The 72,089-nt window shown below is 36.6% G+C and overlaps 2 protein-coding genes across 29 annotated transcripts; both read right to left on the minus strand.

The window, feature by feature from the left end:
- Positions 1-14,341: 14,341 nt before the first annotated feature.
- LOC145795780 (protein FAR1-RELATED SEQUENCE 1-like) lies at positions 14,342-15,991 on the minus strand. Its single transcript, XM_082880683.1, has 3 exons — positions 15,565-15,991; positions 14,629-14,964; positions 14,342-14,556 (listed from the first exon to the last, which is right to left on the minus strand). The coding sequence occupies exons 1-3, from the start codon at positions 15,989-15,991 to the stop codon at positions 14,342-14,344; spliced, it is 978 nt and encodes a 325-aa protein (XP_082736809.1).
- A 37,504-nt stretch (positions 15,992-53,495) lies between these two features.
- On the minus strand, positions 53,496-60,060 carry LOC114303600 (granule-bound starch synthase 1, chloroplastic/amyloplastic-like). Of its 28 annotated transcripts, none has more exons than XM_082877850.1 (11): positions 59,690-60,000; positions 58,341-58,547; positions 56,717-56,854; positions 56,008-56,088; positions 55,731-55,898; positions 55,400-55,461; positions 55,022-55,094; positions 54,493-54,815; positions 54,269-54,332; positions 54,026-54,116; positions 53,496-53,926 (listed from the first exon to the last, which is right to left on the minus strand). In XM_082877850.1, exons 2-5 carry the CDS (start codon positions 58,515-58,517, stop codon positions 55,827-55,829), a joined length of 468 nt encoding a protein of 155 aa, XP_082733976.1. In that variant the 5' UTR covers positions 58,518-58,547; positions 59,690-60,000; the 3' UTR covers positions 53,496-53,926; positions 54,026-54,116; positions 54,269-54,332; positions 54,493-54,815; positions 55,022-55,094; positions 55,400-55,461; positions 55,731-55,826. The 28 variants fall into 28 exon arrangements, 23 of the variants coding, with proteins under 23 accessions (XP_082733976.1, XP_082733975.1, XP_082733990.1 ...); XM_082877849.1 differs by having other exon boundaries at positions 54,493-54,953; XM_082877864.1 differs by adding exons at positions 56,957-57,041; positions 57,677-57,778 and having other exon boundaries at positions 54,493-55,461; positions 59,690-59,982.
- Positions 60,061-72,089: the final 12,029 nt, after the last annotated feature.

The raw sequence follows: 72,089 nt of genomic DNA on the forward strand, positions 1-72,089 counted from the left end.
TATAAATGTATGAAAAGCCTTTTTGCATACTGACTGTCACAACTCAATGGACACTATTTATTTACTGTATTGGCTTCCGCCAGGCCCTGTACTCTGTTTTACTGTATTACTGTTCTGCAGGCCTTCGGTAATCTCGGATTACTGGCCGGTTACGGTGCTAAACCCATAGGGCCGGGTTTGGGTCGTGACAATAATGAAGATGCAGAGAAAAGAACTGAAGTTTAAAAAGAAGCAAGTAAAACATGTAGAAGAAGTTGCTAAGTTTGAAATACGTCGTAATAATATACTACAACAAGAACTATGTTGCTTAAGGCAGGATTTTGTTCAATTTTCGTATCGCCTGGATGTACTAAATAACTGTTTCTCACATCGGGGTGAAGGTAGTGATGACCTAGAAAAGGTTGGTCTCTCTCTCTCTCTCATTGTTTAAACTATTTGAACACACTTAACTTGAATTACATGTTTGTTGGTTATTTGATAGGTACGATGGCATTTACTTATTAATAATAGTCTATAGCATACAGGTTTCTAGTGTTTGTTATTGGACTATATTTTGGTTGAGTTTACCCAGAAGCAATTTAACTGAAGTACATAGGTATTTGACTGATGGCTGTTTAGGTTATTAATTTGATGGGTGAGTAATCCAATTAGAGTTTATGTGTCTATAATTCATCACGGACTTGCTTGTATATATGTATTTTATTAAATGTATTAGGAGATAGTTGTTTGGTTGAAGATTATAAATAATGCTATTCACAAGTAGCTGTTGTCAATCAATTTGGACTTGCTTGTATATATGTATTTTATTAAATGTATTAGGAGATAGTTGTTTGGTTGAAGATTATAAATAATGCTATTCATGAGTAGCTGTTGTCAATCAATTTGTGCAGCCTAAGACTATATAGTTTCAAATTTAAATACTTGAGTTACGTGTTGAGTACTTGTTCACTGTATTTTCTGTTTTCTTTGCAAGTGATTTGTTTTCGATATCTGATGCTTTTTTCCCCCCTTCTTGAACCAGAGCATACACAAGTTTTTCCCTCTTGCTTTGTTGTTGCGTTGCTACGAGAGCTTGCAGGAGTAACTATACCACCTGAAAGAATCTATGGTCTGGGAACTAGGTGAGAACATTTTTAAGTATATATATTGTGTGTTATTACAAATGAAAATTACTTTGGCTGGTCTTTTAAGCACCCCTCTCAAATTTTGGATAATCAACTTATTTAAACTATTCTTATTTATATTACCAAACAATCTAACACTATCTCTTTTTTCTTTTTGATTTTTTATGCGTATTTGTTTTTCTATATGTTTTTGATGAGAGCAAACGATGAGTCGGAGTTTTCTTTGATCATCGCCACACTCTGGACAACCAGTCAATCGCTCCAATTGTCTTTTTGAAAATTCGAGCATTTCGAGGTACCCATTCCATTCCAATTTCTCTTCACTATTTCTTTGATTTTGATACTCATATATACATAGTATATTCATATATATAAGTAAAATTGATTCAATCATTCTTCTCTTTTTAATAATGAATTAGAAATGCTTGCTAATCAGGTCCATAAAACTCTGATGATATGTTTAATTATTCACTAATCATACTTAATCTCCATTTCAATAGCCAAGTTATCATTGCAAGAGGGGAAAAAAAGTTAAGTTGGTATCAATGCCAGATAGAAACATTGAAAATATGTTATTTTTTTGTTCCACAAAGTCTTGTAAGAATAAACCCTCAACAAAATAGAGGTAAATTTAATTCGTTGAAATCTGTTCCAATGCCTTCCTCCTCATTACTCGAAATGATATTAGTGAATTCTACCAATGTAGTTTAAATTTAATTCGTTGAAATAGAGGTAAATTTAATAGCTAATTAAACAAATGTATTTTATTCAACTTGAATAACATGTGTCAACAACCTATAATTAAATAAGTTGGTTTGGTTGTTGTCTTTGGGTGCTAATATAACAGGTTTGATGTTGTTGGTTTAGGTCTTAAATATTGTTTGGTGCTTTTATCTTGACTCTAAAACAGAGGCAGCAGGGTTTAAGGCCTTACGCATTGTAAAACACAACACCTTAAGCTTGAAAATAGGCGTTTTAAGGGCATAATTGTGAAATAGCCATCTTTTTTAACACTTAATCTTGAAAATTAGCATCCGGAGGGCAAAATTGTGAATTAGCCATAAGAATTGGTTCAAACACCTTAATAAGGAGAAAAGTAACTCATAGAAACTCACAGAACAACCATGAGAGTCCTAGTTTCAGAATTAAGCTCAAACTTGTATTTTTTGAACACTTAGACTTCAAAATAGGCATTCGAAAGGAAAATTTGTCTAATAGCTATGAAAATGCCCAGGAATTGGTTTGAGCACCTTATTAAAGGATATAAATGACTTGTTGAAACTCATGGAATAAGCACAAGACTCTTAGTTTCAAAATTAATCTCAAACTTACGTGTATGAACACTTGACACTTAGAAATGAAATAAGTTTAGCTAATTCAATTAATTTTAACTGTATTTGTATATTATTTGTGAAGTTAATGTATTGATAAAATATTCATATTTTTATCTTTCAATCCATTGTGAACAACTAGCCTAAGAATTATTATTGAGAAATTTAGTTATCAGAGTTGCTAGATTATATTTTTGGAAAATGTTTAGTTAAAAGTCTCTCGCTAGCTTCAAGGTAAAATGTTTTATATATGTTGATTGTCAAAAAATTAGTTTCTTCTTAATAATGTTATCTTTTCTTGTTTTTATTGATGCTTCAATTGCGTAGGAATAATCACTAGCTAATGTGAATAATATGATGCAAATGAAGACAAAACATCGATGTGGATCAAAATCAATCTCGGTCAGGGTATACAGCTCAGTGCGTTCTACTAATCGATTTTATTGGTTTAGTAGGCTTTGTTAGTATATTATGTTTCTATGTTAATTTAGTAGAAATTTCTTAATCAACTAGGGTAGAATAAATAAAAAAAAAATTGACATTTAGGGGCGAAAGGTCACGGGAAAAAAGTGAAATATGCATGTAAAGATCCGAGAAACATCACAAACACCTTGAGACGGAGCAACATAAGTTGTGCAAACTTATTTTAGTAGCGCGTGGCTCCCAATTTGCACTATTTTGAAATTTGCACTATTTCAACATGTGGGCATGAAACCAAGTAAAAAAAATGAACTTTTCCAACGCTTAAGCTTGAAAATAGGCCATCGGAGGGCTAAATCGTGTAACAGCCACGAGACGACCCGGGTAACACCACAAACACCTCGGGAGGGACCAATGTGAGTTGTGGAAACTTACGGAACTAGCATGAGACTCCCGGTTTGAATACTAAGTCGAAAAATGCACTTTTTCACACTTAAGCTTGAAAATAGGTCATCGGAGGCCAAAATCGTGCAACACCCATGAGATGGCCTGGAGAACACCTCAAACACCTCGGGAGGGACCAATGTGAGTTGTGAAAACTTACGAAACTAGCACGGGACTCCCGGTTTGAAAACTAAGTCCAAAAATGCACTTTTTCACACATAAGCTTCAAAATAGGCCACCGGAGGCTAAAATCGTGCAACAGCCATGAGACGGCCTGGAGAACACCTCAAACACCTCGGAAGGGACCAATGTGAGTTGTGAAAACTTACGGAAGTAGCACGGGACTCCCGGGTTGAAAACTAAGTCCAAAAATTGCACTTTTTCACACTTAAGCTTCAAAATAGGCCACCAGAGGCTAAAATCGTGCAACAGCCACGAGACGGCCTGGGGAACACCTCAAACATGTCTTGAGGGACCAATGTGAGTTGTGGAAACTTACAGAACTAACACGGGACTTCCGGTTTGAAAACTAAGTCCAAAATTGCACTTTTTCACACTTAAGCTTCAAAATAGGCCACCGGAGGCCAAAATCATGCAACAGCCACGAGACGGCTCGGGGAACATGTCAAACACGTCGGGAGGGACCAATGTGAGTTGTGGAAACTTACAGAACTAGCACGGGACCCCCGATTTGAAAACTAAGTCCAAAAATGCACTTTTTCACACTTAAGCTTCAAAATAGGCCACCGAAGGCTAAAATCGTGCAACAACCACGAGACGGCCCGGAGAACCCCTCAAACACCTCGGGAGGGACCAATGTGAGTTGTGAAACTTACGGAACTAGCACGGGACTCTCGGTTTGAAAACTAAGTCGAAAATTGCACTTTTTCACACTTAGGCCTCGTTTGGCAAGAGGCTATTTTAGCCAATTAGTCAAAAAGTTACTAAATTAGTCAAAAAGCTAACAACCCATACCAAAAAGTCAAAGATTCTCTTTTCTCTCTACTTTTTGTACATCTTTTCGTAATTAGCCAAAAAGTCATCCCAAACATACAAGTTTTTTTTACCTACCTTTTTAGCCAAATAGCCAAAAAGTTACTAAATTAGCCTGTTCCCAAACGAGGCCTTAAGCTTGAAAATAGGCCATCGAAGGCCAAAATCGTGCAACAGCCACGAGACGGCTTAGGGAAAACGTCAAACACGTCGGGAGGGACCAATGTGAGTTGTGGAAACTTACAGAACTAGCACGGGACTCTCGGTTTGAAAACTAAGTCCAAAATGCACTTTTTCACACTTAAGCTTCAAAATAGGCTACCGGAGGCTAAAATCGTGCAACAGCCACGAGACGGCCCAGAGAACACCTCAAACACCTCGGGAGGGACCAATGTGAGTTGTGGAAACTTACATAACTAGCACGGGACTCTCGGTTTGAAAACTAAGTCAAAAATTGTACTTTTTCACACTTAAGCTTAAAAATAGGTCATCGGAGGCAAAAATCGTGCAACAACCATGAGACGGCTCGGGGAACACGTCAAACACCTCGGGAGGGACCAATGTGAGTTTTGAAAACTTACAGAACTAGCACGGGACTCCCGGTTTGAAAACTAAGTAAAAAATTGCACTTTTTCACACTTAAGCTTAAAGGCAGGCCATCAGAGGCAAAAATCGTGCAACAACCACGAGACGGCGTGGGGAACACGTCAAACACCTCGGGAGGGACCAATGTGAGTTGTGAAAACTTACGGAACTAGCACAGGACTCCCGATTTGAAAACGAAGTCCAAAATTGCACTTTTTCACACTTAAGCTTGAAAATAGACCTTCGAGGGCCAAAATCGTGTAACAGCCACGGGATGGCCCGGGGAACACCTCAAACACGTCGGGAGGAACCAATGTAAGTTGTGGAAACTAATGGAACTTGCACCGGACTCTCGATTTGAAAACTAATTCAAAAAATGCATGTTAAATTGTATATTTTATGGATAAAATAATAATTGTCTAACTTACATTTTTTTTTTTTTTTGTGTTTCATTTTTTTTGCATATTCGAGATTTGATATGGATATGTTTGGTAATTTGGAGGGCAGATGGTAGTTCATTTTGTGTTTTTGTTCATATTACCTTATATGTATTTTGGTTGCGTTGTAAATTTTATGTTTTTGTTGGTATTACAGGGTATGTTTGGTAATCCGCCCTTGATATTTTATTTTTGTTGATATTAATAGACACGTTTTTTGTTGGATATTAGGAGATGTGTTTGGTAATCCACATGCGGTTGATATTATATTTTTGTGGATATTAGTAGACATTTTTTTTTGTGGATATTAAGAGACATGTTTATAATCCACATGTAGTTCATATTGTATTTTTGTGGATAGTGCTGACATTCGATTGTGATGTTTATGAAAATGAACAGATTTTTGTATTGATTTGTAATAAATATTTTATTGAACAAGTTATTGAAATGCGCAGGGAATTGTTACTGAAAAGAAAAAAATTCGGAAGAAAATAGTACCCTCATTTTCAAATTTTTTAATTTTTATTAGTGACGAAATAAAAAATGTCGTTATTAGTTTTCAAAAAACATGACGAATAATTTTGTCACTAATGATATAATACGAAACAAATAATTTCATCACATTTGCTGAATATTTCGTCGCTAAATTGAAATATTTGGTGACAAAATGTTTTGTCATTGAATAATTTTCTTTTTTGCTCATTTTAGTGACGAATTTTTTTGTCAACTTAATCCATATCATTGGTGAGGAAAACTTTCGTCACTAAAATATATTTGGTGACGAAATATTTCATCGCCAAAAACAATTAAAATAAAATATTATTTAGTTTTGGTGATGAAATTGATGTTTTGGAGGATGAAAAATTCAACATTTGGTGACGAAATATTTCGTCGCCAAAAATGAAAAATAGGCGACGAAACTGTTTTTCGTCACCAGGTACTTTTAGTGACGACGTATAGGCCACGAACGTGGTGACAAATTTTTTTCGTCGCAGATCACTTTAGTGACGAAAATTTGATGTTTGGAGACAAAATCAGTCTGTCACCAAAGGCCTTTTTTGTTGTAGTGGACCAGTCTCGACGGCGACCCAGACGGTGAACACACTCGTAACCCTGCGACGACCATAGCTCCACCGCTCCAGTCCTAATATTCTACGCTTCGTGAACCATAGCTCCATCGCGACGACCACCATCGGTTGAGCAAAGAAATTTCTTGACGAACCAGGTTGGTCTTCGAATGTCTGAAATTAGGAAGTTAGGATTGTGTGATTGAGATTGAGATTTGGATTTGGAATTGAGATTGAGAAGTTAGGGTTCTGTGAAGGTCTGAAAAAATTTAGGGCTTTTAGATTTGGAACTTCAAAATTAGGGTTTTGATTTGGGATTCCAACGGCTAAAATTTAGGGCTTTGAAACGTCTGAAAAAATTTAGGACTTTTAGATTTGGAATTTCAAAATTAAGGCTTTGATTTGGGATGCTAACAGCTAAAAAATTAGGGCTTTCATTTGGGTTTCTTTTTATTCTTCTTCTTCTTCTTCGTCTTCTTCATCTTTTTTCCATCTCTCTCCATATGTAATTACCTTTGTAATTTTCTGTCTTAAATTCCAGAGACAACTAATTCATGGAAATATGATACGAAATATGAACAATCTGAATACCAATTCTTTAAAACAGTAGGCAATTTTTGATAAATCAGTAGCCAATTCATGAAATATGCTCCATGTTTTTGATGAATCAGTAGCCAATGAATGAGATATGCTCCCTGTTTTTGATGAATTAGTAACCAATTTTTGATAAATCAGTAGCCAATTCATGAAATATGCTCCCTGTTTTGGATGAATCAGTAGCCAATTTTTCTTTTTATTATTTTTTTAGCTCATTACTTAATTGCCTCAAATTTGAACAATCTGAACACCACTTGAACAGTGTTGATGTTTACTACTCAAGTGACAATGTAGACTAATGGACTTGAGGTTAGATCATCATATCATCAAAAAAAAAAAAATATTAATAACCAACATTGTTTTATGAGTAGTGCTATACAATTAAGGTTGTCAAAAAAAATTTTCTGTTGGTTGACCTTTGCAACAAGCCAAAAAAAAATAAATAATAATGTAGATAGAATAATGTGGACAGAAACCTTGTAACTCATTCTCAAATGTACCTACATTGCCAAAATAATGTAGACAGAAAAATTACAGAGAATTTAAAATATAAAATGCATATCATATGAATGGTAATCACTTGTTTCTATGGGATAGAGCACTGATATCATATGAATGCATAATAGCTTGTTCATATCATATGAATGATCATATACAAACTGTGTTAGTATTGGTCATGGAAATATGAATGATCATATACAAACTGTGTTAGTATTGAACTGCATTGTTAACCACAGTGTTGCTGATTCTGTTTTCAAGCTGAACTACACTTCAATGCTGAACTACATTCTGTTTTCAAGCTGAAATTCAATTGATGTACACACAGTGTTGCTGATTCTATACTTATCCTGAAATCCTTAACTACTCTTAATAGAGCTAAACATAATTTACACTACTTGTTCCACATTGTTCGATTTTCAGTGAAGATGTTTTCAGTTTGCCTCAAATTCAAATAACCTTCACACTCTGTCCGTCTCCTCTATAAAACTGCCATTTAAAAAATTTCTTATGTATGTAGATTTAAAAAATGACTTCTTCTTCTAACATTAGCAACATAAGATTACAACCGAGACTGTGCAATTGTGGAAGAACCACTGCCATACATATTATAAGAACCAATGAAAATGGAAATCAAGGGCGTTTGTTATTTGTTTGCCCATCAAAATATGTAAGTTTGTATTGAAAAATTTCTTCCTTTAGTAGTCACATTAATATTTGTCTTATTCAACTAACTGATTCTCATGCATTGTAGAGTAACACTCCCACTCCCCATTGCAATTACTTCAAGTTCGTGGATGAAGATGATGGAGACGTTACGTCCAGAATCCGTTCCAACAGTATAGCTTGTAATTGTATAACAGTAGAAAACTTTAATGATTTAAGGACAAGGCTTGATTACATGGAAAATCACTATGGTCGAAGGCTTCAAAGGATGGAAAATAATATCAAAGCGATGGTGTATTTCATTGTATTTTCTATCACTTTGTACTTTATGATGTAACTTTTGTACTTTATTGTATATTGGGAAACTGAATGGAAGTTTGTACCATTTTGGGTTTTATGTACTTCATGATGTAACTTATGTTTATGGAATTAACTTAGTTATGGATTGATTTTAATTTTATCTGTTATGGAATGAACTATGGAATGAATTTACATTGGTTGATTTCCCTCAACTTGTGGCCTTAACTTGTTATCTGTTATAGAATGAATGATGGAATGAATTTTGGGAAACATGTGGCCTCAACTGGTTCTGAGTATGCCAACAACATGTCTTACTTAAGTTTATCATCATTACTTACTTAAGTTTATCATCATTAGTAGCATGATAAACTGTTAGCAAGTTTATCTGTTATGGTTCTATTTGTTAGCAAGTTTATCTATTATCTGTTAGAATGTTATGCTTCTGAGTATGGCAGCAACATGAAGCTATATTAGAACCAGATGACAGCAGAATCACGTACTTCTGCACACCAGTTCTCAAGGTGTCTTCTTCCAGGGTACTTCATTTCTTATGTTTTCTCCTCATTCTAATTTTTTTTTTTTTTTAATTTTGTACTTCTTCAAATGAGAAACAAGCCTTCTCTTTGGGGTAGACAAGTGAATACCCCCATGGCCAGGTGACCCTTTAGATAAGCTGTCAATAGGATCGTCCCACTGCAAAGACAGAATACAATTCATGATGCATGTATAAAGTTACATTTAAACACAATATTGAAGGGGAATTTGTTACATTTCAGAATGTTATTAAACTGGAAAATTAATCATCACGTGCTTTCCAGAATATATACAATCATGAAGTCAAATGTAATCGAAAGTCTCTGTAATATGCTTAAGAAATCAAACATATAGGCTTCAAAAGTTCCATGCTGACAATTCAATATTCAAACAAGTGTTTGACAATGGTATTTAAAAGGACACGAATGGGAGGCAAGCAAACCATTTTAAATAGAAACAGGTGACCACCATACAATATTGAAGGGGAATTTGTTACACAATATAGAATGTTATGGTTCTATAGACTTACTATCTCCTTTTATGGGATTAGGTTGAGAGCTTCTCTCTCTAGATTCTAGAGAGAGAAAGCTCCCTCCGTTGTTACCCATGGAGCTTGAGGGTCCATTATCAGATTCTTTGTCTGGTTTGGATGGTGCTATGTGTTGTTGCTAAATCTGTTCTTTTTTGTCCAGATTTAGGAGGTTTTGTAATGCTTTTGGTGGTTCGTTGCTGGTGGGGCCTATGGTGCTGTTCTTTTGTATCATTTGTTACGGCCATATGTTGTCAAACATTGGTTGGTGTGTTATTATATTCATGTCTGTTCTTTCCAGCTTGGATTCTTCAAGATGGGAAGTTCTGATCATGTTGTGAAGGTGCTTGAAACTGGTCTTCTACATTGCCGGTGTGTGTTCTTGTTTGGAGTCCGTCCGTGGTTATGGGGGTGCACAGGAGTGCGTGAGATCAGGTTTTGGTGGCGTGCACTGTGTTGATGGTCTAAACCGCCGGTGGTGAACTCTGTTCAGGTGGCTTTGCTTCGAGGTGACTTAGCAACGCATTTTCGGTGTGTGTTTTGGATGGGTGCTGCTCCGTTGTCTCAGCATGCTTCACCGGAGTTGATTTGTTTTTAGCCTCAGTTTCACCGGAGTTGATCTGTTCGAAGCTTGCCGCCATGCCTTGTGTTTGTTGAAGCAGAAGCGTGGACAACACGCATGGAGCGTGGATCCTTTTAGCGAGGCGCGTCATGCTAGTTTGATTTGTTTTTAGCCTCAGTTTCCCGCCTCGTTTTGGTAGGTAAGTAGCTGAGCTATTTTGATTTCGTGCATAGTGTAGAGATACACGTGATTGGTATTCTGGCCCATGGTTTTGTGCAAAACCAGCACATGATTTTTGCCGTGTATTGTGAGTTAGTGCTTAAGCAGCTGTAAAGCTTATTGATAAGCGTGTATAGTGCAGAGGTGGGACGTGTTTTGTGATGAGGTATGTCACTAGCTAGTTGATATTATATATACTAGCGGGTGGCACACACGATGTGTGTAATTTAAATAAGTAGGAATAAAAAAAATAATAATAAAATTAATAATATAATGTGTACTTAGTTTAAGTGGTATGAGTCCTCGTACTTAAACCCATAGTCATGGGTTCAAGTCTTGTCCATCTCTTTGTTTAGCTTTTTTTTAAAAAATAAAAAATACTGCCACATGACATGAAGAAAGTAAAACTTCAAGATACCATAAGAGTTTGTGTTCACTTTATAATAGTATAGATATTTATATATACTCGACTGCCAAATGCTTTTTTGAGTATGTGTTATATGCGAATGTGGGCTGGAATTTTGGCGGGCCCACTGGTTTGTTTTTGCTGGAGAAGCCGCTAATTACATTGGGTGATGGGGCCACGGTGGTTACACGTGGGTGAATTTTGGCCCACGGTTTTGGGTTTCAAAACAAGCACATGATTTAGTTTGGTGATCTTGACTTATGGTGGGACCAGTCAAGTTTGATATTTTTTATTACCAACAATGAGGTTGTATAGTGACTTGTTTGGAGATGGGGCCCGCCACTACACATCGTTGGTAAAGTCACATTTCAGGCGAAGCTTTGTTTATCCACGTGATTGCTTTGTTTGTTGGTTTTAAATAATATATATATACATATATTTATATATATTCTGTATGTTGCAACAAAAGTGAGATGGAGGAGTAGTATGGATTGTCACGTGGGTCCGTCATTTAAGGAGGGATGTGATTATAAAATGGCTTTTGCAAGTGGTAGGGCCCACGGTGGTTATTTTTAAGTTGGTTTTGATGGTGTGGCCGTGGTTTTGAGTTGGAATGGGTGGGCCTACGGTGGTTATTTTTTTTTAATTGGTTTTGATGGTGTGGGTGGGACCACAGTGGACTTCTTAGTGGGTCTTTGGATTTCAAATCAGTGGGTTCTTTGGGCTTGTGCTGTAATTGGTTAGTAAAGGTTTTCTGATGCATAGCTCCGTGGTTTCTTCAATCTCGCGCGATTTTGATTAGTGCAAGTGTGTGCTGTCCATGGCCTCCATTGTTTTTCTGGGTCCACGGCCAATTAAGGTAAAATAGAAATTTGTTTAGTCCATGAAGTTTGCTGTCTACTACATTTGGTTTTTTGTTATTTGGTTATTGATCCGTATATATTCATGTGATTCGATTTAGAGCAGTTCTCTGACCTCTTCTGGTATGGAGTGAGGGGGACACTGCCATGGGGAATTGAGGTGTGGAATTTTGCCATTGCTGGAACTAGGAGATGTATGGTGAGTTAATTGGATTTTGATTGGCTCTTGTGTGGACAACATTTTGCATGGGCTATGCTTCTGTGTTGTTGATAAATCCAAGTGGGTGAGTGGTTTTGTTTGGAAATTGGTGGGCCTTTAATTTTTTATTAGCCACAATGCAGCGGACCTTTTGTAGTCGGTTATTTCATGATGATTGATTGTGTGATCCTCATGTGACTCGATATTAGGGTGGTTTTGAGCCATCTCCACCAAGAGTGATTGGGGAGTCACTGCTTTGGGGAATAGTGGTTCGATAACTAGCCGAGTTAGAGACTGGGAGATGAGCGGGAGGATAGCTACTGGTTTGCTGGTCGCTTCTTGTCTTCATGTGACCCATCCTAATTGATTGTATTGCCACGCCTGACATGGAGTGAAGGGGACACTGCCGTGGGGCTTGAGGCTTGTGATCTACCACGGAAGGGACTGGGGGATGTGATGATTGCTCTCATGTTTTGTTGGCTATGTATTGGTTTGTTGCAGCGGGGCTATTGCTTTTTCACTAAACTTCTCAAGACCGTTGATTATGGTGATTGACTATGCAGGCTTCATGTGACTTAGCCAGGATCTTTCATGGGATAGATTTTTTCCTTCATCATAGCTTTGGTTGAGTGGCTAGGATGTCACGGCTCTGAGAAGCGAGATGCTTATTGGATTCCATGCTTTCATCCGAGGTAGAGACTGGGAGCAAGCGGGGACAGTTATCATTCTCGATTGGTCTTGTTGGGTGTTTAGTTTGTTACATCTGTATTGTGTGTTTGTCTGTTATGTTTTTGAGTCTATGGTGTGTTTTTTGTTTATTTGCCCATATATCCACCCCAAGTTCCCATCTATTATCTCGGATAGTAGGGGTACTTGGGGAAAATAAGGATATATGGGCAAAGTGGGGTTCTGTTTTTTCTGCTGTTCTTTCGCTTTTTGCAAGTGTGGTTATATGTTGTAGGATGTCCAGTGGTAATTTGTGGTGTTTTTTGTTCGTCATTATTTGTTGTTGGGCGTACCTGGGGTATGCCCCTTGTAAACTTGTACATTTTACTGTCTTTATTTTATGACTTACTTACCTAAAAAAATGTTATGGTTCTATGAGTATAGCAGCAGCTCCAGCAGATCCACCTTTGGCACCAACATGTTATGGTTCTAGCAGCAGATCCAGCATACCAGAACCACATGACAGCAGAACCAGCAGAACAGATAACAACATCATACCACCAGCAGAACTAGATAACAGCACCATACAACAGACGGGATAATGTTTCTAACAAATGAAAAAGCTGAGTAAATGAACGTCAACAGTAAATTAACATCAAGTGTAAATTAACATCAAGTGAAGTTTGCTCACATTGGTCCATGTAAATTAAAACATTGGTCCATCAAAATTGACACATTGGTCCGTCTAAAATAACACAGTGGTCCATTATTCACACATTGCTTCACAGTTTGCTTTGAACACACATACAAGCCATTAACATTTGAACACACATTCCTCCACATCATTTTCCAGCAGTAGTTTGCTTTCAGAGGCTATGACTTCACTTTCCAGCCCAATTTCAGCATCAGTTTGCTTCTATTTCTGCTTGTCCATAGCCTAAAAGGGAAAAAGACAGAATTTTGAGCAAGTAAATACATACTATCACAGAATTTTCATTAACTAAAAACCCATAATTTTCAGCAACTATAAATTAAAAAGACAGCAAGGACGAACCTAACTACATATTGGACTAGTTGATTCTTGAGAATATCGAAACCTAATGTCATATCCACTTGAACCTTGAAGTAATGATTGGAATGTTGGTCGAACAAAATACCGTTGAAGCATTGAATTTGGCAAAGAATTTGGCACTACATATATCTCCCGCATATTGTTCGCCCACAACAATGTCATATATTAGGCTTCGCAATCATGGTTTGAGTCACATATTATATCCACACAAAAAATACAATGTTAAACTAACACTTACATGATATGTGGGATACAGCAATGGCGAAGGAATAGAATTACCACCCATGGGCAAAGATGGAGGAAGAGGATGAAGGGGATGAAGAGGTTGAAGAGGAGGAACATGTTGACGAACATAGATATCTCCTCTAACAGATAATGGAGAAGGTGCAACTGTTGGACTTGCAATAGATTGTAACGAAGCCAAGCTGTTAGCACGGGATTTTTTTTTGGAGTTCGCTACCAACGCCGCTTTGAATCCATCTTTTACCCTCCTTTTGCCCTTACTAGTTGCCACATTTTTCTTCAATCCTTTTGATTGCACAACATGATTCACATCTTCACAATCCACTTCAAAGCTTTGGGTGCCATCATCATTACCTACTTCATTTCCAACACCAAAATGAGCACTTAACTTGCCTTCAACATTTGCACCTAATGTAGCAAGGTGTGTAATACAAAAATCACAAGTTTTTTCAGTTTCAGCAGCTCTACTTGCTAGTGCTCTAAATGCGGTCATCAATGTCTTATACCGCGAGGCTTGTTGGAATTTCACATCTACTTGAATGTCATTCCCTTTAATGTCCTTCACAGTTTCGGCTCTTGCTTGTTTGGTCTACCTCTTTCGAATGTATTGTGGAGGAACCTCTTTCATCTTCAATATGTCTCTAATAACCTTCAATGAGTGACAACACAAGATTCCTTCCCTTTCAAACTTTGTACAATTACAACCCAAAGAGCCATCCCTCTCCATCTTCACTTTCCTTGCATGTTTGTTACCAACATCAACAACTGTGTAAATGGTACTAGTCTTGCCATATTCAATTGCTTCTATATCCAATTCAATGGATCAAAAGTATTCATTTTGAAATTCCTCAAAGATCTTTTTTGTGTAGACATTACCCATTTGAATTAACATTCTTATTGTTGTTTTCACATTTGGCAACCTTTGGCATAAAGTATATCCTGCTTCTAACTCCTTGTATCGCTTCTCGTAAAGTACCCTTTCGAAATGCATGAAGAATTCATTTAAGTTAAAATCAGAACGAATGTAATCCTTCAAAAAAGCATTAAAAGATTCACTAAGTTGTGTGGTACTCATTCCCGCAACCCATGTTGATCTAACATATGGCCAGCCCCATTTTTCTTTCACCGCAAAAGTCAATTTCAACCAATGGTTTTCATGTGCATCATATTTATCAAGCATTTCCACCCACTCTAACTTCCATTCATTTGCATCTTCAATGTCAAAGAAGAATTTATTTAGTACACCTTTTACCCCCTTATCTTGGAACAAATAATTAACATGTTTTAATGCATTTTGCATCAAATGCCAAGTACACAATCAGTGACTTGTGTTAGGCATAACGATGGGTATGGCTTTAGCCATTGCAGCATCTTGATCGGTGAACAAAGTTTTTGGTGTCTCTCTTGACATAGCCTCTAGAAAATTTTCAAACAATCATACAAACGATTCGGCGGTCTTATCATACAATAATGCTGCACCAAATATAACTGTTTCCCTATGATGGTTGAATCCCACAAAAGATGCAAAGGGTCTATGTTCTTTGTTTGACTTGTAAGTCGTATCAAATGTGACAACATCACCAAATTGGGCATAATCCATGATCATTTGTGTATCGGCTCAAAACATATTGGTTATTTGCTCCTCATTATCTAATTGAAAAGCGTAAAAGAAGGAAGGATTTTGCAAAGATTTTTCTTTAAAGTATTGCAACACATTGCCTACTTCCCTATATGCTAAACTTTGTTGTCTTTTGGTTCTTAAATAATTTTTTTGATCTAATTTCGTAAACCCAAGACATTGCCTTCCACCACCTTCCCTACCCATGAGTTCAAAAGACTGGCCTAAACGAAGATCAGATTGTGCCGCCAAATCTAACTCAATTGCTTGGGTAGTCGATATCTTTTTTTGTGACGGCAACATGTGGTCACACTCGGGTGATACAAGATCATGGTTGTGTTTTTCTTTAAAATCAGTCACAACAAATTTTCCAGTACCCTCATCTAATTTAATATAAAGTCGAGCCTCACAACTAGTCCTAGTTTCAGCTCTAGGGTTTTTTGCCAATGGGTCTCGCTTGTCAACCTTTCGAAATCCCTCCTTGCTGCAAACCAAAAGTCTACAAATAAGTTGGTTAGTGAACTTGTTCTTCCTACAATAATCCCTTCTTATGCTAAACCCCATTATTCCTCCATATGTATTATAAAAATCATACGCACATTGTTCAGAATCAAATGTCATTCCCTATTTTGGCTTCCAAGCACAATCATTCTCAGGTTTCATATCCATATCAAAATGCAACTGAAAACCCATATAAATAAAATCTTAGCCACATAAATTAAATCTTTATTTTAGACACAAAAAAACATAATTTCAGTTTGAAAAAATATTCCAGCCATAAAAACTTAGAGACTAAGTTCAGTTTTAAAAAATTCCAAACACACATTTTTGGGAAGATGATATGTTTCAAGCTCAATCAAACATAATCAATAATCCATTACACAGATAGAGACAGACAAATAATCTTGTCAATTATTAGAGACATTATTTTGTCAAATAATCTTGTCAGTTTGAGCTTCAAACTGAAATTGCTTTATTAAAGACATTATTTGAGCTTAACAATGGGTTCAGCTTAACAGAAAATTAGCTTAACCCATTTAGCAAATTACCAATTGTTTAACCCATTTCTCCTCATTATTAACAACCTCATTATTTGCTAATTTGTGATTAACAAAAAATGAGGGCAAACTAAATAATGAGGTTGTTAATTTTTTGTTAGATAGAGACAAATGGGTTCAGTTTGAAGCTCAAATAATGGGTTCAGTTGGACGGTATTGTATGTATGTTTGAGCTCAAATAATCTTGTCAATTAACAAATAATCTTGAGGACAGAGACAAACTGAAAAGCCTTCAAATAATCTTGTCAATTAACAAATAATCTTGCCTTAAATTCAAATAGCCTTCAAATAATCTTGTCAATTAACAAATAATGTTTCGATTTTCAGACTAAGTGCAGTTGAAACTCAAATAATAAATTACACGGTGTGAGGCAATGAAGAAGACTAACCTCTGGTTTGCGAAGTGAGGGTAGATAGAATGAGGGCAAACCAATGGGTTCGGTTTGGGGAGTGCTGTAGAGAGGGTCTGCCAGTGCTACGGGTTCGGTGAGGTGGAGGAGAAGAACATGACGGCTTTGGTTTGCCAATGACCCACCAAGACAGAATCTGTATCGATTTGAGACTGGGTTACTGTCGTCGGATCTACAACAATGTCGAGAGTGGATCGCCGCCGGTATTGGGTCGCTGGTGAGGGTGGGTTCGACGGAGGAGAAGGGGTGAGTGTAGGCTGCGTGAGAGGAGTGCACATAACCTCTGTATCTGTATCTCTTCACAGAGCTGTGTTTTGTTTGGGCGAGAATTCACCAAAATTTCAATTTTTTTTTTTAATTTTTTATCTCAGCCGTTGGATGTGCAACGGCTAATCTTAGCTGTTGCAAGTAGGATATGGAGGAGGCTTATCAAGGAGGGGATCCGAACTCAAGAGAAGAATTGGATTTGAAATGATGGAGAAGTAGACAAAAGGAAAACAAATCTCTGTTGATTGAAAAAAAGGGAACTAGCCCATGTGATTGAACAAAAGCAAAGTGACGGCAAAATCCATGAAAAAGATGTTAGGATATAAAAGAAGGGCCAGGAATTTGAAAGGGAAGAGGATTAAAATAATTAATACTAAAATAAAATAAAAATTAGAATTTTTTTTATTTATTGTAAAGTTGAAGATAACTTGTAAGAGAGCATAATTGGATTTGAAAAGATGGAGAAATAGACAAAAGAAGGTCACTGAAAATATATGCAAAGTGGCCGAAGTTGTAGGCGGTTACAATGCAGTAGGCCACCGGAGTAGGTGGCGGAGGCTGAAGAAATAGATAAATCCTATATTGAATTCCTGTGAAGTGTGCATGCTGTTTGTATATTTGAATTGGTTGTAACAAGCCAAAAAATCAAAATAAAGGGGGCATTTATTAATTTTAATATCGAAAAATTTTACAAAAATATTTTAAGTAAGTTTTTATAGTTGATTTCGAGAAATATTAAAAAAATAATGTTATTTATAACTAGTATATTTTGGATAATATAAAAAAATATAGATATAAATCTTAAAATAAATTGTATAATGATAAATTATTTTTTTATACGAAATTTGATTAAAAATTCAATATAATGGTAATACCACGTCATCATTAATACGTGATATTATCAACTAATAGTAAATAAACACATAGAGAGTGAACCTCACATGTCAAATGTAACTAATAATCTAATAAATTTCATATCTTTAATGACATCACCGTTACGTTCAAAATTTTTCATAAAATTTTTATAAATAATATGGTTTATAATAACCTCTTCATTTTCAATCAAAATAATCATTATTATTTTCATAATTTTTAAAATATCATTGATATTTTACTTTAATAATATTTTTATAATATTTTTTATTTAAAATATTTTTTTTTTATTTACAAAAAAAAAAATCCAAAATGCAGGGGCACGTGACCCGTTTGCTCCTCACTTTCCACCGCCACTGCATCTTGGTGTATTACTATTTTTACAATTCTGTGACTTATTATACATGACAGCCGTACACATGAGGTGAGCTTTCTCGGATGCCTTAATGATTGGAGCCTAAATATATGTATTTGTTCTGTTAAAATATATTTTATTAATCTATTCATTTATATTATTTTATAATTTTATATAATATTTTATATTTATATATATTTTAATATGTATACGTAAAGTAATATAAATAATATATTTTAGATATTTTATATATTAAATTATATTTATTAAAAAATAAAGAAAGAAAGAGAGGAACAACGAAAGTCAGTAAAAGAAAGAGAAAAAAAAAAAAAAGAAAGAAAGAAAGAAAGGAAAAAGAAAGAAAAATGAAAAGTGAAAGAAAGAGCGGCAGCCATGTCTCCCACGCCCTTCTCTCTCAATTATATATATATAATAAAATATTTTATTATATATAATAAAATATTTTATTATTATATTACTTGTTTACTGCGTTTGTTTTATTTGCAAGTTATTTCTATAAAAGAAGAAAGAGAAAAAAGAAGAGGGGAGGAGAGAGGGAGCTCAGCGGAGTAGTTGATTTCGGTCCATGGGATGAGGAGAGTAAGAAAAAAATAGAAAGAAAGAGAGAGTGGGATGGTAGTTTGTAAATATTAGTGTGTAATAATTTTTGTATCTTAGAATACAGATGAAACATTTATTAAATAATTGGGATAAGTTGTATTTAGTATTTTTAATTTTAATTTGATTTGAATATAGTTATATAACTTTAGATCTTTTTGTGCAATAAATATTTTATTCAAATTATGTTATACAATGGTTTTCACTACAGTATATTAGAATTGTTAGACTAGTCATACCTAATAAGACAGGTCGTGCATTAAACCATAGTTTAGTGGTAACGATCCGTACTAAGTGAAGATGATTCATGACTTTCTGATTTTGATATACAAATTCTCTTAACAATGTCTTTCTGATCAACTTATATCACATTATCTAAATCAATAATTTTCTAAAGATTGAGTACAATTACTCCCAATTATGAGGTTAGTGGTGGATTTAAAATTCTAAGATATATATATATATATATATATTTAATTAATTAGTTTAATTTTCACTCCAAATATTCATAATTAAATTATTCATCATTAGTCTCGGTGGATCGAAATTTGGTCTTAACTGCTATTCTACGGAGTATTTGTTTTTACTTGGTTTTAAATTAAATACTTTCGTGTGCAAACGACCATATCAATTTTTGGCGCTATTGTCGGGACTAAAAATAGAATTATTTAATTTAGAGATTTATTTATAAAACAAAAAAATAAAAAAAATTGAGTTTAGTTTCTTTCTGCAAGAGGAGTATAAAATTGAAAAAAAAAACTAAAAAAAAAACAAAAAAACAATTGATATCGTGACATGGAACGGAGATACTGATACTTGACATATAATTTGTGGACTATTTACCTTTACTGGACACTTGTGGATTAATTACCTTTGCTGGACATATAACTTGAAGGATAAATAAAGACTACTGACTACTAACTATTAGCTACTAACTTCTGATTACTAACATTTAGGCCAAGTTTGGGAAGACTAAAAAAGTGCACTTTTTGTCTTTTTGGACTAAAAAATTGAGGTTGAAAATATGGATGTTTGGGTTAACTTTTTGACTTTTTATTGAAAAATTTGTAATAAAAAATTGTAAAAATTGATTTGTAGGGAAAAATTTGAATTAGGAGTTGTGCAGCCGTAATTGTTGACTTTTGGTGAATAGTGTTAACTTTTTAACTTTTTGAGTAACTTTTTGGCTTTTTGACTTTTTTTAAAGTCCCCAAACTTGGCCTTATTTTATTGCAATTTCTTTTATTTTGTTCATTTATTTTCTTTCTGGGAGATTTTATACGCCCTTTTCTTTTATTACAATTTTTGTATTTTTATGCTAATTTGCAGATGTTTGTGTGAAGTGCACTCAGGTAGGGTAGACTAGTTTATTTGGTTTTATTTTATTTTGTGTGTTTTTAGCGTGGTGTGTCAGGGCAAAATTAGATGAGTACACTTTTGAAGGGAACAGTTGAGTAGGACCAAAGAAATTTGTTTTGAAACCGGTTACTAAAAGGAAGATAAATTTTTTAGCTTGATAGGTCTTGGAATCTGATGATAAAAGGCTAATTTTTATTTTATTAGGTTTTTCTTTCCTTTTACTGTTTTTGTCAGGGAAAATGTTTGGTAGCTCAAATTTTTGTGGCTCAAATGGTTCAAATCTGTCAAAACGACGTCGTTTTACACTCAAAATCTGTCAAAACGACGTCGTTTTGACAGATTTGAGCCATTTGAGCCACAAAAATTTGAGCTACCTAGCATTGTCGTTTTGTCAGTGCTTGGTGGTATATGTCATTAAGGACAATGTCAATTAAGTTTAGGGGAACGGGTTTATTGTGTGTTTTATTTTGTGTATTTTATTTTTAGTTTTTATTTCAGTTGTGTTTTGAAATAAAAAATGTGTGTTTTATTTTGTGTATTTTCATTTTCATTTTATTTTTATTTTTAGTTTTTATTTTCATTTGTCTTTTTTTTTTTTAAAAAAAATATTCAAAATATATGTATATATATATTTTGTGTGCTGTTGTTCGTGTTTTAAAAAAAAAAAAAAAAATTCCTTGTGTGTGCTGTCGGCTGTGTTTTAAAAATTAAAAAAAAAAACATTTTTTTTTTTTGGTGGTTTTGTTTTTGTTTTCAAATTTTTTTTTAAAAAAAATTTGTGTTGTGTGTTGTGTTAAAAAATCATGCAATTAAATGTAAATTTTGTTGCCTTAGCAATTTAATTATATCTTAGTTTATTATACTATTTTTTGTTTAAAAATAAATTTCTGTCTCATATTCGGATGTTGTGCACATGCACATAGCCAATTAAATATTCTTTGATTAATTTTTGAACTTAGACTTGAACATCTTGATGATTAATGTGGAGATTATAATCTATTTGAGATTTTGATCCTATCATTCTTTTTCGAAAGTTATTAAATTTACTTTTATCTAATCATTTGGAAGTGCCCTAGTTCGTTGTTCAGTCTCGTATTTTTCATTTTGGTTGAATGTTGAAATATCATTTTGCATTTATACTCTCCAAAAATCATGAAATTTGAAAAATAGTATCAAATTTTGGGAAATGATTTAGGCCATTTTTGTATTATTTGAGCTTTAACATTTCTTTCTCTACACTCAAAAATCCTTAGAAACCAATTTGAGCCTACATGCCAAACCTGTCATTCAATAAACTTCTGGTGATAATTGGCCACTATTTTTAGGAGTAAAAGAATGGAGGAATTGATAAAGAAGAGGATACACAAGAAACCAAAAAAAAAAAAAAAAAAAAAAAAAGAATTCAAATAATGAAAAAACAAAAGAAGAAGAAAAAGAAAAGTAAGATTATGGAAGAGAGTCTACACTGGTACATATTGATGAAGCAAGAGAATGTTGAAAACATGAAATAATAATTTTGACTATTCTCATACACTCAGAAAGGAGTTATTGATTCTTACCCATTTTCTTACCTATCCCTAACCTTGTTTGACTAGCCCAATGAAAGTCCTATTTGATCACAGAGCTGGTAAAATTTAGATACAGGCATGACAGATAGAGGTGTTAGTGTAATTTTTCATCATTTAGCATTCTTTTGAAGAGACTGTATTCTTTCATGCTAGCGTCTTTCATCATTTATATGTGAGATATTTTGATTTGTTTATTTCAATACCACTTGCATATATTGAGAGTACACAAATTTGCATCGTATCTAGTGATTCATTTGTTGAGTGCAATATTTGTGAGATTTGAGTCGAAGCATGCTTATGATAGAATTAGGGTCTTCTTCCATTAAGAGATTAAATAATATTTTTGTTGGCTATAATTTACACACACACACACCGAATATAGAGATATTATTTTTACTAATTGCAAGTATTCTAAATTTTGATAATTCTCTTGCCAATATATTAAAATTAACAATTATCTCTATGAATATTTTCTTCAAAAAAAAAAAAAATCTAAATTTTGTGGGTAAATTCACTGTAAACCCTCACGAGACTACAACTCCTCTACTAGGGGTAACTTAGGGGTTCAAAGGCTAGTTGCATACGTTAAATGCAATTGTGTTCCTCACGAAAATGTCATAGATAGATTTTATTTTGTTTTCTTTTTAATTTGTTTTACTCGAGGACTAGCAAGACATAAGTTGAGAGAGTGTAATCGGAGTCTAAATGTTACACATTTGGTCCGCTAAAATATATTTTATTAGTCTATTAATTTATATTATTTTCTAATCTTATATAATATTTTGTATTTGTATATATTTTAATATGTATACATAAATTAGTGTAAATAATATATTTTAGATATTATATATATTAAATTATATTTATTATAAAATAAAGAAAGAAAGAGAAAGAAAGAGAGGAGCAATGAAAGTCAATAAAAGAAAGAAAAGAAGAAAGAAAGGAACGAAAAAGAAAGAAAAAAAGAAAAGTAAAAGCAAGAGAGGCAGCCATGCCTTCTACACCCCTATCTCTCAATTATATATATATATATATATATATAAAATAAAATATTTTATTATTATATTATTTATTTATTATGTTTGTTTTATTTGCAGGTTATTTCTATAAAAAAAGAAGAAATAGGAAAAAGAAGAGGGGAGGAGAGAGGGAACTCAGTGGAGCAGAGGGTTTCGGTCCATGGGATGAAGAGAGGAGGGAAAAAATAGAAAGAAAGGAAGAGTGGGAGAGTAGTTTGTAAATATTAGTGTGTAATGATTTTTCTGTCTTAGAATGGAGATGAACCCTGACTAAATAATTAGGGTAAGTTGTATTTAGTATTTCTAGTTTTAATTTGATTTGGATACAATTCTATAATTTTAGATTTTTTTGTGCAATAAATATTTTATTCAAATCAGGTTATACAATGGTTTTCACTGCTGTATATTAGAATTGTTAGACGAGTCATACCTAATAGACGAGTTGTGCATCAAACCATAGTTTAGTGGTGATGATCCGTGCTAAAGGAAGATGATTCGTGACCTTCTTGTTTTGATATACAAATCCTTTCAACGATGTATTTCTAATCAACTTACATCACAGTATCCAAATCAATAATTTTCTAAAGATTGAGTACAATGACTCCCAATTATGAGGTTAGTGGTGGATTCAAAATTTTAAGATATTTATTTTATTTGGTTTAATTAATTAGTTTAATTTTCACTCCAAATATTCATAACCAAATCTAAATTTCTAAATTAAATTATTCATCATTAGTCCCTGTAGATCGACACCTAGTCTTAACTACTATTCTACGGAGTAGTTATTTTTACTTGATTTTAAATTAAATATTTTGGTGTGCAAACGAACATAGCACTTGACTTGCTTTGTTTGAATAGGTTGCAGTTGCATCAGAGTAGGTTGCTATTATTGGTACTGCTGCATAGGTTGCTGCTACATCTACTACTGCTATTACATCTACTACTGCTGAGATTGCTTTCGTTCAAGCTGCTTTGAAGCCTTTGATGCCTTAGGCTCAAACTCAGCTACATTAGGAACTTATATCTTACCATCCACTCTCAAGCTTATGAGAGCTGGAAGTAGCATAAGCTTGTCCTTGAGGTAATGAAACCGAGAAGTAGGTAAAGGTTTGGTAAGCAAATCGATTATTTGATCAGATGTAGGAATGTACTATAGAGCAATGCGTTTAGCAACAATTCTCTTTCTGACAAAATACCAATCTATCTCAATATGTTTGGATCTAGAATGAAACACAGGTTTGGAGGCAAGAGACATGGTAGAAAGATTGTCACACCATAACACTGGAATAGAGGAACTAGACACAGGAAAATCAACCAATAATTACTGAAGCCAGGCAAGCTCGACAGCAGTGTTGGCAAGAGATCTATATTCAACTTCTGTAGAGGACCTGGAAATTGTTGGTTATTTCTTGGTAGACCAAGAAATCAAATTAGGACCAAGAAAAATACAGCATCCAGAAGTTGATCTTCTATCCAAAGTATCACTGGCCTAGTTAGAATCTAAAAATGCATGGAGAGTAAATGGGCCAGAAGTGAAACACAAGCCATGAGTAAGAGTTCCTTTCACATATCTTTGTCATCGTCCTCCATTGCTTTATAAGTATCAATGAATGGTGAAAACGATCACAAATGTAGAAACTCAAAGTATGTAATAGGATTGTTTGCAACATTTACTAATTTGGAACACCGAACACATTTGAAACCACCCAATAAAATGTTAACTGATTAGGTAGTTTCAAATGTTTTTCATTGAAGATGAATACATGGGTTTAGGATGGTGATGAAGAAGAATATGGTTGGTTAAGGTTTAGATTGGTAAGGAATATGTATAGATGGGGATGGAGGTGGGTGTACAATATTATAAAATGTCATTCTAATTGTTTTCATTTGGTGGATGGTTGTTCCATTAAAAATTGTCCTTTAATGTAATTTTACTTCAGAATATAATTATAATAAAAAAAATAAAAAAATTTGAGAATTGGGGGTCCAAAGAAATTAGGTAAGTGTTAATAGTAGCACTCATTACAAATCATAACTCTTTTAACCGGAGCATGAAAAAGACAATTATACCCTCATTTAAATATTTAACTTTTAGTAGCCATTTTTCTCCTAATTATTTTCTCCACTTGGTGTTCTGCATAGCGAAATTTGGGAAAAATATAAGGGTTCCAAAAGTGAATGGATTTCAAGTAATAGAGCCAAGATCAGTACATAGGTTTGGTAATGTTGGGGTGCAAAGTATATTTGACAAGAGTTGAGTCAAGTTAGGAAAGGAATTTAGAAAGAAAAGTAAGGTAATTTTGAAAATATGATAAAACTTGTTTAGTGCAAATGATTACAAGTCTTGATCGCTTACATAATCCGAGCACATCAAGCTCTATTTATAGGGCTTCTCCACCGACCTGTCCTCTTCTAGAGATGTCTGATTTTATTCATCACCCAACATCATCATTATACATCTACAAAAAAAACTAGGTACATGTATATATATTTTTAATTATTATTTTATTTTTAATCTACTAGATATTTCTAGATAACTATCTTCATAATTATTTATTTATTGTTTTAGATTTCTTTATATTACAAACAACAATGATTCATCCCACTAAAAACATCACCACTAATAGCACTAATGCATTAAAAAAGTAAAAAAAAAAAAAAAAAAATACAATTCCAAGATCAAAACATCACATCATTAATGGCGGGACCCACTGCCACCTAATTAGTGGGAGCACTAATTAGTGCTCCCAAGCATTTTTCATAATTATATTTTAACACCCCAACTTAATTTGTAATCTTCATGCATTCTTGAAATTGTAAGAATTTTTCTGTTGGCATTGCTTTTGTCATGATGTCTGCTAATTGCTCCTTTGTGTTGACAAACTGCAATTAGATTTTACCTTTATGTACACTATCTTGAATAAAATGATGTCGTAGTTCAATATGCTTTGTCCTGCCATGGAATACTGGATTTTTGCTCATTGCAATGGCTGACATGCTATCACAATAAATTGTTGTAGAACCTTCCTCTTTGTGCTCCATATCTGAGAGAATTCTTCTAAGCCAAACTGCTTCACAAGTTGCATCTGTAGTTGCAATATATTTTGCTTTTACTGATGATAGAGCTACAGTCTTTTGCTTCTTAGAACTCCAAGAGATAATTTTTGAGCCAATACAAAATACATAATCTGATGTACTCTTTCAATCATCCAATGATCTTACCGAATCACTATCAGTGTGATACCCCTGTTCCGTATTATGCTAATTTATCCTCCTTATGCATATGATTATGTGTTTGTTATGATTTTGAGTGCCATTTATATGAATATATGTGGTTTTGAATTTCTATCTGTTCACCGTGGGAATATCTGTTGGATTATTTGCTTCGGAATTTAAATTGAAGGCCTTATCGGCCACGAAACCCGAAATTGATTATGCCATTATGATTAGCGTAATTTTTAGAGCCTAGGTGAAATTTAATTGGAAATTGATTTGGATCAAATTAATTAGATTAAATTAATGTATTAAGTGCCCAATTGTTTTATATTTAAATAATGTGTTGAGTGGGGGCCTTAATACACTCTCCTTTCATTCTTTTGAACTCAAAAATCTGAGGGATACAATTGTGAGAGAGAGAGAGGGGCAGGCCATAGAGTGAGAGGGGGGGAGAAATTGTGCAATTTTGGCTCAAAGCTTGGAAACCTTGAAGATTTCCCAAGAATTTGTTATGGATTGTGAGAATCAAAGCTCCTAGGTGAGTATTTCATGGATTCTAGTTTCTAATTTTGTGTATTCAAGCTAGTTGGGTAATCAAGAGTAAGTTTGGCATGAAATTAAGTTGATTTTGTTGAAATTAAAGCCAATAGATGCATGCATGTATATAATTGTCTTGAATTTGCATAATTGAGCTTGAATTACATGACTCATGTTAAATTTTGGTTGAAATCCATGTATTTGACCATCTTTTCATCATATGGGGTGAGAATGAGGGTTATATGTCACATGCATGTACAATCCATGGGAGTAGAAGCTTTGAATGCATGAAGTTGTTATATTAGTGATGAATTTGGTGAAAAATGAGCCATGCATGGATTTGATTTATGAAATTGAGCTTCAAAATGTTGTAATTTAGTGTTTGTATCATGTTAGCACACATATATATGAAGTTTGAGCCAAAATCATGCATTTGGAGCATTTGAATTCGAAGTTGGAGCTCAAGAACACATTCTGGATTTTCCAGAAATTTGATGTCCGCTCGAGCGGGGAAACCGCCGCTCAAGCATGAATTTCGTGCTCCCAGTATTTTTGTACAGGCATGATGTCCGCTCGAGCGGGTAAGTCCACGCTCGAGCGGGGAGCTATGTAGGATGGACTTCCGCTCGAGCGCCAGAATGCACGCTCGAGCGTAAAAATGACATAACCAGTACTTTTGCAGACCTCATGGGTCCGCTCGAGCGGGGAAGTCCACGTTCGAGCGAGGACCCTATTTTTGAAAACTTTGTGTAATCGTTCTGTGTTTCGTTTTCCATTCTCTTTCACTTGCAAGCACTCTTAGGCATGCATTAAGCATTGTAATTGAGTTAAAGAGATAAGAATGAAGCCTAAAGAGGAATATGTGAATTAAAGAATGGATTGAATCGTTTGTGACCCATATGTGTTATATGATGTGTAGGGTCAAGCTCCAGGGCAAACCCACAAGCCGATCACTGTGAGTAATAACTGATATCTGAAATATGTTGTTGTCCAAATTGCTTACTTCTATGTAAGTTTTATAAGTTCATTGATTCGTTGGATGGACAATGGTTGTTATACTAAATGAATGGGCCAGAGGCCGCTTTGATAAGAACGAATGATTGGGCCGAAGGCCGATTAACATGAATGATTGGGCCTAAAAGGCTAGTTTTATATGAAAGTTTGAAAGGCCTAAAAGGCCAGTTTGATATGAAAGTTTGAAAGGCTTAAAACGCTAGTTTGATATGAAAGTTTGAAAGGCCTAAAAGGCCAGTTTGATATGAAAGTTTGAAAAGGCCAAAGGCCAGTTTGACACGAATAACAGTTTGACACGAATGACAGTTTGACACAAATAACAGTTTGACACTAATGAATTGGGCCCGAGGCCGTATGATGTGTTTGGAACCGCAGTTACTTAACTTACATATGTCTATGTATGTATGTATGTATTAGTAGAAATGTAAATTGGGCCCAAGGCCGTTTGATGTATATTGTTATAATGTATATTCTTTATTTGATATTATTCACTAGGCTTTTGCTCACGCTCATTCATGTGTTTGTAGGTGAGCTAAGAGAAGTCCAAACCCAGCCCCAGTGAAGTCTGTATGGAACAACTAAGGTTTTGAAGAGTCAGCCCTTGCGTCTCACGCACGAGACACGTCTTCGCCCTTCTGCCATTCTATGTTATTTTGTCATGTTGGCAAAGACTTTGGTATATGTCTGTATATAGCTTTGTTTTGGCTGACTTTGATTTGAATGATCTTGTTTGTATAGAATTTCATGTTACTATACTTTCTGTTGTGAGTTATTAACATATGTATGTATGGAATGTTATGATGTGCATATAAGCACGGCTATATGGACAAAGTTTTAAATCTGCTTCCGATTTGGCCCTTTTACTCTGATGAGTTTTGTCTTATTTGGTTTGAGGCCGTAGGTAATCTCGTGATTACTGGCCGGTCATGGCCTTAACCCATAGGGGCGGGTTCGGGTCGTGACAATCAGTGAAGCCAATAAGTTTACTGTCATTTTCTTTCACATACCTGATGCCGAGTTTCTTGGTTCCTTGAAGATACTGAAGAATCTGCTTTGTTGCTACATAGTGTAGCTTACTCGGCTCCTGCATTAATTTGGAAATAAGATTTACAGAGTAAACAATGTATGGCCTCGTATTAGTGAGATAATCTAGTGAACCAACCAATTTTTGATAGGCTGTAGCATCGATTTTCTCTCCTTCATCATTCATTTGCAATTTCTAGTTTAAAGACATTGGAGTAGAAATCGGCTTGTAATCAGACATATGAAATTTCTTCAATAAATCTTCAAGATATTTTCCTTAAGAGATAAATATTTCTCCCTGTTGATGTTGCTGATCCAAGGGAGGGCGAGTCAGGCTGACCCACGCGTCCAACACCTTTCACCAAATTTAGGGCTAGCTGGTGGTGCCTGAAAAAAGGTCTAACTGGGAATGAGAGTCCTCCAACGGACCCTCCGACGACCAAGTTAGAACAGAGGAGATTGACTGTGTAGAGAGAGAGAGAGAGAAAAAAAGAAGGATGAACTTAACCTTTGATGTGTCTTGGAAACCTCCTTGTATCCTTTGTCCATCATTTCCTTATCCACTCCGACCTGTCGTGTTGGCCGAAAGTCTATACTCTAACTTGCATTGTTTATGGTGAGGCTGCCTATTCTGACGTGAAGGGGTTGTCGCATTTAATGCTGTAGGAGCCTCATTAATGGCTGATGTGTGGTGCAATAAATCTGCAGGATCCTTGTCTGCTTACGTGGCTGGTTCCTTGCTTGACAAGTGTTTAGATGCCATTGGCTCCTGGTTCAACATTGGGTTCTAAAGGGTACTGGGCTTTAGTGGCTTGAATCGTGAATTGGGCTCTAAGTTGTGGGCCAAAACCTTTTGTGGGCCCACTGATGTCAGTAGTCCCCCATTCCCAAGTGCAGCTTTAGTCCAACGAAGGGAATAAGAAGGAAAATGAGAAGTGTGTGGGGCCGAGCGAGAGGACCGATCGTGAGGAAAGCCGACCGCAAAGCGGGGCCAAGCGAGAAAATTGACCGAAGGGAGGGCCGTCTGCAAAAGGGGGGGCTAAGCGAGAAGATGAACCAAGAGGAGGGCCGACCGCGAAGGGGAGCCGAGCGAGAAGATCGACCGAGAGGAGGGCCGACCGCAAAAGGGGGCCGAGCGAGAAGATCGACCAAGAGGAGGGCCGACCGCAAAGGGGGGCTAAGCGAGAAGACCGACTGAGGGGAGTGTTAACCGCGAAGGGGAGTTGAGCGAGAAGATCGATTGAGAGGAAGGCCGATTACAAAAGGGGGCCGAGCGAGAGATAACGGCGGCACACGGGGCTCAAGGAGCGATGAGGCACATAATGATTTGAAGTGGAATAGATGGGGAAGGGAAAAAGGGTGGGGAATCGTGGTTGTACACGTGGGATGATATAAACCAGTGGTGAGGGAGGTGATGCGTTAGTAGGAAGCGAAAGGTTAGAACTAGGATAGGACGTGGAAAAGGCAGGGGTTGTAACTTTTGAAATTTTCAAACTGGCGAAACTTAACCTTGTTCCGTGGAAAATAGGCAAACCGTGGACATTTGGAGTTATCCGCTTTACATACCTCATTGCGAGAAACCAACACATCCCAGACTTGACCTGTGTGAAACTCTCTTCTAACAGTTTGCGAACTTTCTCGCGCCTACATCCGAAGCAATATACAAAAATGTAAAAGAGATGGCTTGAGACGAAGCGCTAGTCATGAGGTTAGAGGCGATAGGTGAAGATAATACGGTGGAGTTGGCGGAGCAATATAGGATGAAGAGGTGGGAAGAAAAAGGATCGGAGTAAGCGGCGCGACCTCATTTGTCTACAATGATCGTGGTGGCGAGACCGATTAGCCAAGTGGGACCTGACCAGTGGCACACTAAGGCTGACAAATCGACGTTTGCGGTAGAGGAGTTGGAGGAGGTGCGTAAGAAATACCAGATTCCAACGGAGATAGAGTTGAAGTTGCCAACATCGAAGGAGAGGGCGTTGGATGTATGTCCGATGGAGTTTACACTGTATGAAGAGGCATTACTGGGGGGGAGGGGGGTCTGAGGTTGCCACTCCCACAAATAGTGGTAGACGTGTTGAACTAGTTGGAGGTGGCGCCAGGTCAACTTATGCCCAATGCGTGGAAAATATTACTGGCCTACACGATCACATGGCCACGGGCAACCGGGGGAAGCAGCGATGACAGTGGATGAGTTCTTTTCTTGCTATAAGGCCTCTGGTCAACAAGAAACATGGGTGATCTTGTAGGCGGTGGCGGGTTTACCTTCGTCGGCGAAGGGGTGGAGACCAAGGTGTTTTTACGTATCAGCAAATGGCGGTAGGGGGGTGTGCACAACGAGGAAAATTCCCATCAAGACAGTGGAGCCAAGGCTGGAGACAGAGGCAAATAATAGGGTTAAACGAGTGAAGGAGTGGAGAGAGAAGGAGGGCATGAAGTGAGATGACCTTATCCAGCCTTCAACCTTGTTTGCCTTGAGTATGGGGGCCACAATCGACCGAGGAGGACCTTGCACCGGAAGAGTTGAAGACGGGAAGGAAGATGCAGGAGGTAGAGGATGAAAGGACCTTCGCCAAGGCAGACAAGTACAAAGAATCACAGTTAGGCTATGCGCCTAAGCTGGTTATGAAAGAGCGAGTCCAACCACACCCCAAGCCTCTGAGAGACAAGTATTAACCAATTTTACACCCCTGCCACCCCCAATAGATCCGCTGAAGGAGAGGAGTAAAAAAGAGGTGGAGGTGATGTTGGAGAAATAGAAGAAAATGAGGGCGGCTGTGTAGGAGAGTGAGGGGGGACAAGTGTTGAAGAAGGTAAAAGAGGCGATGGCGGAGGCATCCCCAAAAGTAGAGGTGGGGGAGACAAGGATGGGGGTGTGAGAGGCCACAAGCCCAAGTGCCCAAGTGGTGAGTGGAGCAGCTGAACCAAAGCAGTTGGCAGGAGGCGAGCGGTTGGAAGACTAATCGCCTAAGATTGTGCCTGTACAAGAAGTGTCCCCAAGTCCTGGGGTAGGGAGGGGGTGAGCGAGCAGATCGGAGAAAAGTGCCACATTGAAGACCGCAACGCATCATGTTCGTGCGGTGGCCGGTCGTTTGACGAAAGAAGGGAGCGAAGCTAGGGTCGCCGCAGATTGTCGCTTGGGGGTAGTGGAGGATGCGGTCGTGCTGTTGATGGTGCAATTTACAGAGGCCAACCTCCTAAGAGGGTTTTGCTCAGCGTAGATAGAAGCGATGACCTTGGCGGCGGCCCTGCTAAATAAGGCGGCGCGGGCAAAGGTGGAGGTAGAGCCGCTGAAGGCCCAGCTGGAAGGGGTGAAGGCACAATTGCAAAACTTAAGAGTGGAGACGGCGGGTTAGAGAAAAGCCGTGCGGAGTGCCTGTGCAAAGGGCCTAGACTACATGCAAAGGGCGAAGAAGATGGAAGTATTGGCGGTGGTGCAGAGCTACTTAGCAGAACGTGCTGCCTCCGAGCTCGCTGTCGCCAAATCAGAACTGGAAGTGGTGCGCCACAAGGCTGTATCGCTGGAGTTTGAGCTGGCGAGTGAACAGAGGAAGGTAGGCGAAGTCCAAGAAGCCTGTAACGTTGCCAATGAAAGGTTGGAAGAGGCCTTCTCCAACAACGAAGATCTGCGCGACCAGGCCCTAAAAGACAAAGAAGAAGCGGATGGGTGCATCGTAAAGTTAGAGAGGACGCTGGGAGAAGAGAGGGTCAAAATGGCCTCTGAGAGGCCGGCGTATCCAGAACTGTGCGTGGCGGCCTAGAGTAGTTTAAAGGATCTGCTGAATTCTAAATGGCCATGAACACAGCGGTCGCCAGGAGTTTGGCTAAGGAGGAGGGGGTACTGGGCCATCAGGAGTGGCCGCTGCTGGTAGGAGCCAAGAAGAAGTGATCCAAGGTTTTCAGTAGTCAGACTTCTATAAGCACGAAATGAGCTAGTACTGGGACAACGGTTGGATGAGCTTCAAATATAAAGCACAGGAGTTGTTCCCAGATGTGGACTTCAGTCTAGTGAGAGTAAGAGAGGACAATGTCGCCCAGACTCCCTTGGATGAGAGGGTGGAAGAGGAAGATCTGGCGTCCAGTGAAGGTGAGTGAGGACTGGGTGTTCTTCTTGTGTTTTTGTTGTTTTTGTTTGTTGTTGTTGTTGTTGTTGTTGTTTTTTTTTTTTTTTTTTTTTTTGTAATGAGGTGAATGTGATTTCTGTAATAAAGTGTATGATGGTACAAGTTGTTAATAAATAAAGGTGCCAGTTCTGTAATGGTTTGTTGTTGTTGTTGTTGTTGTTGTTGTTGTTGTTTTTTTTTTTTTTTTTTTTTTTTTTTTTTTTTTTGAATGGTAAAATTGTTAATAAAGTGTATAAATGGTAAAATTGGATAAGTAATCTAACTTGTATGAATGGTAAAATGGGATAAGGAATCTAACTTAGGTAAAAATGACCTGCGATAAGAATGAACTTAGATTTAACTAAGTAGTGGGACTATGTACAACTCAGTCTTGATGGGTTATTTACGTTCATTCTGTGTGAGATTTGGAGGGCTCAGTTGGGCTGGGGCTTGGCCTAACTCGGTCTGGCTGAGCTCTTCATGCTTAATCTGACTGAGACTTGGACGGCTCAGTCGGGCAGAGGCTTGGCTTAACTCAGTCTGGCTAAGTTCTTTATGCTCAGTCTGGCTGAGATTTGGAGGTCTCAGTCGAGCTGAGGCTTGGCTTAACTCAGTTTGGCTGAGCTCTTCATGCTCAGTCTGGCTAAGACTTGGAGGGCTCAGTCGGGCTGAGGCTTTACTTAACTCAGTCTGGCTGAGATCTTCATGCTCATTCGGGCTGAGACTTGGAGGCCTCAGTCGGGCTGAGGCTTGGCTTAACTCAGTCTGGCTGAGCTCTTCATGCTTAGTCTGGCTAGGACTTGGAGGGCTTAGTCAGGCTGAGGCTTGGCTTGACTCAGTCTGGCTGAGCTCTTCATGCTCAATCTGGCTGAGACTTGGAGGGCTTAGTCAGGCTGAGACTTTGCTTATCTCAGTCCGGCTGAGCTCTTCATGCTCAGTCTGGCTGAGACTTGGAGATCTCAGTCGGACTGAGACCAGGCCTAAAACTTGTCATTGATGCACAACACAGATAATGGAGATGTGAAATTATTGTCATTAAGTATATACACCCCATTTTTGACCGCCCTTAAGACTTGGGCACCACTGATTGATCATTCGATGGTGCAGGCTATGCTATGCAAATGTTCAATTTCTTCGGCAAGAGGAGCTTCGAATCCCAACCTTACACCCCATTTTTGGACCAAAATTATTTTAGACCTTAAAACCCTCTCTTTCAAAATATTTTTGAAAATGTTTCTACAATGTTCCGATGCTTGCATTTAGTTAAATGTTGCGCTTTTCGGTAAATCGAGCAAGGACAAAGTGGAAATGCATGAAATATAGGTGAATGCTTCAAAAAAATCTTTCAAAACATCTTGTTTATGGGTTTGGAGTTGAAGAAAATTGGAGGAGAGAGAAGAAACCTAGTTGGGGAAGAAATTGGGCATGAATAGTTAAGAGAGAGTCGAGCAGCCCTCGCTAAATCGGACTTATCCATTTGTACACTTGGATTTCAACTATGAGGCCACCACCGTTGGAAAGTGGACTTCCGGGGCTTTATTTTGCACTCAAGAATCTTCTAAATCTGAGTTCGGATGAGGGAGATATGGTTGGTTGAAGTTGAGCATCAATCCGGTTAGGACCGAAAATGAGCCATCTTCACTAAAAGAGGCATACCTTTTTTCACAATTGGAATTTTGATGTGCGACTGCCATCATTGGAAAGAAGACTTCCGGGGTTTCATTTTAGGCATAAGAATGACCTATAAATGAGTCCAGATGAAGGAGATATGCCCATTTGAAGTTGGACATGAAGAGCAGATTTTTGCTGTCGGCCACAAATGTGGCCCATTGGCCACTGGTGTCCAAAACTTAGATATTTTGCAGATATTTTCCCTCCAGCTGTTCCACACTGCTCTAGATATTTCTGAATTGATATTTTCAACCAAGGCTCTCTTTTTTCTATATATAGAGGCCATATCTCTTATATTGCAAGGTTGGAAAAATTTTGGGGGCCTCTCTCTCTAAAAATCCTCTCTCTCTAGATTTCTCTCTCTTGCCCTTTTGTGCATACAAGTAGAGATACACTTCTAGTTTTCTAATCAACACTTAACCAAAGTTGCTTATCTTTGGGCTGAGATTCTTTGGGACCTTATTTGAACTTTAGAAGGTGATTTTAGCTTGATTTGGTGCCTCATTTGTGCCTAAAGTGTGTTGTGCTTCAAGAGGTGTAAGACTCACCTTTTAAACTTATTTTGCATAACTTGTTTCACCATCTTTTTGTACTATTTTTGGCCTAGTTTTCAACTGTGAAAACCTCTGTTTTTCAGTCTTAAAAATGGTGGTTTGAGCCTATTTTGAGTTAGGGAATGGTCCACCCTTTTTGTCTCTTTGCTTGTTAAGCTTTTGTGCCATGTTTTCATCACTTTCAAAACAACACTTTTTTGTCTTTTAACCACTGAAATTCAGAGTCATTTCAGTGGTGGAAAACATGTTTTGAAGTCCAAAATATGAGGGGTTAGCCTCCCCTCCTTGTGTCTCACTTGCATGCCTAGTTAGCTTCACATGGTAGCATGTTTTTGTAGCCTAACTTAGCTTATTTCCAGCATATGTTTGCCTCTGATTTGGAATGATTTAGCTCTGTTTTGGGCTTCTTTGGTCATATGAGTCTTGTTTTGCATAGTTATAGTGCAAATAGCTTCACTAGTTGGTGTTTTAGGCCGTCAAACATGATTTGCTTGAGAGGGTTACATGTTGTGGTGTCTTTTTACATGTAATTTCAATGTATATAGCTCTGTCACATGCTCATTTGTTTCACTCTTTCATTGCTTTTGAGATTTTCTCTAGAGTCTTGTTTGCAAGCTAACATGTGAGCACACTTTTCTAGCATATTGTACCTTAATCTCAGCATGTTTTTCATTGTTTTGACTGGTCTTAGCTTTGTTTGAGCGGGTTTGGTCCTTTGAGGCTTGTATTGTGTGGTTGCAGTGCAATCTCCTTCACTTGCTTAATGTTTTAGGCTTTTTAGCATGAATTGCATGAGTTGATTGCATGTTTTAGTGTCTTTTTGCACTCCATTTCAGCACTGAAATCTCTGCAATCTCCCTCTATTCTTCACTCTTTCATTTGTTTTGAAAGTGGCTTTAAGCCCCTTGTTGGCATGAGTGTGGAATTGAGACCCTCATGCTTAATGGTTTAATTCCTTCGGGAGTTCATTACCAACAGCATGAGGCCTCTTTCATGCTCAAGGTACTTGTGGTTTAAGCCTACTTTCAATTAGAGGACATTCACTTTTGGACTAATCAATTAAAGAATGGATTGGTAATCTAAAATGTGTAAACAAAAATGAACAAAGTAAAAGCGGCAAGATTAAACATTTTCATGTTGCATTGCATGTGTTCGGATCAGACATTAATCCGAACACGAGAAAATTGGGACGTTTCATACTCAAAGTGATGAAACGTGCCACTTTTCTTGGTCACCGTCACCCTTGATCATGCATGATAGGGTGGTGGTTGTTTTGGTCTTGTTTGTGCATTCATTAAACTTGTACAAGCTTGGTTCTCTAGCCATCATGCATTGAAAATGCTTGTTTGATGGCTTGAGAGCCAAGAGTTACCCTCCTTTGAGTTTGTGTGATGATAAGGAGGGCAACAGTACACACATTCCTTGAAAATACATTGTTTTGCCTTTGTTTGCTCTCTGTTGCAGCAAAAGAAGAAGGCCAGGGACGAGGTGGCTGACCGGCCAGTTATAGTAGCCGACGACCACTTTTTGTAGCCGACTGGCCACCAATGAATTTTTGTACAAGTGTGCTCCTGAGTTGGAGCAGAGGCATTCTGGGAGTTGGTACAATTTTCGGTGATCACACGAGTGCAAACAGAGGCATCCGATGGCAAGGCAGTGGCATTTTTGGGTGGTGCAACCGAGCATGCATACGTCCCTTGCCATCGAGGCCATTTAATCGCTTTAGATAGCTTCGAATAGCTAGTTAACTCGAATATTGTACTTAATTAGTTAGTGTAACTAGTTATTCAATTCCAATTTATTGTAATTAATTAGCTTAGAATAAGTTAGTTAATTAGTTTCAATTGTGTTGTAATAATTAGCTAAAATAGTTAATTAGTTTTGATTTGTAATAGTTAGCTTAATTAGCGTAGCTAGTTAGCTTATTTCATTCAGACCCTCCTTCGCGAGGGCATAATGTTGTAATAAGTATGCGTACGTGTGTGCATGTCTTCCAACCCCACGTCTTTCTCCCTTTTATTTATCCGCTTTTGATGGTTAGATTAGGGATCATTTTTAATTAGCATACCTTATGCTAGCATGTTTGCATCCATTCATTTGTCTTGCATTCACCGAGGCTCGGCACATCATTCAAACTGCATTGCAATTTCAATACTTCTTTGAATACGTGTTTCAAAGCATGCTATCAAAGAGTTGCAAATTCCATGATTAAATAGCCAAGCCTGTTTAGTTACATCATATTGCATGTGTTGCATTAGACATCTTGTATTCTTAGGATCATGCATTTTTCTAACTAGTTTTTGTTTTGGCTTGGAGTACTCAGTAAATTTTATGCTTTATCATACCTACATGAGTGTGATTGCCATATTGCCATGTTTTACATGCTTGCCATGAGCCTATGTGCTTATTTGCTAAACTGCATGAATGCCTGTGGATGAAGGCTCGTTGTTTGAATTTGAACAATTTAATGATTGTAAGTTTTAAGTCCACTTGAAGTGGCAAATCCGCATTTTTTAAGCTCACTTGAGGGTGGCAAATTCAAACCATTTTAAAAAACAAACATGAGTTAAATTGTTCCAAGTCTTGCGACTAGTCTATACTTACTTGTGTGCGTCACATAGTAAAGTTAGCCAATAATCAGAAAAAGAACACATAAGATTTATAAAAGAACATATCATGATTAGTGGAGGCCGATCCTTTGATCAGGTGAGGGGGGGTGCTCAATTCATGACCTTCCCCCCTCGTACCCAAGTTCCCGAGCTAAGGCAACTTTGGCGATGACGGGCACATGGCCTTTGGCACGAGTCAGGGTTTCCTAAATTTCTCCAAAAATAAAATATTTAGGTAGTGACTCTGTAATCTGGCAAAGTAGTCCAATTTTGGCATTATTTGATTTTAAATCAATTTTCCAAAAAGATGTGCCGGATTGGACGCTTTGGTGTTTATTGGTTTCACATTGCACTTGTGAGACTAGATTTAGAACCGTGACAGGAGTCCGAACTGCAGGACCAATTCGAGCTTCCGAAAAGGGGCACGAAAAAGTCGAGCTACTTAAGGCACAATCAAGTGTTCAGATCGGCAAAACAGAACATACAACAATGGAATGAAACAAAAGCAGGAGACGCCGTTCTACTGGAAATAACATTTCAAGTGCTCGGCATTCCATGGATGGGGCAGGTCACTGTCTTCCATATCTTGCAGACAGTAAGTACTTGGGCGAGATCTGGCTTTGACAACGTAAGGTCCTTCCCATTTGGCTGCTAGCTTGCCCTCGGTCGAATTTTTGGTGGCAAGGGTTACTTCGCGTAAGATGAGTCTCTCACTGTGAACTCTAGAGGTTGGACCCTGCGGTTATAATTTGTTCTCATTCGCTGCTGATATGATGCCCGCCTGACAGCAATTGCCTCTCGAAGCTTTTCAACTAGGTTCAGATTAGCCCGACGCAGCTCTTCGTTCAGTTCTGGATTTGGATGTAGAACCAGGGGGGTCAGCAGGCCAATTTCCACTGGGATGACCGCCTCGACGCCATATGTTAGGCAAAAAGGGGTCTCCCCAGTGGGGGTTTGAACTGTCGTCCGATAAGCCCAGAGTACGTTTGGTAGTTCCTCAGCCCAGAGTCCTTTGGCGGCTTCCAACTTAGTCTTGCTGATCTTTAGAAGGGAGCGGTTGGTGATTTCGACTTACCCATTGGCTTGGGAATGGCCTAGGGAAGAGAAACATGGTCTAATGTTAAGATCTTCACAGAACTTCCTGAACTTGGCATTGTCGAACTGTTTTTCGTTGTCCGAGACAATGGCTTGAGGGATTCCAAATCGGCACACAATTGACTGCCAGATGAACCTGGTGGTGTTTCGCTCAGTAATTGTAGCAAGGGGTTTTGCTTCCACCCATTTGGTGAAGTAGTCAATGACAACCACAACGAACATGGTTTGGCCCCTACCAGTGGGTAAAAGACCGACTATGTCGATGCCCCACTTAGCGAAGTGGTAGAGACTACTGAGTGTAATTAGTTCTGTTGGTGGGGCATGGGGAATGTTAGCGAAGCGTTGGCATTTATCACACTTAAGAACAAATTCGTTAGCATCTTGATTGAACGTGGGCCAGAAGTAGCCGATGCGGAGGATTTTATGGACCAAGGATCTTCCACCTGAATGATTACCACAACTGCCCTCGTGTAATTCTCTTATCACATAGGTCACTTGAGCAGGACTGAGACACCTGAGAAATGGGCGTGAGAATCCCCGTTTGTATAGTAGACCGTTGATGATGATGTAATTAGACGATCAGACTCTGACCTTAGTGGCCTGCTGTTTATCATCTGGTAACTCCCCTTGTGTCAAAAACGGAATGGTGTCTTGAGCCCATGGGATAGGTTCATTTTGGAGGAACTGAATCTCTTGTGGATTTGCCGAAGTCGCTGAATGGGTCAGGTATTCAATGCGGATGCCATGACTGAAGTCTGACTGGTCAGCCGAGGCTAATTGGGCTATTTCGTCCGCCTTTGAGTTTTCTGACCTAGGGATGTGTCTAATCTGGAAAGTATTGAAGCAGCGGACGAGATGAAAGGCGATGTCCCTATATGCTCGCATCATTTCCTCCTTTGCGTCGAACTCCCCAATAATTTGTCCGACAATCAATTGGGAATCACCGAACACTTGGATATGGTTTACACCAATGTCTCTGGCCATTCGAAAACCTGCTATCAAGGCCTCATACTTGGTCTCATTATTGCTTGCGTCGAACAGGAAACGGAGGGCACACTTGAAGTGCTCACCCTTTGGGGTGGTGAGGATTAGACCAGCTGCACTACCCTCTTTGCAGGATGAACCATCAACACTAAGAGTCCAGGAGTGGGGGTTTTCTTCATCAGTGGTGAAGTGTGGTTGTGGAGGAGGTACGTTCGGAGTGAGATTGGTGAACTCTAAGATAAAATCGGTGACAGCCTGGCCTGTGATCACTGTTCGAGGTCGGTAAGAGATTTCAAATTGACTTAGCTCAACAGGCTATTGCATAAGTCTTCCTGACGATTTTGGTTGTTACATGACCTTTTTCAGAAGCTGGTCAATGAGAACCACTATGGAGTGAGCTTGGAAATAAGGTCAGAGGCGTCTGGAGGCTATGACCAAGGTGAGGGCCATTTTTTCTAACAGAGGGTAGTTCTGTTCTACCCTCCCTAAGAGCGCGGCTAATGTAGTAGACTGGACGTTGTACTAAGCCGTCTTCCCTAATGAGAGCTGCACTGACCGCAGTGTTTGACACAGCTAAGTAGAGGAAGAGGGTTTCGCTTGGCAGTGCTTGAGAGAGGAGGGGAGGGTTAGCCATGCACTGCTTTAGTTGTTGGAAGGCCTCCTCAGATTCGGCGCTTTATTCGAATGCTTATCGGAGGACTTTGAAGAATGGAAGACACTTGTCGGTTGCTCGGGAAATAAAGCGGTTGAGGGCAGCGACTCTACCCGTGAGTCGTTGAACCTCCTTGACCGTTTTGGGAGACCGTATTTCTATCAGGGCCTTGATCTTTTTGGGGTTAGCCTCAATGCCTCGTTGGCTAACCATGAAGCCCAAGAACTTCCCAAATCCCACGCTGAAGGCGTATTTCTCCGGATTCAGCTTCATCTGATATTTGCGTAAGGTTTAGAAGGTCTCTCGCAGGTCTGCCAAGTGATCGGAAGAGAGTTTACTCTTGACTAGCATGTCATCGATGTAGACTTCCATGTTTCAACCTATCGGGTATTGGAAGACGGCATTAACCAGGCGTTGGTAAGTTACTCCGGCATTCTTCAAGTCGAATGACATAACACGATAGTGATAAGTCCCTCTGCCGGTTATGAAGGAGGTGTGCTCTTGGTCGGCCGGGTGCATCAGGATTTGATTGTAGCTGTGAAGCTAAGCATCTTTTGTCCCGCAGTTGCGTCGACCAAAAGATCTATCCGAGGAAGGGGATAGCTATCTTTGGGGCAAGCCCGATTGAGGTCGGAGTAGTCAACGTAGAGTCGTCATTTGCCATTATTTTTGCGGACCAAGACCACGTTGGATAGCTACCTGGGGTAGTCTACGTTTTTAATGAACTGTGTCTTTAGTAGTTTGTCCAACTCGGTAGCGATGAGGGTATTGCGTTTTAGGTGAAAAATACGCTGCCTCTATCGGAAAGGTTGGAAGTGGGGCTCAATACTGAGACGATGAGTAATGAAAGAGTGATTGATACCTGGCATGTTTGAATGGGTCCAAGCGAAGACATCACTGTGCTCGGCTAAGAGAGCTATGAGATCAGCCTTGGCTTGAGAGGACAATTGGCTGCAAATCCTAGCTGTTTTGGCTGAATCAGAAAGATCGATAGGCACTTCAACAAGTTCCTCAACTGGTTCCCCTCTGACTAACTCCTCCTCGTCTCTGACGTCGAGACCCTTGATGATCATAGCCTCTTTCATTTTGACCTCATTTAGCGAGGTGACGTAGCACTCTCTGGCCATCGTCTGCTCGCCCCTCACTGTGCCAACCCTGAGGTCGGTCAAGAATTTCATGGCTAGATGGTATGTAGAGGTAATAACTTGGAAGGCGTTGAGAGCCGTGCGTCCAAGGATGATGTTATAAGCAGAAGGACAGTCGACGACGAGGAAAGTGAGTTGCTTGGTGGTCTGCCGTGGATGTTTTATGATGGTAATGGAAAGATTGATGGAGCCTATGGAGGTCACCCGATCGCCGGTGAAACCGACTAACGGGGTTTGGAGAGGGGACAACTTTTCTTCTCCAACCTTGAGTTGGCGATAAGCGTTCAGGAAGATGATGTCTGAAGAGCTGCCATTGTCGACAAAGACCCATCTAACTTTGTAGTTGGATAGGAGAGCGGAGATAATGAGGAGGTCGTTGTGGGGGTAACGGATGCCTGTGCAGCCGACCTCTGTAACGGTGATAGGTTCAGACCATTGCTTGGAGTGTTTGAAGGGGCGGTCCAATGTCGTTACTTCCTTATCAGAGCCTTGTCTTATTTTTCTGAGTTCGGCTCTTTGGGCAGATCGAGATGGCCCTCCTCATGCGAGCCCGACAGCGATGACTCTGATCTCGCTGACGGAGGGGGAGGGGGAGGGGAGACAGGATTGCCTTGTGCCCAGGGTTGTGATAGGAACCGATCATTGTCTTGCTTAGGTTGTGCGGGTTGTCGGGGGGTATGTCGGTGGTGGCCCCCCGACGGGTCGATCCTCTGTCGTTGCTGGGGATGGGCTTCCGTGAACCGACTGAGGTGCCCCTAGCGTATCAAATCCTCTACCTGGTCTTTAAGGTTAACACATTCTTCAGTGTTGTGGCCGTGGTCTTGATGGAAATGGCAGTACTTGGATTGATCTCGCCGGTTGGAGGGAGATCGTGATGGTTGAAGCCATTTCAGGTTGTAATCTCATTGAATTTGGTTCAAGACTTGTTCCATGGAGGAATTGAGAGGGGAGTATCGTTCGAACCGACCGGGTGGTCGGGTAGGTGTCGGTCGAACGGCTCGAGCAAGTTGGTCAGTATATTAAGGGGGTTTATGTGTATATTGGGAGGATCTGGGTTCGGGTTCTTTTCTTTTGTCCTTAGAGGATGGATTTTTAGGTGTGGAATCTTGGCGGGCTGCCAAAGAGTCTTCGACATTCATATATTTTTGGGCTTTGGAAAGAAGGGTGGCTATGACGGTCGGAGGGTTTTTAGAAAGGGAGAAAAGGAAATCAGATGGTCGTAAATCGGCCATGAAAGCTGTGAGGATGACCTTGTCATCATTTTTCGCCACCTGTAGGGCCTCAGTGTTGAAATGGGTGACAAAGCTGCGTAGTGACTCCCCTTCCGTCTGCCGGATATTAAGCAGTTGAGTTGCTAGACGTCGTTGGCGCTGAGCACCAATGAAATGGCTCAAGAAAGAATCACTTAAATGTTAGAAAGTAGAGACAGAGTCTAGCGGTAGCTGACTAAACCATAGTCGAGCTGACCCTTTAAGCGTCACGGGGGAAGCTCGACACATGATCTCATCAGGGAAAGTATGGAGGATCATGAGGGTCTTGTAGGTCTCCAAATGGTCGACCGGATCAGTTGTGCCGTCGAAGGTGTCGATCGAGGGCATTTTGAACTTGGGGGGTAGGGGTTTGTCCCTGATGGAGGTGACAAATGGGGAGTTGCCTGTTGTGGAGGGTTTATTTTGTATGTTCTTCATGACTCTCTAAAGCTGGAGTTTCATGGCTCGGAGTTCTACATCGCAAATAGGAACATTATCCCCTCTAGAGTGCAGTGGGGACTGAACACTACTAGCCTCTCCTTCAGGGGCAGGTGCTTGAATTGATAGATGTAAGCCCCGAGATGGTGGGTTCATGTCTTGAGGTGGGGCTTGTAGACCCTCTAGATTGGAAAGGTGGGCTCGTTGGAAAGGATGGTTCGGGGTTTGTTCTCGATTGTGAGGGATATCTTGTGGTAGGAGAGGAGGCATAGGGAGATTTCGCTGGAGTATAGTGTTGATCAAGGCCTGGTTTCGTTCGGCCAAGCGGTTGATGCTGTTGGTGAGCTCTGTGAAGTACTGAGGTGGGTTGTTTGGGTTGGGAGGATCAGATTGGGGGTCGACGACATTGTGTTGAGAAGCCATGGATCTCGTTGTAACCATCCACCTCGATGGAAGGTAATGAGAAATTATCGAGAATGGGTCTCCGACAACAATGAGCACAACTGTTAACCCGAGTGACAGTTCACACAGACGGCACCAACTGATGATGCTACTGATCCAAGGGAGGGCGAGTCGGGTTGACTCACGCTTCCAACACTTTTACTGGATTCGAGGCTCGCTGGTGGTGCCTGCAAAAAGGTCCAACGAGGAATGGAAGTCCCTGAGCGGACCTTCCGACGATCAAGTTAGGATAGAGGAGATTGACTGTGTATAGAGAGAGAGAGAGAGAGAGAGAGAGAGAGAGAGAAGAAGAAGAAGAAGAAGAAGAATGATGAACTTAACCTTTGATGTGTCTTGGAAACCTCCTTATATCCTTTGTCCACTCCAACCTGTCGTGTTGGCCGAAAGTCTATACTCTAGCTTGCATTGTTCACGGTGAGGCTGCATATTCCGACGTAAAGGGGTTATCGCATTTAATGCTGGCTGATGTGTGGTGTAATAACTTTACAGGATCTTTGTCTGCTTACGTGGCTGGTTCCTTGCTTGACAAGTGTTTAGATGCCATTGGTTCCTGGTTTAACATTGGGTTCTCAAGGGTGTTGGGCTTTGGTGGCTTGAACCGTGAATTGGGCTCTAAGTTGTGGGCCAAAACCTTTTGTGGGCCCACCGATGTCACTCCCTTTGACTGCTTCACTTGAATACCGAGAAAATATCTTGTATGTCTGAAACCAGTCATCTGGTACTCCTTCATTATGGCTCTTTTAAATTCTTCTACCATTGATGGTTTAGTACCTATATAGATTAAATCATCAACATATAGGCAAATTATGATAAAGTCTTGCGTACCTCTTTTCTTGATGTATAGTGATAGCTCACTTTGGCTTATTTGAAAACCATTTTGACAAAAATACTTGTCAATGTTGTTGTTCTAGGCTTAAGGTGCTTGCTTCAAGCCATACAATGTCTTCCGAAGTTTGTAAACCTTGTCATCTTTACCTTTGATTACATACCCTTGCGGTTGTTCAACATAAACTTCTTCTTCAAGCTCTCCATTGAGAAAAGCTTATTTGACATCCAAGTAGCTCGTTTTGTGCAGCCAAGACAAGAATGGGTCTTATTGTCTCCATGCGAGCAATTGAAGCAAATGTTTCATTAAAGTCCACTATAAGTTGCTGTGGGTAGCTTTTTGCAACTAAGCGAGCCTTGTGCTTCTGGATTGAGCCATCTTCTTTATATTTGGTCTTGTAGACCCATTTAAGTCTGATCACATCTTTGTCTTTAGATAGATTAACAAGATCCCAAGTGTAATTTTTTTCAATAGTTGCAATTTCTTCATCCATTGGCTTTCTCTAAATTTCTTCTTTCACAGTTTCTTCGAAAATCTATGGCTCACAAGCAAGAAATGCTACATCACAAGTTTCATATATTTTTCTTAAGGAACATACCTTTCTTGGTATCATTTCAGCTTCTTCAGATGAAGAGCTTCCTGGAGAGTCATTTCCTGACCTTGGGCTTGGACTGTTATGTGGGCTTTGGTTTGGGCTTTCTTTGAAAGTTGAAGATCATTTTCCTTCCGTTGCTTCATTAAATTCAAACTCCTTCTACTCTAGGGCGCTGTTTGGGATTCCGAGAATTAGGCTATTATAGCCTCATTTGATTTTTTAGCCCAAAAGCAACACTGTGCATGGATTTTCAAAAAAAAAAAAAAAAAAAAAAAAGAAAATAGGCTGCTGTTGGACAGTGTAGGCACAGCCTACACTGTCACAGCCGGATAGTGTTGCCCCCAAGGGCGAAATTACCATTTTGCCCCTTTATATCAATTTTAAAAAATAAAAAGTTAGGGATAAATCTGTCATTTTAAATTTAAACATCATTTCAACACACTTTTCAATACAATAACTCAACTAAAAAATCATCTCATCTTCCCAAACACAAAAACTAAAATAGCCACTAAAATAGCCAAAAAGCCAAATAGCCTACTAAAATAGCCACTTCCCAAACGAGGCCTAGGATGGAGTTGTCATCCCACTTCCATGCTGTCATTTCATCAAATATGTCATCTCTAGAGATTACTAATTCATTTTTCATTGGACTGAACAGACGATATCTTTTTAAGTCGTCGCTATATCCAATGAATATATTTTTTTTTCCATTTCTCGTCAAATTTTTTCCTTTTTTGGGAAGCAATTAAGACATAAGGAAGACAATTCGTTTGTGCCATGCCTTATATGTAGGGGTGTAATTTGGAGCTGACCTAGCCCACCCGGGCCTAGGTTGGGCCGACCTATCTCTCATTTGGGCCTCGTGAGCTCCCTCCATTTTTCAAGTTGGACTGGTCCATAGGATCAAAAGTTAGGCCTAGGCCCATGGGGTATTCGGGCCTTTGACAGATTGGGCATCGGGTCGGGCTAGCAAGCCTAGGTCTGGGCTTGGGCTTGGGCTTAGGTCGGGCTTAACAATTTTTTTTTAATTTTTTCCTGCCAAAATTTTATTTTTTTTCAATAAAAAATGACATTGGGCCTCAAGTTGATGGGTTGGGCCAGGCGAATCAGGCTCTAGAACACACAATCCAGGCCTAGGCCTAAGGTCTTAGGTTAGGCTCGGCCCGGCCTTGCCTGGGCCTAACGGGGTCGGGCCCACCCGGGTTGCTGGCTTACGAGCCAGATTTACACCCTTACTCGTATGGTGTTTTGGTTTGCTTAGCCTTCGTGAGAGATTGGTTCAGAGTATAAACTGCAGTGTTGACAACTTCAGTCCAAAATTTATTAAGAAGACCTTTACCTTTTAGCATGCTTCGTGCCATCTCCACAATTGTTCGATTCTTCTGTTCTGCAACTCCATCTTGTTGAGGAGGGTATCGAACCGTGAGCTATCTTTTGATCCCCTTTTTCTTTATATTAATTCATGAATAGAGTATAAAGGAATTCTCCTCCATGATCTGTCCTTAATGTTTTGATTTCTTTGCCACTTTGCTTTTTTACCAAAGCTTTAAATTGCAGAAATACTGAGAAGACTCCTAATTTTCTATCAAGAAAATAAATCTACATCATTCGAGTATAATTATCGACAAAGAGTATAAAATATTTGTTGTTACCAAGAGATGATGTTCTGCAAGGTGCACAAATATTTGCATGCACCAACTCCAAATGTGCTTTGGCTCTCCAAGAAGTCTTTGGAAATGGCAATCTATGCATTTTTTTTTCACAAATGCATCATTCACAAATTTTATTGATTTTGCCAATATGAGGCAATCCTATCACCTTATCCTTTTCTTTTAATAATTTTATTCCCTTGTAATTTAGATGTCCATATCTAAGATGCCATAAATATGGATCATTGTTGTTTTTACTTTTAAGGGAAAAATTATTATTCAGTGGCATTACAAGAGGAAAAAATTTGTTTGGAGTCATTTTGACTTTTGCCACTATATGAGTTTCCTTTTTGTCAGAGATTATGCATTCATCATTATTAAAATTTATTGCATAACCTTTTTGTATTAATTGCCCCACACTTAATAGATTTTGGGTTAACCCTGGAACATAAAGAACATCATAAATTAATTTTTTGTTACCTTCCTTTGTATTGATGAAGATGACTCCCTTTCCATCAATATTTTGTAGCTTTCCATCACCAAGCTTTACCTAAGAAGTAGGGGTGTAAATTTGGCCCGGCTTGGCCTGGTCCATGTTGAGCCTCGCGGGCTCCCGCCGAAATTCAGGCCGACCCACGGGTCAGAAAATAGCCCAGGCCTAGGGGTACTCGAGCCTTGGGTAGGTTGGTGGACTTGGGCTTAGGTGGGTCCAAACATTTTTTTTTTGTTTTTTTTTTTAAATTTTTTCTACCAAAATTTTATTATTTTCCACAAAAAAAGACACTGGGTCTCGGGCGAGTCGGGCTTTGGGCTGGGCTTCAAAATGATGGCCCAGACCCAGGCCCAAGGTCTCAGACTAGGCTTGGGCCCAAGCCCAAATGGGTTGGGCCCACCCTGGACCACAGGCCATTTTTACACTTCTACTAAGAAGAGACTTTTTCATCTAGTTGCACAAAAATCTTGTGATTTCATGTCATTTGATTACTGCAATCACTATCCGAATACCAAATATTTTCTGACTCTTGTTGGGCATTCATACAAGAGAATAATTGTTCTTCTTCATTTTCTTTAGAAAAATTAGCTTTGTCACTATCATTGTTGAACTAGCAATCACGCTATGAATGATTTGAATTTTTGCATCTTCTGCACCTAAATCTACAATCTTTAGATGCATGATTAAGTTTTTGCAAATAGTGCATTGAGAGTCAAAGTTACCATTGGAATTTCTTTGATTGTTGTAGTCTCTTCCTTTGTTCTAAGCTTGAAATGAACTTCGATCTCTTCGTCCTTTTCCGCCATGCTTCTTCTTTGAAATGAATCCCTTTCTTGATTTTCTTTGCTTTTTGTGTCTATTACTGGCTTTGGATTGAAATGCTTACTCCATGGGTTGATTTGTAAACCTGCTCATTCTTTGTTCATGTGCCTCCAAAGAACTCATTAGCTCATGTCAGGTAAGTTTAGATAAATCCTTGGTTCGATGGCACCAACAATATGCTTGAACTTTTGAGGCAAGCTTCTTAAAACTTTTTCAACAATTCTCTTGTCGTCAAGGTTATCTCCATAACTTCTGATTTGATTGTCAATTCCAACAACTAAGGAAAAGAACTCATAAATAGATTCAGTATCTTTCATTGCCAAATTGTCAAAATCTCTCCATAATGTTTGTAGTTTAATTGAGATGACCTTATCAAAGCCTTGATATTCACACTTTAATAGACCCCAAGCTTCTTTATAGGGCATCTCCACCGACCTATCCTCTTTTAGGGAGGTCTGATTTTTATACATCACCCAACATCATCATAATTTCTATTAGATATTTTTTTGATAAATATCTTGATAAATTATTTATTTATTGTTCTAAATTTTTTTAGATTACAAATTATATTTTAACAGGTAATAGTAAAATCTCATTAGTGGTGATTACCGTCTCTAAAATATTGAAGGAAAAAGGTAAAAATTGTATGTTTATTTTCTATCTAGGTTTTGCGTGTGCTGTGCGTGACTATTTTATAGTTATATGCTTTGCTTGCATATAGGGTAATCTTTTGTCATTTATTATCACTAGTAATTAGATTGTGGTTCCCAGATTGAGTTTCATATTGGTTTTATGAATATCAGCATATTTTATGAATGTGGTAGTGGAATTGTGGTCCCAAGTTTGAATTTTGTTGTTTGTGGATTGTTATCTCCATTGTGTTTGTTAATGAGAACAAATTTTTTTATGATTATGAGACCCGTTTGGTTGAAATTTTTTTTGAAAGTAAGGATTATTGTTAAATATTAATGTTTTTTAAAATTGTATTTGGAGTATGAATTTAGATATGAATTTGAGAAAAAAAAAAAAGGAAAAAATTTGTGAAATGTAATTATATTTCATTCACATTTCACTTTTTTTTTTTTATTTTTTTTTTACCTTTTTAAATTCCTACCCAAATTCATACTATAAACCTAACCTTAAAGTGAATGTGTGGTTGAAATTTTGTATTTTACTGTTAATTTATTTTGCTTTGATTAAAATTCATTAAGGATGGTTGATTATTTTAGTATAGAATTGCATCATGGAGGTCAATTCAAGTAGGAACCACATGTTATTTATGAATGTGGTGTGGTCAGCTATATTGAAAACTGACATAGATAAGATATCATCTTTTGATATTAGAGATACATATCTATAAATGGGGGGAAGTGGGACCAACATTGAAATATTTTACAGGTCGTTGGGTATCCTTTGGACAGTGGTGTGGTCAAAATGACATCAAATCAAGGTGTTATGAAAATCCTTAAGTTATATGAGGATTTGCCAGTAATAGTCATTTATGTAGTAAGGGGTGATGATCCTCTTATGGTTGTTTCAGTAGAAGGTGAAGTACTATCAAGTAATAAGGATATAATGAGATCTTAGCATGTTGAAGATGTCACAGGGGATGGGGTTCAAGGAGTTGAAGGGGTTGTTGGTGAGGGTGACACAAAAGACGAGGTTAGTGCACCAATAGATATTGATTTGACTGATTATGAGTTTTTGTTTGAGGATAATGCAACCATTAATAACAATCAATTAGGTCTAATATAGTTGGTCACTATGCCTTTCTTAGGACTTAATCCCTAGAGAGGTCATGGGTTGAACTAAGGGAATGCAAGTATTTAGGTGTTTTACTAAGAGTAGGCACGTTTTCTTCCATTGATGTTAATTTAATAATTAACAACTAACATTTACCGATAAAAAAATAATGTAACCTTTCATAACAACATTGTGGGACAACCTATTGATGTTGAATGAAAGTCATCCAAAACAAGTGGAAAACAATGATATTGCTCTTGAGGGCTCTACTGAAATTGATGACCATTGACTATACAGTGGGCACTTCTGAACATGATCACAGCTGAAGCAACAGTGATGATTCTAGTTGGTTTTTTGAAGATCTAGAAGGTCCAGGAAAGGATAATGTTTTCCCCACAAATGATGGTAATCAAGAGGGTCAACATGAGAACATAAATGAGGCGGAAAATAATGCTCATCAGGGTGAAAATAAAGCTGATTCAGAATTTGATAGAGGATGTGACTGGGAAATGGTTGTCTGATTCAGAAAATGATGATGGACTTGGTAGTTTAGTTTGAAAGGGTCTTCAGATGAGGAGGGTGATGGGTACCCTGAGTATAATGATATCATGTTGAGGAATCCAAAACTTGTGGTAGGTACTGATGAAATTCCCCTCACCTCAAGCCTTTAGAGAGTTGTTAAGGGAGTACAATGTGCATCAAGGGTATGATATCAAGTACTTGAGAAATGAAAACAGGAGAATCACAGCCGTTTGTAGGTATGGCCATGACTGGAGGATCCATGCTTCTCCAATTTGGGGGACTAATGTTTTTCAAGTCAAAACATTGAAGGGAAAACATGATTGTGCAAGGCATTATGACAACAAGCAAGCAAATTCAAGCTATTTGGGGATGAAGTTTGTTGATGAAGTGAGAGACCATCCTGATATTAGACTTGACTCACTAAGGAAAAAGATAAAGAGGAAGATAATGGTGAACGCAAGTAAATTCCAAGTGCATAGGGCAAAACGGAAGGCTAGGGATGAGATTTGATGGGATCTAGAGAAGCAGTACCACAAGTTGTGGGATTATTGTGAAACAATGAGACATTTCAATCCAAGAAGTCGACTTTTGTTAATATCAGACCAAAAAATTGAACCACCAAACTTCCAAAGGATGTATTTCAGATTAGGGGCCATGAAGGATGGAGTTTTAACTGGATGTAGGCCCATCATAGGGCTTGATCAATGCCATCTAAAAGGTATGTAGGGACAACTGGTTAGTGTTGTAGGGAGGGATGAAAATGACAATAAATTTTCTATAGCATTAGCAATAGAATGGGATTCATCCTAAATAAAAAAATGTTCAAGGTATTCTTTGCATACTTTGTTCAACGTTTATTATTTAGTTCAATGTTCAAAAATGTTTATTACTTTTCAATGTTTGTATTTGTTGTTTACTACATCATGATAAGTTTAATTTATTGTAGAGGAAGTCAAACTCAATTACTAGACATGCATCAACTTCAACCAGTCAACCACCACCAACTTCTTCTAGTGTTACAAGAAGTATGGCACAAAACACTAGCTCACAAGTATATGCTTAACTTCAATTGAGGGTTAAGTTCAATATGGTTACTTGTTTAAATCCAATTTAATGGTTAGTTATTGTTAGTGTTTTAAGTAATTTTCAATTATGATTAGTTATTTAAGTTCAATTTTATGATCAATTGTTTAAATTCAATTTTCTCTCCCATGTAGTCTAGTGGGAATGTTGGGAGAGGTCATGCAAGAGGTAGAGGAATAGATTTTATTACAACTTCTGAGAGAGGTAGTCAACCACCACGAACTTCTTCAAATGTTACAATGAGTATGGCCTAAAGGTCATGCTCACAGCTATATGCTTAATGTCAATTAATGGTTAAGTTTAATTTTCAATTATTGTTAGTTATTTAAGCTTCAAAATTCCATTCTTAAATTCTTATAATTTTGAAAAAATAAAATAATTATGTGGCACCTCCCTTCTCACAATTCAACTCTTCTCACCCTCTCTCCCAATACTATTATATAAAAAAGAAAAAGAAAATAGTATTAAAAAAACCACGTAATATCTTCTTCTTATTTTTTAAATCAATAAATGAAAAAAAAAAAAAAAACACATGCCTCTCACTCTCACGAAAATATCTTCCACCATCATAATTTAACATGTCTATCATATCTCACTCACATCATAATTTAAATAAATTTACTTAAATAAATTTTAAAAAATAGAAACCCACAACTCTATAACTTAAATAATTTTTTTTTTTTAAAAAAAATAATTTGAAACCACAACTCCTACACAAAAATTAAATTAAAATAAAAAAGAAACCCACAACTCCATAACTTATAGGGAAAATTATAGTAGAAAATCTTCTTTTATACTTACATTCTAATTAGTCCATAAGATATTCCTATATCTTAATGAGTCTTATTATTTTAGAATTTGATCCACAAAATTCTAATTTCCATATTTGAGATATTTTTATGGGCAATTTTACCCTTATAGGTAATTTCTAACCCTTGCCAACTTAATATGTGCTTATGGTGTTCTCTAATTTGGACTATTTTTTAACTTTTTGTATATTAAAGTTCTAAAATTCATAACTTTTGTTGTACATATTTATTTTTGATGAATTTTTTTATTTTTGAAACCTATTTAACAAGATTTATCAAATAAAATCTCACTTGAATATATAATTATATATATAAAAAATCATAGTATGAATGTTCAACCATGTGAATATTCACCCAACTATCCAAATCATATGAAACTTATCATTATCAATTTCATATACCACAAAATTTTCAAATTCACAATGTGAACATTTATTCAACGATTATTGAAAGTCAATTTTTCATTGCAAACCATTTACAATACCCACATCATAAAAGATTCAGAAGAATCATTCACAAATTACATATTGGGAATGTCCATACCAATATTCACTAGGATTATTCATAATTCATTTAACAACGTAAATATACACCAAAAAATATTTTTAACAGTGTAAAACATTAACACAACAATTCATTTTAAATAATTTTTGTCATTGTGAACATATTCAGTAAAAATATTCATTATGAATATTTATAAGTCATATTTAACAATGTGAACATAAATTAAAAGTTATTTTTAATAGTGTGAACATTAACATAACTATCCAATTCAAATAATATTTATCATCATCAATGTTCACATATCATATATTTTCAAATTCATAACGTGAACATTCATGCCACAATTATTACACTGCTGGAAAATCTATTTTTAGCGGCGTTTAAAAAACGCCGCTAAAAGTACTAAAAACGTCGCTAATTCTTTTTGTGACGTTTAGTACCAAACGCCGACGACGCGGCCGTCGCTATAACTTTATGGCGTTTGAAAAACGTCGTTATATTAGTATAGGCGACGTTTTTAAAAACGCCGCCAAATGTCCTACCTAGCTGTATTATGACGTCACTAGACATTTAGCGACGTTTTGGAAAACGCCATCATAGACATTTATACATTTTAAAATCTAGCCGTTACAATGGGATATAGTGACGTTTTTTAAACGCCGCCACAGCTTTTTTTTTTAAACTTTTAAATTGTGCTAATTTAATATGGTTGAACAAAAAAAATACCTGTCAAACAATTATCAAGAACTAATAATTGATGTTTATTAAAATAATAAATAAACTAAGCTTGAAAACAAAATTAAAAATAAAAAACAATGCATTACATACCTAAGAATAGAAACAATTTAGATTTTAAATACATCAATTAAAATCAAAATGGACAAGAAGTGTAATTTCCCAAAAAAAATTAAATAGGAATAGAAAGCACACTAATGTGGATCCGTTGGAGAGATTGTTTTGTTGTTTGGTTCTTTGTTAAGAATCTTATACTTTGCACATGAAAGAGAATGGAGCAGCCTAACAACATCATCATCTGTCAAGTTTAATTGAGTCATGATTTCCTGATAACTCAATCTGCCTGAGGTTGAGGTCAAAAGACTTGTAACTAGGCCAAAAGCCAGTAGTTAGGACAGTAACAGTCAGGTCAATCCCAGGACTTGCATCTGGATTGGTTTTGAGGTACTCTTCAAAGTTAGTTTGATTTTCCCTTGCCAAAGTCAAATCTGTGACCTGGAAAACAGCAAAGTAAGAAAACAATTATTTCTGCCAGTATACCAAAACTACATTAAAGCATGGCTTGCAAATTAATACAGGTTGTAGACAACTCACCATTCCTTCCATCTTTGATGTGAACTGACCACCACACTGCTGCTTCAGCTTTGTCAGGATACTTCTCTCATGCTTCATCTTTCTTATCTGCCTGTACCAGGACACTTCTTAGCATTAGAACCAGAAATAAAATTAGAAAAGATTATCACTAAGACATATACAAGAGTGGATATGTTCTTTCCACCCAGAAAAGAGGAAATAAAATAAAAAAAGGAAAAGAAAGAAAAATTTTAAGTAAACAACCTTGGTCAATGAGTATCCCATGCATCTTTGTACTGGTCGTAACGTGGGGAAACTGCCCATTGCCCTAGATGATGATTTGGCATAGAAATCAGATCAGTTAAAAATTCATCATCCTAAATGTTTTACCAATTTACCACAAAACTAACCAAGAAGATGATTCAACTATAGTAGCAAATAAACAAGTATAGTAAATAAAAAAAATAGAGCTGGAGACAGATGCTTACTGCCATGGCTGGTGGCAGTCCCCCAAGAACATCACCAAGCCCTCCAGTTTTGCTCCATGGACCCACCTCAGCTCCCACAAAAACAATGTTCATCCCACTTCCATATATAATGGCGCTTGATGGTCTATCATTCTCAGTTTTGGGACCATTTTTATTACTGGCATGCTTGGCGATTGCTTTCGCATTCTTTTTCATTTGTAGCATGTCTAATTTGTTCAAAGATCTTAATCCATTGTGAGTCATGGTTTGTCTCTTCAGGCCAATCTGACCCATGTTTGTTATAGTTTCTCCTCCGCATGGTTTGTCTCTTTAGTATTTTATTACTGGCATGGTTTGTCTCTTTAGTATTTATAGCAAAGAGTCTATGAATTTCAAGTTACTTAAGCAATGAGAAGCAGATACAGAGTAATAATTAGGGACACTTGCATGTTTTCCATTCTTGCGTCGTCAAGCCATTGTCACTGGGAAAAACCGGTCCAACAGAGTATAAATACCACCGCCTAAGAGGAAAAATTAGAAAGTTCATTACCTGAAGGGAAATTAGCAGCAGCAGCACGAGGATCAAAGTTGTTGAAAAATGAAGGAAGCTGTAACTCAATTATCTGCAATATCGGCCAGCAAGACCATGGAAAAAAGAGGGACATTAGTCAGGAATAAATAGATAAAAACAATATCAATTTCCAACTTAAGTGATTCTGTTTAGACATACTTAAGTATGCCATGCTAACAGAAACCAATTGGGTCAATTAGATAACATGGCTCGAGTCTTATGTAAGCTGAAAACTAAAAAATTTATTTCCATTGATACTATTACTTCGTTTCACTTTCAGACCTTATAAAACCTTCAAACAGGAGGAAAACATAACCAAGAATTATGTCCAAAATTATACATTAATTAAAGCCATACCTAAAATAAATTGGAGTACTCAGTCATCAAGGCCCATTTGTTCCAAATTATACGTTATAAACCTGATAGCAGCATTTTAGCACTAGTGCAGCCATAACCTCTGTCTTTAACAAATTAACCGAAGTGAAACGCAAATGCAATCTTCATTTTCTTATTTCAATTTTATTTCTTTAAAGCTTGAAAGTTTATTTACATAACATAAAGAATCTCAGTATATATCATTTATATAATACTAATTTTAAGAGAAATTTTAGCACTAGTGTAGCCATAACCTCTGTCTTTAACAAATTAACCGATATCCTTTTGATGAAGAAATTATGGTTGGCGATACCTTGGGCAGTAGAAAACATGAAATGTGCTCTTGGTGGATACAGCATTGCCCACGAGAGAAAGAACGCTTTGATAATTTTGGTTACCGAGAACTGAATCAAGAAGACCATTTCTTGGTCGAATAACGCATAAGAGAGATTATAGACAGTTCAAGTATGGACAGCACCACCTGCACTTGTTAAAAGGTAAAAAAAAATGTTCAAATTACTATTGAATGAATTAAAGAGGCCTAAAAAAAACAGGGGCAAAAAAAAAAACAAGGGCTGGGCTGAAGTCACCTTCTTGTTGCTGCGAAAAATAGAAGAAATCAACTTCGACAAAAGGGAGGAAATCGACTTCGAGTGGCTCTTCTTGCTGCACTGCAAAAAAGAAGAAAAAAAAATGTAAAAAACCAAGAAGAATCAAAGAAGAAATGAAGAATAAAAATGATGAAGAAGAAGAATCGAACAAAGGACATTCACCGGAGTTTACTCAATGTGTAGCATTTTGGGCTTGGTTGTAAGAGTAACTAGGTTAGGTTTGTTATTTTGAAGTGTGTGTTTGAAGATTGGCTTGTGCAAGTTGTTCCATTACACAAAGGCAAAACTACAAATGTGCCTGAAAGATTGAAAAATTGAAAGGTTAATTTGAAATTCTAAATTTGCTTCCCTCCTAACAGAAGAGTTTCAAGCTGTCAACTTTATGGTAAATATGATGGAGAATAAAAGGGAAAAACTTATCGACAACCTTTGGAAAACAAAACTTGATTATAGCAATCAATCAATGTCAAGATCATGAAACCGAAATGGCAAAATCTGCAGAACAGTTGCAGCTTATATGACTCCTCGAAAAATTGCAAACCTTCCAGTGATCAAATAAATAGATATAATCAAATAGATATTAAAAAATAATAGTAATATCTGTCTCCGTTATTAAAACCAATACTTAAAACATTCCCCAAAATCAGAAATAGTAACCATTGGGAAAGAGGCTAGTGCTAAAATATACCTCACGAATGGTCATAAGGCTTGGCTTGTCTCCCACTGGTGGAGTTTGATTGCACACAACATGGCAAATAGGCAACCTGGAAGATGTACCCTCACACAAAATACAGCTCCAACCAGCAACGATGTCCATCCATGCCCCCTATGTTTTTCCAGTGGACAAGAATATGGATCAAAATAGAAGTAAGCTATTGGAATGCCTAAGCAATTTTTGACACAGTAAAATCTGACAGTGAGAAATAACCACTGGCAATATCAAAGAGCATCTTTGAGAGGTTGAAAAAACCATCTATAACCACTGGCAGTGAGAAATAAGGACATAATTCTTCCTGTAGAAATGAGATGCAGCAGGAAAGGTAATTAGACTTCTCCACACAAAAGTATATCCACAGAGGTAAAAATTTTAAAAACTAAAAAAAAAAAAAAACAAACAAACAAACAAAAGAAAAGAAAAAGAGAGAGAAAATAAAAATTTTAAAAAAGTAATTGTCAATGCTTGACACATATTGCTTATGCTGTCAGCATTTTTGTAGGGAAAACTTTCTTTTCTGGTCATGAACAATTCCATAACTAGAGCATCAACCAGAGAGCATCCACGATATCTATATGATTGATTGCTATAATCAGGTGAGTGCAGAAAGATTTTACACTAATAAACCTCTATAATGGATACATACGCCATTAGGACAGAAAAAGTTAACACATTAACCAATTTCATTCTTAAAAAACCAAGCAATTGAGATTATGAACCGATAAAATGGTTTTTGGTGTTTCAATAAAGCTTTTTGTAATTATTCATAAAAGCCCAAAAAGTGTACTGGTTCTTCAATTATAAAACGGTGCCGTTTTGGTTAAATAATATGCGGCGGTTATAAAAACGCCGTTAAAAATTAAGAAAAGTGATGCTAACACTAATTGGAAAATTTGTGGGTTTGGTATGGGAATTGGAAAATTTGATATTCACCTCTGTGAGTCCAGCCATACTTAATTTCTGGGTGAGTGAAACAAGCTGCTGGAATGCTCAAATGGTTGAGCATGTGGTCTTTTCCACTGACTTGTTCAACAACTATATGAAGAGAGCAACGCTAAATGTGCAATAGGTGTAAAATGTAAAGCATATAGCCGGAAGTAGCAAATAGCAAGGTAATAACCACATACCAGAAAATTGTGTTCATGACGGAATGTATAGATAACAAATCATACAGAAAATTGTGTTTATTTGAAAGAAACGCGATTTGCATATGTTTTCCAAATGCAAGAGAGACACTGTAAGTTTCACTTGTAGAGAAACCTAGTGAGGCTCCAGAAAAACACTAGATAATGGACATTGAAATAGTCTTGCTCTTTGGTAAAGTAACAGTTTGAAGATGAAATGATGAATCAATCACTAAGACTTTCACAACTTGTGTCGTGAATAACAGAAACATAAAGTCAAAAATTAATAAATAAATTTTAAAAAACTCAGAAAGCATATCATCAACAGCATTCAGTAAAGACAGTTTAATAACATTATTGGCACATGAATGATACAAAAGTAACTGAGAAATTGTTGCAAAAAAATTATAAGACAAATGTAAAAACCACAAGAAAGCTAATAGAGTTAACATGAGGATGACAGCAAGATAGACCTGTGCATGAGTGATGTAGAACTTTAGCTGGTTCATTTCACTGGCGATTCTCTCCAAAAGCATGCTTTGGGCCTCCCTGGGATTTGTTCCATTTTCAGTGTGTTGAAAAGAGATTCCATTGCTTAAATGATCCTTTTCTGCAGAATTTAGATCTCCATTGGACAAATCAGCGAGCATACTAGGCAGCTCCTTTATCAGTTTCTCAATCTGCATTTCAAAAAATCAAATGAAGATATTAAAAAGTGACCATGAGTCATTGCAATAAACCAACAGAATCCCACAGTTGGGATTTGTTCCATTTTCAAATACCAATTCCACCATTCCAAACAACTTGTTAATGAATGCAAGCTAGTTTCATGTATTTTAACACCCAAGTCAGCTTCTTCTATAGAAAAAAAGTAAATTGAAATTTACTAAATATCTAAGGACTCTAGAATTATGTGAAAGATATGTTATGATGCATGAAGAATATATCAAGGTCTGAGTCTAGAAGAGTCTTATGTTAAGTATTATTAATGAAGAAAGCCACCATGAGAGAGCAGAAATGAAAAGCTTAACAAGGTTTATTGTAAGAAAAAATTCAGTCACAATACAAAATTTTCCAACAGTAATACAGAACTAGCCCAAAATTTCAAACATCTTCTGTCTCTTTCCTTACGGACCACATTTCAGCAGATTGATTTTTTTGGGTGAAGGAGGAAAGAGCTTTCTCCTTTCCTTTCCCTACTCTCCTCCTTAATCTTTTCTATCATATGGAGGAAACCTTCCCTTCCCTTTCTATCACAAGGCTAGATTAAGAAATCCCAGTCTAGCAATTCAACAGCAAGTATTAGAGAGAGGGGAATAGATACATTCATAATTGGTATGAAATTAATAAACAGAGGACAAATAATTGGTATGAAATTATTTTTGCATTAATTAATGCCGAACCCAGCATAAAATTTTAGATTAAGAAATTATTGTTTCGAATGAAAATTTTTAATGAGAAATTTCAAATCATAAACATATATTTTCGAATGAGAAATCTCAGATCTGAAACATGTGTTTTTGAATAAGAAATTCCAGATCTCAAACATATTTTTGAATGAGAAATCTCAGATCCGAAACATATGTTTTTGAATAAGAAATCTCAAATCCCAAACATATTTTTGAATGAGCAATCTCAGATCTGAAACTTAAGTTTTGAATGAGAAATCTCAGATCTGAAATCTTAAACTTATGTAAACCCTACGAGAAGAATCGCCGGAAGGAAAAGCTTGAGAGAGAGAGAGAGAGAGAGAGAGAGAGAGAGAGAGAGAGAGAGAGAGAGAGAAGAATACGAAATTGAGATTGTAGACGATGGTGCTCACCTTAGTCAACGGTGGTGATGGTGGTGGCGGTGGAGCTTCAAAATCGAGAGAGAGAGAGCTTCGAAATCGAAATCACTTTGAGATTGGATCTGAGATGAAACTGAGCTGAAGAAAGTTGAATCTTAATCTCTGAGACTGAAGGGTTTAGAGAGAGAGAGAGAGCGATCGAGTGAGTGAGTGAGTGAGAGATCTGAGATGAAACCGAACTGAAGGTTTCCAGATTCAAAATGAGGGCCTGAAGAGAGAGACAGTGAGAACGGTTCTGATAGCAGAGCTAAGAGAGAGACATGTGAAGGCGTTAAAAAACGACTTCTATTCCTTAAACGGTACCGTTTTAATTAAAATAAAAGGTGACGTTTATAAAACGTCGTTAAAGGTTAGAAACAGTGGTGTTTATAAAAACGTCGCTAAATAAACGCCGTTAAATTCTATATTTCTTGTAGTGTTAGAAATAAGTTTTTATTAAAATTAGTTAAAATATTTACATCATAATGAACCAAAGCATCAATAACAAATTTCATAATTAGATATGGGACTAATAATTGGAAGAAGCCAATGTAATGATCAAAAGGTTTGTTGCCATAAGCCAATTTTCAACTTCTTGCCATAAGTATGTATATACGGAACTACGGAGAAGTGTACAACAGATTATTCATAGAAGGTTAATATTGTAAATTGGCTATCTATAAGACTAATTGGAACATTAAAAAAAAAAATATTGGATTGATTACAATAAAAGTAATAAAAGTAGGATTTATGAAAAAAAATGTCCCTATGTATATAAGTTTAAAGAAAGTAGAAAGGACACATAAATTAAATTTTAAAAAATAAATAAATAGAAACACACAATCCCATAATTCTAATAAATTTAAAAAATAAAAATTCACAACTCACACAAACGTTTCTCTCCTTCCTACTCTCATGCGCCTCCTAGGTGTTTGGAAACACCTAAAAAAGCAGCATTTCTTGATTTTTTTTTTTTTTTTTGGTCTTTAATAACCTTTTAAAAATTAGGTCAAATTTTTTTCTTTTCGGTCCGTTTTGGGAAGACAGATCTAAAAAGTAATTTTATTTATGAAAAATATAAAAAAAAAATTGAAAAAGTCAAAATAAGTAAAAAATCTACTATGTTTGACATGTTTTTGTCTTTTCTTCAATTTTTGTTAAATTGTTTAATTTTTCGATTCTTTTCGTTGAGCTGAATCTAGAAGTTTAAAGCTTTTTGAATTTTTTAAATTTTTTTTACTAAAGATGAAAAATAGCAAAAAAAAAAAAAAATTAAAAAAATAAAAATAAATAAGCAAACCCTCCAATTAAAATTAATCACTATATTGAAATCTCCGTATTTTATATATAACTATTTATTTATTTTCTATTTTTATTTACTTAATAAAATTTAAAATTATCTTTTACACATACACAATTTCTCACATAAATCAAATTGTTTTTTTTAATTTATAATTTTAATATTTTTGGAGTCTTTTTATTATTTACAATTTTTTTATAGCATATTTCTTATTATGGCTTCTCGGGCATGCACGCATGACACGTGAATGCAACTAACAATACAAAAATAGAAAATTTTATTGATACAAAAATTTGATACGAATGATGTAAAAATATTATTATTATAAATAAATTAGCAGTTTACATATGCGATGCACGGGTTAATTTTTTTTTTTTAAATAATATTTTATAAAATTAAATTAAATTATTTATATATGTCTATATATAAATTATTTTTAGAAATATGTTGCAATGTATACATTACAAAAGAACAATTAGGGTTGAGCATCTTGTGCATTGGTTCGGTTTAAGATAAAATTATGATCAATTCGTTGTCTACAGTTCCACAAAAATTGGAATCAAACCAATCTATTTAAATCATCGAAGCAATCCAAACCAAACCATTTAAACATAGTTTGGCCCAGTTTGGAACCACGGTTTTGCATAATTAGTTCACAAGAAAAATCATATAACATTTTCAAAAAAATTCAACTTATCATAAATTGTTCAACGTTAATATGTCCTTAATTTTTCGAAACATAACTTAAACCAACATTAGATCTAATAAATAAACATTTTGTTCAATATGTGGCACGCATAAAACTCTCATCAAACAAATATTTTTTCGTGGCCACAACAATTACGAAACTAAAATGATGCTAAACAATTAAAAAAAAAAAAAAAAAAGAAGCAATTGTAGTAGCAGCAAGAACAGCAGCATCAATCATATATAAGAAGGGTAGTATTGTATGCATAAGAATGTATGGTATATATATGGTTTAAGTTATATATGGTCAGGTTGGTTCTAATCCAAAACTGCAAGAATGGTTCCCTAATTTTCTAAATCAGAACCAAACTACGAATTCAAAAAATCAATTCAAATCTACCGGATTAGACTGAATTGGTTCGGATTACAATTTTTTCAAATTTCTTACTTAGCCCTAAGAATAATATTAATTTTATCATGATATAAAATATAACATAAATAAATATATAATTTTTGTTGAATTATTTATGTATATATCTATGTGTACATATATATATAACTATTTAAAAAATATATTACGAAATATGAAGTATAATTTTCATTCTGTTGAATTATAAAAGTGTATTTTAAATATATATATATATATATATGATACTTTTGTACTTAATTTCAATATAATAAAATAAATATTTATTTTAATATTAAAAATAATGATTCAATTGGAGAAAAAAATCATTTAAAATTAAAAAATGATTCTAATTATTTATTTTGATGATCTTAACATTAAAAGTGTTGTTTAAACAAATATATATAACAATTTTATTCAATTATTTATGTGTATTTTAATAATTTTAGCCCTATCATGCTATAAAAGTGTAGCTGAAATAAACATATAATGATTTTATATGATATTTAATTATAACATAGTAAAATAAAGGGGAATCGACCCATAAATCTTAAAACGTGGAATTGTAATATAATCAGTCCCATATTTTATTTTGTACACCCAAAGGTCCCACTATTTGGGAGTGGACAGTTTTACCTATGAATGTATTGTTTTTGGTTTAGTGATATTATGTTTGATTGATGTGGGTGTATGTAACGTTTAGGAAAAACTTACTATAACTTTTTTAGGGTTTAGTAGTGTATGTAAGGGTGTCCACGTTTTTTATAACTCACACGGTAGTGGCCTACATTATTTTTTGAAGCCCACATTTGAAGACAATCTTTTTTTTTTTTTTTGTGTGCAGAAAACACAACTTGATGGACCACATCAAGTTGATCAAATAGAAGTTGATGGCCACTTCAATTTCGCGAACCACATTTGGATCGCCCACATCATAACGCAAGGCCCTATTGGTACATCGGATGATCGATGAATCGATGAACACATTCCACGCCAAAGCCAAGCCCCCCCCCCCCCCCCCCCCCCCATCGCGGGTTCCACACCAAAGCCAAACGACAGTCCCCCACCCCCCTCCACATCACAGAAACAGCGTGCAACGCACTGTTCACCATCCCACTTCACACGCCATACTCTCTCTCTAAACATTTTCTCTTGAAGAGTATATGTGTATGTATAGTGTATCTCTCTTTAGATTGAGCAAAGATTGCTGGGAAAATCAAACAGAGATCGAGAGAGAGATTCTTTTCTACGACTTTTCAGCCTCTGGTTTTGTTCATCTCTGCGGTGAAATGGAGCTTTCCTCCATCAGCTGAAATACACGTAACTTTCACCCAAATCATCACCTTTGTCTTCATCCCCTCTATATCAGATAGTTTCTCTTTCTCTAGATATCCAGTTACAGTGGTTGAGAATCGCAAAACAGACTTGTCTCTGTATCCCACTTCACAAATCGAGAAGGTGTGGGAGTTGTGGCCGTTGGTGGCGGACTCCGAGCAGAAGCTTGACATCTTCAACAATGGATGTTGGGGTTCCTGCTACGGTCGTCGTCGGTAGCGGAGTCCGCAGCATTGATCTCCAGCGGACCTCCCCATGGATCTCGACCGTACATGCACCTATGCCAAATCTAATCAGAACCCAGATCTGAATAGGAAGATAATTCCCCACACTAACCTAATTTCCCAAAAATATAATCCAGATTGTAAAATATCGTAGTTGATTTGGTTTGAAATCTCATATGTGAGTATTGGTATGGAAACCACATAGTCGACCCACATTTGGAGATTTGTTCTCGATTTGTTTCCGGATTTGCAGGGATTCAGTTGGCGGTGAATGGTAATGTGAGCGGTTTCATAACCCACGGTGATTAGAAAGGAATAGTTCTGCTAGTGTTGCTGTGTGAAGGTGTGAACACCCTTAATCGGATGACGATGCCGAAGAACGATGAGTATATGTATCTGGGTGATGGTGTGGGGTGTGGTGAATTGGGGGGGGGGGGGGGGGGGGGTGTGGTGTTGGGGATTGGGATGGGTTTGGAAGTGTGTGATTGTTTTTGAACTTTTTTACCTGTATGGGGGATGGTGTAATGTGGTAGTGTTTGAACATTACAACACACACATATACTTCAAACACACATAGAAGCCTGCTTCCCACAAATTGTTTTTCCCAAAACAGAACCGTAATTAATGGGATTGCCATACCGGACAAATAAGTTACTACAGAGAACCAAGGGCAAACTAGTCACATAATCCACTCCAAATCAGTCAAATGGGATCTTTCGGATAACATTACCAACAAAATAGGACTTCCAAGAGTATTAAAAATAAAGAAAGATCTCACGGTCCAAAACCCTCTCAAATGGGATTTTTCAATAATTTTTCTTAAAATAAAACATTTAATTTGACATTAATAATTGAATAATGCTTGGGACCCCCTTTTGGGGTCACCCCCTTCACCCCCTTTGCCACGTGGCGGGTGGTGATTGGAGGAGTAGGAAAAAAAAGAAAAAGAAAAAGAAAATGTAACCAATGAGAGAGAGGGGGGGTCAAAGGGGTGGAAGGAAAAGGGGGGATGAATCATTGTTGTTAATAATTATAGTTAAATTGGAAAGAAAAATAGTAACATACGATTAAAAGCGATTCTAATTATTTAATCTTTTTTTGATTCATTTGGAAATAAAAATAAGTAGGAATGGAAGTTATAAAAAAAATTATTTAAAAAAATTAAATATAAGTATGTTGTATTGGATTAAAAAAAGGGTATTTACGTTTAGGTTCTAATAAGTAGACTTATTTTCTAATAGGTCTTATGGAAAAAATTTATCAAAAAAAAAGATCACTAATTGTAAGTTTTAGTGACAATTTATAAAAATCATGACAAAAAAAGTCACTAATTGTCAATTTTTAGCGACGTATGTAAAAAATTGTCACAAAAAAATTATTTTTAGCAACGATTTTACCAAAACTTATTTTCAATAGGACTTGATGGGAATTAAATCTAACTATTAGAACCTATTGGTAGTTTACCCTTAAAAAAATAGACTGAATAATTATGTTGAGTATTGATTTTTCTTTAATATCTATTTTAAAATTATTTATACATATTATATATATGTGCATAAATTTTAAATTCAAAATTTTTTTTCCTAATAAACAATTTCATGTTAAATAAGAAACTCAATATAAATTAATAATAAACTATAAATAAGATTAAAAAAAAATGTAAGAAATATATTTAATTTTAATATAAAAATTGAATATTTGAATAAAAGTGAAAAAAAGTAGAAGAAAATTAATTTGCAAAGTATTTTTTAGTACCTATAATTATATTAAATTTTATTTATGGATAGTTCAGATTAAGTAAAAAAAAATTTAAATATTATATTTTAAAAATAATTAGGTATAAGAGTATGCTACATGACACTTTTAAAAAAAAGAAGAGAAGAGTGATATGCCACGTAAGAAAGAAATTTTTTTTGAAAATAAATACTAATTATATATGTGTATATATATATATATATACACGTGTGATTCATTTTAATGGTGCTTTGTTTTAAAATAAAAAATTTACAATAAGTTATATATAAAAACTATGTAAGTTATTTATTTATTTATATTGCATTACTCTATAAAAGAAAATGGAGAATGAAAAAAAAGAACCGTCATTGGGTAATTCAAAGTGATGCCGATGGCATATATTGAGCCACTTAACCATTTTGATTTTCTCCTTTCTTGCTGTTAATACTCTATTAATTATTTTGAATTCTTATTTTTTTGACTCTTTTTTTATTATAATAATAACTTCAAATGAAATTATTAAAAAGAATATTGATAATTTTGGGATACTCCATCTCATAATTAAGTCCATACACTCACCACAACATGAGATAAGATTTATGATAGCACCCACCTCCATTACCATCCATTCATGTTTCTCAAATTTCACCTTCAAAACCTACCTTCCCTCAATACCTTGAAAACTCTTTGGCAGTAATATTTCGGCAACAACAGTGGCAACCATTGAATTTCATACATTTCTTCAGTAATGACAATGAGTGAAAGTTTTTCCGGCAATCACAACTCTATGAGACGAGAGGAGTATAACAATATAAGCTCAGAAGAGGTTCATCACTTTGATAGTGTTTTTAGCTCAGAGGAGATTGGTCTTGTAAGGGTAAGTTTCTTAAAAAACATGGCAAAAATAATGAAAATTATTCATCATTTTTTCGAGACTAAACTCCCAAACATATAACCGAAATTCGAGAACACAGACCTGAACATTGTATATTTGTTCAGGAACAGGTAACCAAACATTGCTTATTCGTTCAGGAACAGATAACCAAACATTATTTTCTCATTGTAATATCATGAACAAGTATGTGGAGATGAAATAGTAATCATCTAATAGAAGTATATAACTTTAAATTGACGATGTTAAAAAAGACCCCAAGGAGAAGAACAATGCTTACAAGTACAGTGAAGCCATGGATGATTGACAAAAAACCAACTAGATAAGTATGAAGGTGGATTGTGTTATATGTGTGAAAAGAGGCAATAGACACATAAAAAAAAAATGCAAGCAAATTGACAAAACTCGTGATCAAGCAAAGAAAAAGTTTCTTAATTACTGTGACAAAGTGGTCAAAAATGGTAAACAAATTTTCTTCCACTGGTTTTGGGAGGTTTCACCGTTGTGAATTTTGTTAGAGTTTTGAGAGATAGGTTTTTTGGGGGTGTAGGGGTGTCATGTGTGCATTTGAATGGGTGTAATGTTTTCAAAATAATAATTTTGGTATTATTTGGAGGGAAGAAAGAAATTTTAAGGGTTTTAGAATTTATAAGGGTCTGTGAAACCCCGTATTTTTATATAATAAAAATAATATATATATTTTTAATTTTCTTAAATAATTATTCACAATATTTTGAATTTAATATTCTGTATACTTTTATACTGAAAATTTATTCAAAATAAAATAAAATAAAATATTTTTGACTTTATATCATTACTCAATATTATTTTCTGAGCCGTATGATATTTTTATTATATTTTTCTCTATATTTTTTTGTAATCAAATTACACTGAAACTTAATACTTTCTGTACTAAAATCTAATCAGAAACCATGGGCTTGCTCCCCATGTTTTCTCACATCCCACCTTCCACGTGCAATCATTTCCCATAACAAAAGAAACGTGGTGAACATGCTGTGTTCAATTTTTTTTTTTTTTTTTCATTGATCATCTTTTACTTTTCCTCATTTTGCTTCTCTTCCAATTTCATAGCTTTCTCTCTATCCGTTTCATCTACCTTTCTCTACACCTCTCATTCTCAAAACTATTTCTTCTTCCTTATCTCTATTCTTACTCCTCCTCCCGACCTCCATAGCCACGGCTTTAACCCACACTATCGCCAACTCGCAAACTTCACCACCATTGACGCACCGTCGGACCGCCACCACCACCATCACCTATTTCTATTATCATCTAGAACCACCATCCACAAAGTGTTGTAGGTGAAGAAAGAGAAGAAGAAAGAAGATGGAGGAGAAAGAAACAAAGTTAGAGAAATTTATTTTGAAGTTCAAAAGTTGGTTTTTGGCTTACTTTCGGCATGCCAAAACCATCCATTCTAGGAAGAAGTGAGATAAATAGGCCATGTAAGATGAAGTACGAAGTAAGTTGAAGAAATTGGAGAAAGAATGAAGTAAAACCGTTAAGAATTAAGAAAGTTATGGGGTCCCAAAGATGGTTCGAAAAAAATGTCCGAGACAGTAGGAAAATAATCTTATTTTTCGTCAAATTTTGGAGATCCGACGGCATGCAAAAAGAGACGGAACGAGGCGTGTGAGTAGTGAACCAAAAACTAGGTCGTGAGTTGAATCCAATGACAGAAAAATAAGATAAAACGGAGTTACGATGAAGAAGATACAAGCATTTGAACTAGTGACAATGAAACTAAAATTCTGGGTCTTCTGTTCCTGCATGCTATTGCTGTTGGAGAAGATGAGCTTAAATTTTATCTAGCGTTTCTTGCCCATAGTGCTACGGTGCACCCTCGTATCTTAGGTTAATCGAGTGGTCCTATGACTTTGGGGATGACCACCCTTAGGTTTTTCGATGTGTAGAATCCATTTTTGGGGTTAAATCTTGCAAATTCTAAGTCTAAGATGATGATCAACAACAAAAAGTTCTAAGAGAATCCAATGGAAGATCAACGGTGAGATCGCGTCCGATTAATGTGAAATTTCAGCAAGACGATCATGGAGCTAGGATGGTCATATCTTACGATTAGAATCATAAATCAAATTCGGACGATAAACCGTTAGCAACCTAACATTGTAAGAAAACTCTCTTAACCCTCTCATTCTTTTTAATTGTTAATTTTTCATGTTTGTGTTCATATGTCACAAATAGCTGAAAATTTAGATAAAAATCTTGTTTATAGTTGTATGTAAATTTGTGATTTGTATGTTAAATATTTGAAGGTTATTTTTATTAGTAGCCTTAAAATCATGATATAACCTTGGAATTAGACTTGCATGTGTAGTTTGTGCCATTAAAGAGATGATTAAAGATTTTATTTGGCTTGATTAAACTGTTCACAATAATTTATACACATTGATGGATTGGTGTAGAACGTAGGTGTTGATATTTTCTGTTAAAAATTATATTGAAATGGTATAATATCGATTGGGATCTAATTTGTAATTATTAGTGAATAGTATGAAAATTAATTAAAATGATCAACGAAGTGTACGAAATTAACGGTTGATGGTTAATACTGGTTGTTCAGAGTGAGTCCTTATTTTAAAGAGTGTATAAAATTAAGTGTTGACGGTTAATACCGGTTGTTCAGGGTGAGTCCTGGTTTTGAGAATTCTCACGTAAATTGTGTTGCGAAACTCTAAGATGGCACGGGACTTATTTGAACCCTTTTCGGTATTTGGTTTTGGAATAAGGGTGGATGTGCCGGTGGCACACAGGGAGGTTACGTACCCCTGGCAGACCGTTTCCTTGGGGCAGACCACGGATGCCACTACTTGGGTATATCACTCCGGACGTGGGCATCCCTGGTAGTTACGGTTGGTAACACTTGAATATTTGACCAAGGAAGGGTTTCAAATTAACCGTTGCCATGCTTAGTGGTTGGTAAGTTAAATCTTTTTGGTGAGATTTCGAGTGTCACCTAATTTATTAAAATTATTTTAGTGGTTGTAATTTATGCTTACAATTATATTGTTATCTCATGTTTATAATCTCATTATTTTTCTCTTAAAAAGAATGGTAGGTTGGTTATGTTTTCTTACTGTGTTGCAAAACTCATGGCATATATTTTTGTTGCCCTGGCGTTTTATGCCAGGTCTTGGCGAGAAAATAATTGAAGCTGAAATGGAGTCGACGCTAACGTAGAGCCTTGGCTGACCTGAAACCCCGAGTAGAGCCGAATAAATTATATTATTTTATATAATAGTTGTTAAGGACTTTATAATTTCATTTAATGTTGTATTTGGATAATTTTAAGTTTTTATCTATTGTTATTTGGACGTTTGGTTATGTACGAGAGTTGGATTACCCTATTAAGATGTCAACTTTTTAGTTTATTAAGTCATTTTGTTTATTTAATTTCCCTTGATGTTCCAAAAATTTGGGGCGTCACAACATGGTATCAGAGCTCTAGGTTAGAATACCTAGGGACGGTGGGAAGAGGTTTAACCTCAATTGAGGAGTAGTATCATGTATTAGAAGGAATAGAATTATGTAACTCATAGTTTATGAGAGCTTTATGGTAATCATAGTAACTATCCTTGTTTGATCCTAACTAGCTTAACGCCAAATTTGTCGGATGTAAAATCATTACTTCTCAATCTTCATTGAACCTTTCCAATTCGACAAAGTATTGCCTTAAGATGATCAATTGGCAATTTTTGACCCATGTTTATTGTATCTTGTATGTTCTTCTCTTGAAAACAGGTTGCACTCTTTCAATCCTTACAGGGTGAAGAATCTTAGGTGTTTGGTTTGAAATGTGTATGGCCAAACACAATTTCAATTCAAATATCTAGTTTGGTCACCAGCTCCATAATCTTAACCCTATTAAAAGTTCAAAACCATCATGTCATCCGATTGTACCGTCTGTTCAAATTCCATTTGAATTCTTATGCTAGTTATGCTATTGCCGTAGCCACGTCATACTCTTTCTTCTCTACTATAATTGTGTGAATCTTGGGATTAGAGCTTGAACGATTAGAAACACCTATGAGTGTAGCTTCACTGCTAGAAGGTCAAACTTGAGTAGATCTCGTATGCAAATCATGTGAACTAGGAGTCTCTAGTTTGTGTTTAACTTGTTTGTGACTCTAGATGATCTGAGACTGTTGGTTCAAGTTTTCCTTACCAAAAAAAAAAGTTTTGAGGAGTCTGTTGTAAAAGTGATGATTGGTGCAGTCACTCCAACTTTTTCGCACCTGCGCACATTAGTATAGAATCCTTAAGGATTATCTGAAGAGGATTAATCTGAATTTGAGTTAAGTGTCTCGCTTAAGAGAATAAACTTATGTGATCTGCATTATCTACGTGTTTCGACCTACAGTTAGAAATAACTTTGCCCCGACTAGGTTATATTATGATAATACTATCTGTTTTGCTAATTAAAAGACATCAAAAACGAACTTTTCTTCGCCAACCTTAGGACGTTATTTGAATTTCCGGCATAATAACATTGACTCGGGAGAACAAGTTTCAGATTCATAATCATTGCGTTATACGTTTCAACTCCAAACGATTTAACGATCACCTACGTAGGGGAGTGGGTTTAATCCTGAATGAGAAGTATTGCGCATTAGATATATATACTTATATATATATATAAAAAGGGAGGGTTACTATTATTCTTACGAGTTTTGTGTTGATCTTCGTTTTCCTATCTCATATGTATAACCTTTGGTTGATGTCGTTCATATTCAAGATTAAGTCATTACCATCTTATTTTCAATTCCACTATCGTTAAAATTGACAACCTTTTTGCCTTGATTATCCTATCTAGTACTAGAATTTTGTAAACAGTCGCAATTTCTTTACTCAGTAACAAATCTTGGATATTTATTTTGACACACGTAGGGCCAACGTAGTTTCAGGTTAGATATCTAGTTTAGTCACTTCCTCCATGATCTTGATTACATGAAAGTCCAAAACTATAATGTCATTCATCCGATCCTTATGTTAATTGATATTGTTGTTATAGCCACTTTGTATTCTGTTATCCTTATTACTTTTGTACCAACCTTAGGCTTAGAGTTACCAGTTAGAACTCTTTTGGTGTGACTCGTTTGTAATAAAAACATACACGATGTAAATTTCTATCAAACCAATCTCAAAACTCTTATATGTTTTCATCATATTCCTTCACATTTGCCACGTGTGTAAGATCACTAAAATTGGTATGCAGACCCTTACGAATTGATGGTATACTTGAATTCTCAAACCTTGAGACATGAAGATGTTCGACACCGACATCATCTTGGACACAGATTGATTGTCCATACACTAAGCCGCAATTAGTGGCCACGAGAAGAAGGAAGTGACTTATGCATTCGATGGAACGCTATAATTGTTTAAGGAGGATAGACTAGCCTTCTGACCACAACGAGTTGACGAATGACACTAGCAACCTACAGGACAGTCAACATGACTAATCCTTAGCAAGTATGCGAATGTTTTCTCGAGCAGAGGGCTTCACATTGAAGCAATGGGGTCATTATGATGAGCAGTTTGAAAGTTTTGCAAATCACAACATCTTGATACAACCATGTGTGCCAGAGGACCTAAACATGAGGCAAAAGCATTGAATTGAAGATGAGAAAGGATGTGAACGAGTTAAGACTGGAAACTAATAACATAATAGTAGAGTTCGCCCATTTATTACCCACAACTTTTCAAAACCTAGAACAACTTAAATTTCGAGGACGAATTTTTTTTTAGGGGGATAGATTGTGAAACCCCGTATTTTT

The sequence above is a fragment of the Camellia sinensis genome, chromosome 7 (assembly GCF_055761805.1).
Source record: "Camellia sinensis isolate YWXY chromosome 7, ASM5576180v1, whole genome shotgun sequence".
In the NCBI taxonomy this organism is placed as follows: Eukaryota; Viridiplantae; Streptophyta; class Magnoliopsida; order Ericales; family Theaceae; genus Camellia; species Camellia sinensis.

Coding starts and splice junctions, on each gene's coding strand:
- LOC145795780 (XM_082880683.1), bottom strand. CDS start 15,991: ATGACATTTGATTCTGAACAATGTGCGTATGATTTTTATAATACATAT. Junction 14,965..15,564: donor TGAACTCATGGGTAGGGAAG/GTGGTGGAAGGC, acceptor TTGACATTGAAG/ATGCAAATGAATGGAAGTTA. Junction 14,557..14,628: donor AAGAATGTTAATTCAAATGG/GTAATGTCTACA, acceptor AATTGGATATAG/AAGCAATTGAATATGGCAAG.
- LOC114303600 (XM_082877850.1), bottom strand. CDS start 58,517: ATGCTCGCTGATTTGTCCAATGGAGATCTAAATTCTGCAGAAAAGGAT. Junction 56,089..56,716: donor GCCTTATGACCATTCGTGAG/GTATATTTTAGC, acceptor TCTTTTTTGCAG/TGCAGCAAGAAGAGCCACTC. Junction 55,899..56,007: donor TTTTTCGCAGCAACAAGAAG/GTGACTTCAGCC, acceptor TAACAAGTGCAG/GTGGTGCTGTCCATACTTGA.